The following is a 60,948-nucleotide window of genomic DNA, read 5'->3' as shown; positions in this document are numbered from 1 at the left end:
CTAAAAGTGAGTTTGTGGGGATCTAAGGAAATGCAAAGTCTGTGAGAAATAGACTGCCAGGTTTGGGGGACATGGGAATAGGAAAAAGGGTCCAGATGGTGACAAACCCAAATGCTGCAGGACCCTGCAGTAAATGAGGTGTGTACCTGCATTAGAATCCTGCTCCTGAACACACAGAGCAGGCTCATTTCATGATTTCCTGGCATTTTCCCTCTTTACACCTCTGCCATACTCCTGGGAAAGTCTGAGAGAGCTGCACACAACACAAGCTGATACTTTATGGGATTTTTAGCAAATGAAGCCAAGCAGGGATCTGATTTCTGCTTATTTAAACTCTTACCTGTGGCACAACTAGAGGCTGTTTCTGTAGGATATAATACTAGCATGTACCTCAGTATATACTCAGAAATAGTATACTATGCTCTGGTATTTTGTTAGTAATATATTTAGCTTTAAGAGACACTTTTCTTTCTTAGAGGGTGATTATTGTTCTATGTATATATGTCCTGTCTAATGTATCTTTAAGAAAAATGTACATTAACAATATATATCTATTCTTAAAATCTTCCTCTGCTAAACCACCAAAAAAAACCAAAACAACCCAAAATACAAAAAAACCAACGAGGTAAAAAACCATTGAACAGTTTGTTTCATTGTTTGCATAATACCTTTTTTTTCTTCTTTAAAACAAAATTAAAGGAATACAAATTTTTGTTCCCAGTGTGGCTCAAAGGGGCCACAATTTTCAGTGGAGATGTGTGTGAGCTACACAGTGCGTTCTGAATGGAAAGGAATGGAAATCTTATTCCCCACCTTGCATTGTGGACCTCATTCCTGTATGAAAACCTTTCTCCTGGGAAAAATTCATACGTGTACAGTTGAATGATCTTATTTCATCACTGGCATTATCTCAGGCAAATCATTTCACATTCTTAGAAGATCCACAGTGCATCTTTTCAGTAACATAAATTCAGCTGGTTCTTTTAGGAATTCTGCCTCTGTTTGGCAGGTGAATGACACAGCAAAAGCACCTTGGAAGAAACCTATTTTTTTTCTACTTTTGCCCCAGGAATTATTTTATTGCTGATTCAAACATTCCATGGCACCATGATTAGGCCCAGCTTTTTACATTAACTGGCCTCCATGTGGGGCCTAATTTTGTGTTTCTGCAGCTGCACTGAGGGAAATTAAACTTTAGAACTCACTTGCACACTGCACGAGTTGTTTGCTAACACAGAATGACAGCAAAGTGAATTTTTCAGCCCTTCCTTTCCCTGAGAGCCTGGGAAGATTGCTTTGGCCCTTCTTCGAGCACTTAAATTTAACTTCTTATGTAAAATCTGACTGTTGTTAGGAAAGGCTGCTGCATATTTCTAAGGCATCTCTATAATTACAAATATAAAATTCAGCAGAGCAATAAAAAATCTAGCTTCAGAGTTAAATAACGTGAATAACCGAGTGAGAAACATAGAGCCCTTAACACCTGCACTGCTGGCACAAACTCCTGGGTGTGTTTATCATTCAGTTTGTCACCTGTAGGGTAAGGGATAACAAATCCAGGGACAGCACAGGCTGCCTTGGCTTTGGAGTGGGGCTTCCACAAAGGCTGCAAACTGTGCCCAGCCCCTGCATAGCCAGGGCTTAAATCAGTGTGGGTCAGGCGAGGGTGGTGGGCACAGCTGGGTGCCAGCCCAGTCCCAGTTTTCCAGAGCTGTAAATCCATGTGGGTCAGGTGAGGGTGGTGGGCACAGCTGGGTGCCAGCCCAGTCCCAGTTTTCCAGAGCTGTAAATCCATGTGGGTCAGGTGAGGGTGGTGGGCACAGCTGGGTGCCAGCCCAGTCCCAGGGGCACCCCAGGGCTGGGTTTTGCAGTCCAGGTAAGGCAGGGCTGTGCCCAGCCCAGGGCTGGTGCTCTTCCCTTGAGTCACTCCTCTCTCCTGGCCAGTCCAGGCGTGGCTGAGCCGGACAAACATCCCTCATTCCTCCTTCCAGCTGTCCTGGGGCAGGCTGGGCTCAGCAGGAGATCACCAGGGGGTTGGACAGGGACCGTGGGCTCTGTGCCTGCTCCATAGGCTGCTTGTGCAACAGTTCACAGGCTGCCAGCTCCTGCTGAAGGGTGTCCAGCATTTCAAACAGCTGGGCTTTGCCTTGGGAAAGCAAATTGCAAACATGAGCATTTGAACAAAGTCAGCAAGTTGCAGTTTCACAATCATAACAGGCTCTTTTTTTCATAGGTGCCCTTTCAAGTGGTTATCATAAAATGTCTAAATTTTGTGACCAAATAATGAATTCCTGCCCATAAAAAACGTGAGCAAATATGGGTTCAAGTGCCTTCTCTGTTTTCCTCTTGCTTCATTCCCTGCCCACTGAGGTCTCATATACTTGTGTGAACAAAGACTATTTCATATCACCATTGCCAACCCAACCATCCACTTTGGCTTGTCAGAGAAGAATGTTTGATTACAAAGATTGGGAAAGCTGCTGAACCCTCCCCAAGTGCACAGGCAGGCAGTGGAAAGCAGAGGAGGTGAGCTGTGTATGGCAGTGGTGATGCAGAATGCACTGAGAGCACACCTGGAGTTTTGGGGAACTGAGCTGTGCTGCTGCTACAAAGGGAGGAACTTTGAGCAGCATCCCTTGGTATCATTGTTGCTGCCAGGAATGAAGGGGTGGGACTCATTTTAAGCTAAGAACGATTTATAGCTCAGATAAACATCAGTCTCAGAGGCTGGGAGATTTTAGAGGAGCGAGCATTTGGCCATAGCTCAACAGTAGTCACAAGTTCTTTGTTACAGGGCAATACAGAACTTTCTAACCCAACAGAGTTGCCACAGAATTTATTTTGCTTTTCTAACCCATCACCTTCACTTCTGCTGCACTGCAGATACTTTTGTCCCATGGCTTCTGTCTCACTTGCACACAAACGCTTCTGTTCTAAACTCTTGGCTCACTCCATCCAACCACACCCCTACACTGTAAACCCTGCACCATCTTCTCAGGGCAGTTTCTCACTTTCTTAAGGCATATTCTTACTTACAACCATAGAAACACAAGTTTATGATTTTTCTGCTGAATGTCTGTGTATTGTATTTTTACATCAGTCCGAGTTTCTTCCAAGGCTGCAGATCAAACCCTCCCGTGTCCGTGGGAGTTTCTGTTTTTCTGATTCCCACACCTTGGAGTCCCCGTTCCTGTGCAGGATAATTGGCAGCACCTTCTGGACACTGTGCTGTGGATCCAACAGGCTCCTTCTCTTCTCCCCGGGAGTACATCAAACCCATGGCTCAGCTGTGGTTTCTCTCTGTATTGGTGTCTCCTGGAGCCTACAAAAGTCTGTCTTTGCCCTCTTTTCTCTGCTCCCTCTGCAGCTGAAGAGCACAGCTTGGCTCTGGGCTGCCTGTGCCCTGGATTGCTGGGCATAAGGGAAAACAAGGTTTGCCTTTGAAACTGCAAACCCCACAGGGTTCCCATGCTGTTCTCCCTAAATCCCTGTAAATAATACTCTCCAAAACCGAGCCCCCAGGCCACATCTGATCTTTTCTAATCTTGTCTTTGCTGCCTGCCTATTAAAAGCACCTCCAAGCCATGTTCCTGGGACAGGACGTTCATTCCTTGGAGGGAAGTACAAATGCTCTGCTAATAGGAACAAAGTAATCAAAGCACAGCCCTGGGGCCGTGGTCCCTGCCCGGCTCCTGCCAAGGCAGCTCCGGACCCCTGGCAAGGGACAGGAGTTTACAAGTTTAATTTTCACACAAGGATCACGAAATGCTGTTATTAGAGGAGAGCAGGTTTGAGCTGGTTTCTGCACAGAACTGTTCTGATGGGTAAATCCTGTGTTGCAGGGAGGAACCCAACACACTGGGGTAGCAAACCTGAGAAACAGCTGCATTACATACTTGGTCATTTTCCCACTTTCTTATATCAATCAAACCCTAAAAACATTTGTAGGATACTTAATTAACCTCCAAAGGCTAAATTTTAATTAAAAATTGACTAAAAAAAGCATCTTGGGTGTGGTTTTGATGCATCACAGACTAGAAAGCATCACTTTCTATAGGTATTCTTCTTGCAAACCAGCTCCTTCTCCCCATCCTGCATCCCAGGACTTGAAATATCCTTTTCCTACCCAGTGTTTGTCCCAAAAGGACACTTTTCATGCTTCTTGGTCTTTAGATGTGATTTCTTTTCTTACCAGGCTGGGGGTCACGGTAGGATTCCAAAGTGCTCAGCAGGATTTTCCCCAAAGCTCGCTTCGATATGTTCTTTAAAAAACAAAACAACATTGTGGCACAAATATGTCCTTCACCAGTTTACAGATATGCAACAGAACCTGTGTGCGTTTCGAAACTAAACCAAAATGACACTGAATCCTGATTAACACAAGACTTGGTATTTGCTTTACTTTCAAGCATTTTATCTTAGACCCTGCTCAGACAGTTTGCAGGGGGTTGTAATTCCTTAATGTGGCTGTGGAAAGAAAAATAACAATGATTCAGTGGAAAATACAGAATTCTCCAGAGCATGTGCCGAAACAACTGTAGGTGGCAAGGAGGGTAAGCAGAGTAAAAGCTCTTTGAGTCCTCTGCCAGGTCTGTGGGGAAGGTGAACTGGACCTGGTGGGGTTATTTTAGGAAGGGTCTTCTCAGACCCAGCTCAAGGACAGAGCAAATGTCCTGTGACAGGGCTGGGTCTGAGATGTAATAAACATTAGCCAAAGTGAGAGCACTGTAAAAACTACTCAGGATTTGGATGGTCTCTCTCAGTGCTGGTTTTACATATGAAATCTGGTGGGACATTACATAATGTGCCTGGGAAAGCAAACTCTTCTAATTTGCTGTCAAGACACTGGTGTGCTTTCTGGGAGATGGTCTTGCAATCAGTCTAATTAGCACTTAGAGAGCCCTAAGTATCTGCAGGGAGAGGCTGTTCTTGCTAAAACTTCAAGAAGTGGAAGGGAGCAATTCTGGTAGGAAGATGCCAGGCCTGCTCCCTGCACTGGGGCCTCTTCTATCTGCTTGGCTGCCCCAGTGAGGACTGGGGCAGAGTGAGAAGCAGTGTGAGGATTTCACATGGCCTCAGCAGCACAGTGTGAGGTTTTATTAGTCCTGTCAGGATGTGTGTGTGCCTTTGGGCAGTCACTGCTTGGTGGTAGGCTCTGTTGGGAATGATATATTTCAAACATGAAGGTGAATGTACCTAACCCCACAGGTTCTGATGGGTCTCTTTTGTCTTAGGTATATCCCACCAGGGATTTAGGAGATTCTTGCTAAACTCTCCTGGCAGTTTTACCTCTTTAATACTGACTCAGAGTTATATTAGCATGCAGGTAAACAAAGATCCTGTTCTAGAAGGAAAAATACTATTCTGGAATCTTCCTGATTGGTCACTCCTCTGTTTTCCTCGTTTGCCCTCAATTTTGGTTTAGAAGGTAATGAGCTTGAAGATGCAGCTCCAAGGAAACCTCTAGGCTTTTAGAAAGCCAGGCAAAGGGGTCTGAAAGCTTTCTGCAAGCACCAGGCAGTTCCCAGGGCACACACCTGTAAAATTCCATCCTGCTGTAAAGGATTTTGTACTTCCTAGAAGGGATGAACATATTCTCAATTTGGAAGGGCCTACAAAACCCAGTTTTCAGTCCCAGGACTGCTTTCTCACCATACCAAGTCTCGGAGTTGTTGGAGAAGCTGCAGAACATCCAGGAGCTTCTCTTCCACCAGGGACAGCCGAACCCTCTCTGTCTCCAACATCTGCAGCTCCATCTTCAGCACTTCTGTCTCCTCCACCTTCTGCTGCAGCTCCCCGAGCCAGGGGCCTTTCATCTGCACAAAACACAGCAAACTGAAGGCACTGAAGCTTTTCCTTTCTTGCCCAAGGATTGCAAAGCTGAGTTTTCCCCCTTTTGTGGTAAATGGGGCTCACTCTAAAAGATTCCCTTGAAGGGACCATTTCTCTAATGTGCTACACAAAGTGAGATAATAGGAGCTGTTAGGAAATCAGAGCCTTGCTCTTGTGCAGAATGGGAGTTCATTCATCACTGGGTGCAGGCAGCTCATTCAGCAATTTAAATATTAAATTTATTACATATTTTATACTTAACTACTAGCATTGCTGTCAGCATTCTCCCCTTTTGCATTCCTGTTGTTCTCTACAGAGCAAAACTAATTTGTGTGCCCTCACCACAATCATCTCTTTGTCTTGCAGCTCCTACCTAGCAATCATCTGTACACTCAGTGAGACAGGAAGATGTGTCTGTCCCTGGTGCAGTGGGAACCAGGTGAGGAACACCAAGAGCAACAACCTCTCCACTGGTTTCTCCTTGCTTTTCTCCAGATGTTGGGACGAACTTCTCATTTGACCCTGCATGGCAGTTCATAAACTAATTGCCTTTTTAATTAAGCTGGCAGCTTGCATGCAAGCTCGTATAGAAAATAACTGGCATTTCTTTGTAACACTACACTTGGCAGCATAACACTTTATTTTTAGACTTCACTCATGTTCTCCCCATTTATCATCCCCAGGTTACCACCCTGTCTTCAGGAGGAGCTATTTTTAAGTGTTTGCCTGTTGGAAAGTAGAACTTTCTAGACATGACAAATCTCAGAACTCTCTCAAACTCTGGTTTTACAAGCCTCAGGCTGCAGCAATTATTAATCAGTATTTGAGAGTGCTGCCCTTCAGTGGCCTGCTGAGTCTCTTGATTGCTAGCCCTGTTGTTATTTGTCTGATTTTCCACACTGAGCAGGTACAAACAGAAGCATATACAGCCATGCATAAGGCACTTTTGTCAGCCTCAGAGAAGGTGTTGGTGGTTTATTTATTAAGCCAATATATTTATTTGCAAGGTGCTCAAGAGAGAGCATTTCTCAGTCTTCCTATTTGCTTTCTGTTGATTACAAGGAAAGTCACCTTTTTGACAGGAATTTTTTATTACTTGTCTGTTTTGTAGCAGCAAATTCCTCCCCTATAACTGCTGGCTAATATACGAGGGCTTAAAAATAAATCTCCTAACAGGCTCAAAATGATTCATCCTACTGCTATTTAATTCATGTCACAGTGAGTTGGCGCTATGTCTTCTTCACCTCCTTGCTTGCCTCTAAATCAAGAGCAACAGATTCCATTTTTCTTCTGGAATTTTGTATTAATCTGTTGATAATGGTGCTTTTCCAGACAAGCTGCACAGAACTAATATCCATCGGCAGAGATGAAAAAGAGGGCAGTATAATGCTGCAGAAGAAGATGAGCACCTCAGAATGGGGAAAAAAGGAGAAGAAAACTGGCACTACCTGCAGGTATTTTTTTCTGTGGACTGATGCTAAGCAGTAGAGAAGGAACTTCTGTTCCTCTAAAGAACATTGCAAGGATAAATTGCCATTGAATATTGCAAATTGTGTAAGGCAGAAACAGGATTTGATTCTGGTTTTAATTTTTTTCCCCTAACAAGTAGACTCTTTAATTTAACTTAGTCAAGGGAGAAAATGATATGAAACGGTGTTAAAACACAAAGGATGGCAACATGTTAAGAAGCTGAATACTTTACCCTTACTTTAAATATTTCACTGATTCACATAATCCTTCCAGAACTACTGAAAGCTTTCTGCTTTCAGCTTTGAAGATGGGGTATAAAATATTCTACAAGCACAGGAGAAAGCAGACCAGGGCAATGCACTATTTTTGTTTCATAGAAAGATTGCTGGCACTTCTGTGCCCATCTTTCTAAAGTCTGCAGAATTTAAATAGTGAGCTCACACAGGACTGCTGGGACACAGCACTGGGGCTTTAAATAATGTGGTTATAATCTCTGCTCAATGGGGGTTGGACATGCTGCTAACCTGAGACCTATTTTTATTCATATTTATTATATTATTGATATATTATATTAGATTTATACATTATATTTTGGACACAAATATGTCAGTTTGAGCCCAAGAAAAAGACAGAGTAAATGGGATAATTTACTCCAAAACAGGGAGTCTCAGCCAGCCTGAGGGATTTATTGAAAAGTTATTCTGCTCCCAGAGGTGTTGGATGCCTTTGGATATGGGGAGTGCTTCATCCACAGCTGGAGAACCTCAGTAAATCAAGGACAGTATTTGAAGGGCCTGGGCTACATCTCATCCTCCAAAGGCAGTTTTGAGTAGGAACCAGAGTATGCAGGTGCTGGAGGAAAGCAGGAGATGACTGAGCTGACAAACTACAGCACAACGAGAAACATTGGCAACAGAGAGCAGCATGGCCAGAATAAAATACAAACACACATAGATGCAGCTCCCCAGAGATGCACAAACAACTCTTTCACACTCTGCTTGGCACGTGTTACCTCTTCCATGCTTATTTCCAGTTTTTTCTCTTGGTGGCCCTTGAATTCTGGCTGCTCTGTGAGGGGGGAGATTCTCCCCAAGAGCTCCACAGGGTCCTTCCCGTCAGTGGTGGTGGTCTCCAGGTAGGACAGCAGCTTTCTCCACGTCTTTTCATCACATCTACACACATCATTAAGAGAAAAGAGTTAGTGAGAGCTCACAATAGAGATCTGTGTTTGCAAGAACCAGTTTTCCTGTGTAACTCTTGGCAGCAGGGGTCACAAACGAGTGTCTGACACTAATTAGGGCTCAGTGGGAATCTCCAGCAGGCTGCTCCCCACATGCCACACAGGATGGCCAAAAGGCTTCTGACTGCAGCCACAGGTTGTGAAATGATCTTTGCAAAGGGCTCAAATGGCATTAATTAATGGATTTAACTTACTCACTGCCACAGCAAGGGAGCTTGGCCAGGATCTTCTTCACGTGGCCCAGCTGGGGAGCCCGGTCCCCTGCCCACTTCTCCTCCTCCTCGTCCGAGGCAGCCTGGCCCTCCACGGAGCGGAAGAACTGCTCCTGTGCTGGGAGACAGGGAGCCCTCAGCAACACCCCAACAACCCCAGCTACACCCCCAGTCTGAGCCAGAACAGAGTGAGAGCCTAAACCCCCAGAGAAACCCCGGGCAAGGTCCCCCAGCATCCCTGGGAAGGGGCCGAGGCAGCTGCAGCCAAGATCCTTATTTTAAGAGTCTGGAACATCTCAGTGCTCTCTTGTGGGTAACCTGGACCTGTTTCACCTCAGCTCTCTTCTTTCCTTGAGTTACTCTAAGGAAAGTGTGATAAGTGTGAAGGATCAGTTGTGGGGGGCAATTACTGTTCAAGGACACCATTTTTTTACTTGTTTATCTCTCTGAGTTTGTTTTTCTGCCTAACTAATCCTATTGAACTTGACTGAACATTTCCCCCTGTTTTAGAATCTATGACCCCGTGATTTATTTGTATGAAAACATTTTGCTAAAAAGCTGCTTGTTCTTGAAATACGGGTAGTGTAATTCTATGTGGAAACTCTGAGCTGGCAAAGTGTGTGATTTGATAAAGATATTTGTAAGAGCAGGTTTTCTTTCTAAGTCTAACCAGATAAAGAACATGCTACAATGTTAATTGTATTTACATGTCACTATTTTTAACATTCCCAAGCAGCTGCTTGCCAGCTCCACTCAACACACACCTAAAATCCAATTTTCTGTCACAACAAACAGCTCTCCAGCCTGCAGTAAAGGTGCCTTGTAACTCAGAGTTATTGTCAGATAAGTGCTTTTGTGGTCTTTGAACTGGATGTGCCCAAAACAACAAAGCACTGCAGGGAAGCCAAAGTGTGCAATGTTATGGCAGCTGTTTGTGCTACATGTGCTAAACAGTTTGGGCTTGTCCAGAGTCACTGGAGCAGCCAGGATGTTTCCAAGGAGCGTGGCTGTACAGAGTATTAACTGCAAATTGTTTCCTGGGAAATTATTTTTGCTGAGGTTCTGTGTTTTTATTTACAAAGAAATGAAATCTTTGTACTTTTTAAGCCAGGGAAAAAGTTTTGGTGGGATGACTCATGTGGAAAAAAGCAGTTTTAAATCACAGCTCTAAGTGATAAGTTCAGTCTTTCATTAAACACGGAATTATGTGGGGAGTGAGGAGTGGAAATCTGGGCTATAAGGTTTTGTGTCGGTCTGGGATTACAAGACTCTCTAGGACTGGATTGTGCTACGGTGGTTTAACCTCTCTGCTGGTTTTGCTGCTGCTGGCACTGGAGATGAGAGAGGCAAGGCAGTGTTTGGGGCTGGCATTGGGGTTGGGGTTGGTACCGTGGTCGGCGGTGCCCGGCGGTGCCACGGCCGCTCCGCGGGTGCCAGCGGGCATGGCTGCTCCCTCCTGCTGCTGCTGCTGCTCGGGGCTGCTCTGCTGGGCAAGCTGGCAGCGCTCCAGTTCTGACCTGCAAAAGAGGCCAGAGTGTCCTAGTCAAGACGGAGAAAATACAAGGCAACACACACCATTTCCAGAAGGCTTCAAACCCTGGTTTTATTCTAGCATGCATGCTTTTTCTACATTCTTCCAAAGCACATAAGTTTACTCATTGGTCACCAGGGGCAAGCCAAGTTCTTATTGGAATAGGCAGTTGCAGGTTTCTCTTATTTATCCTTCTTGCTTTCTTGGTTTCTATGTCAATGACTTTGGTAGAAAATTCTTTCAGGGGTAAACATGGATCCTCTTATCAAACTTCTCTCTGGCTCACAGAAGCTGTTGCAATACCTCTTCCATGCCAGAGTGAGGTTGGCATGCAGGAAATTTGGAAAACCGAGATGTGCCCAGCATGGCTTTGGTGGGATGCAGCTGCTGGGACTTGCTGAAGAATGGGACCATCGACCCCAGGGACTACCTGAGGTGACTTCCCTGGCAACCAAAGGAAGGTGGATTTCAGCTGTCCTTTGATAAGAAGAGCTGAACAGTGCCTGTAACTTTTAGGTCAGGTCAAAGTCCTCTAGGAAACATCTACGGAGTAGTCACTGTGGCCACAGGTACGTGCACCCAGTCCCGTGGGCTCAGATAGGTCAGGGAGTTGGATCCATGTCTTGTGAGTGCTGGGATGAAGCAGAGTCAGAGCCTGAGCAGTCAAAAAGAACGATCTAGGAATGGTGGCACACCTGGAAACCAGGGACTTGCAGGTGAGAAGCATCTCAGAATGGGTGTCAGCATTCCTGATAGCTTCCTTTGGGATTGTCTTTGATGTCAATGAGAGGACATCACACTTCTGTGTCTTAAAGGAATGGCTTTCAAGGGACTGCATGCAGATCAAATAATGTAACTGAGGAACAGACGTCTTCAAAGGTGCCAAATTCCCTCCAAATTCTTCCGTAGGTTAGTTTTGGTCTGGCAAATATTGAGTATTTCCTTTATTTTAACACATTAAATAGCAAAAATGAGAGCTAAACCACTCAACAGGTGGGTCCTGCTGGCACAAGTTGTATAACGTGGGCTTTCTGTACAAATCTTGTGCTTCCTGCCAGTAGATCCAGCTGCAGCTGGGAGGGGACTTTGGCTGCAGGGACAGGGCAGCTGAGGCCACGCTGGCCACCAGAACTGCAGAACTTTTGTTTAACTCAGCTGCTGCTGAGGAGCCACACCATTGGTAGCTCCCTTATTGCCTGTGAAACTGTAAGGAGTAAACAAGATCATGACTTTAACGACAGAAGTCACTCTTTGAAAACATCTGTAGGGGAGAAACTGAGCTAAACCTTGCTGAGAAGCCAGCACTTGCTTTACCCCCTTGAGTAGAGCTGACTGCATTAAAAATGAATGACTTACTTCATTTGCAATTTATGGCTTTATTCAGCTCAGAAACAACTGGATTTCCTGTAAAGCCAAGGGAATCAGCAATCCCCAGAAAGGAGCCTGGACAGTCATCAGTTCTGGAAAAAATAATTCTGGAGTAGTGCACAAATAAAATGCACTATAAAGCCGGGATATTCAGAGTGGGGGCTCTGAGAAGCATCACAGAGCTTCAGAGTTCTGGACAGCAGCTGGGGGACATTCCCTTCACAGGGATACTGCATTTTGCTTTACTGCAATGTGCTGGTTTTCTGGTACTCTACAGGAATCCTTTACCATTTCTTGAGCACTGTGTCTGAGCAGATTATTCTCAATTTTGAGCTGCAGTATAATTTAGATTGTTTGTGTTTCAGATTCTAGAGTTAGTTCACATAACACAGATGCTGATATTTCAGTGAGTATTTATTGCTGTGACTAAGGTTTTCACCTATAAAAAACACGGGAGAATTTTCAAGTATCATGGAAATCTTTTCCAGCAGGTGTGGGTGAAAGGGACTCGAGGAAGAGCTGGAAGCAGCAATCTTCACTGCTTCTCAAACACAGGTTCAATTCTTTCCTCATTGCTATTCATACAGCATCAAATGGGTCTCAATAAATGAGAAGCAGAGTGAATAAACAGCACATTTGTTTGGGGCAAAGATCAGAGAGGGAAGCGGTGCTGGAGGTGCCTGGGAAGGTTTGTGTGGGGTGAGAGTGGCAAGGCTTCCATGGAGACAGGGAAACAGCCCCCATTCATCCCAGAGCCTTTGTCCCCAGCATAATGGGCAGCAGCACTGAAGAGGGGAGAGTTTGCAAAGTACTGGACCTTGAAGTAATGCCCATGACTAATTGGCTTTTAATTGGCTCTGCTGTATTGTTATGGAAATATGGAGCTGCAGGAAAACCCACCTGCTTCTGGTGCTGAGCAAATCCTGGGCTTCAACAATTTCTGACTGATCAGAAAATAACTGTGAGGAATTATTAACTTGTCATTCACAGACCTTTAACTCATCTCTTTTAGAGACTTCCTTGGAGCAAATCAAACAGCTGTGTGTGTACATTGCCCTGAGTGTAGTTATACTGAGAGCTACACTTTATTTTCAAAGTGTAGGACTTGTGGTTTTTAACTAAAATGAGGCGTGATTTTTATTTCTGTACTATTTTCCCTAAGCTGTCAGAGTTCAGGGAACTCAGACTGGTTTCAGATTTGGCTTATTCCCTGCGGGAATTAGAGACTTCAGGTGTGCACATTTTGGAATTATTTATGACTTTTCATTTACAGTTGAGATTTTGTTTTCATGCTGGAGCTGAATGTCTGTGTGGGTTTTCTGAATTCATCTGTCTCTGGCTGGTGCTGTGAACTCCTCTCCAACAGAAAACCTATGAATGAACTTTCTGTGATCAATCCAGATGCTTCATCTCATCTCAGCTTGTAAATAGCTTAATCTGTCAGGCATTAAAGATAAATGTTGAAAAGCATGAATTTTTAGTAGCTATAATAAAAATCACTAAATATCCTGGCTTTATATGGGCAATTATAAAGTATAGTTATAACTTCAACTATAATGGCTACAGTTCTGGGAGGTTTCCTGTTCTTGGCTGATGATTTTCATTTTCTTGCCAAAATCAACAGCCTCTAGAAAAAAAAAATCACTGAAGTGATGGCCATGTGTCTTCTTGCAAACCTTTCCATCTCCCTGCATGTTGGGATATGAGCAGGGAAATCGTGGAATGGTGCTGTCACACACAGCAGGACTGTGCCTTGCTGTCCTTCCTGTGGTGACTTTGAGCACTTTGGAGACAGCCCCAAACTTTGTGCACACATTATGAAACGACATTGTTCGAGGTCTGCTTTTAGCCCAGTCCACAAGGAATAGCAACAGAGGCATGTGGGAGCAAACACAGCCTCACCCCCACGCCCGTGCCAGAATTGCCTGGATACATTCTGTTTGTCCTTGCTGCTTTTCAAATGCACATTTTGAGAATTCTGTCTCTCCTGGTGTCCTGACTTGGATTTTACAAGAAAGATGCTTGAAAGCCTGTTATAAAAAAATGAGTAACTGAAATCCTGTGGTGTTCTGAGCACTGACAGCTCTAAGCAAGGCACTTGACATAAGTCATTGAAGCCAGAGAAAGCAGAGCAGTGCTCCAGTGCATCATTTCCTTCTGCCATTGCTTGTGCAACAGCCCTCGCCCTCGTGTGTTCCTTCACGTAGACGTGTGCTGTTTAATCCCCAGGAATCCTTCCCTTATCTCGTGGGTGCTGCAGTGTATGGCAGTAAAAATCAAACGTCCAGGAAGCCTTTTAGTGTCTTCAGAAGTGTTCTTGCTTACAGACGACTTAACAGCTGGGTGAAGATCCCACAGAATTCCACTCTGAAAGCTTAAAAATGTGCCAGAGCTCTTTTTGATGTCTGTAAAACTGCAGCTATCCCTGAGTGTGGTACAGACTGAGAGCTCCCACTTACTGGCACATAAATTCCTTCATGATTTATTTCAGCACCTCCCAGATGTAGAGCCTTGTGGATATGGAGTGACAGGAGGGAAAGATGGCTCACTTAACAGCAAACACTGTGCCTTCAGCCGGCTGTGAGTTACTTCTGAGCGGGTCTTCCTCAGCGTTTGGGACAATCCGACAGGAATGTGTGAGGGAGGGGCTGCAAGCATCAGTTCTGCATCCGAGCTGGGTATTTCTTAGGAGCTGTGCAAAGGGGTTTTGGTGCCTGCAGGCTCCCCAGGAGAGCTATGCTGGGGTTTTGTCCGAGCAGAGGGAAAAGGAGGCACTGGGAGAGCTGAGCTGAGGTGTCAGAGCCAGCAGCTGCCTGCTGGGGACGTGGGGAAGGCGCAGCTTCCACTCCTCAGATCCTGCATCAGGAAGCAACAACAATTATCTCACCCTGTTTGCTGCTTTGCAAAAACATCCTCAGAGCTTCAGAGTGCTCTTCTCCACCAGAGACTCTGGAATTCTGCATGTTCCTTCAAATCCAGCTCTGTGCCTGCTAGCTTGATACCTTTTGGAAGTTTTACGTTTCCCGAGAGCAGCCTGTCCTTTGCCTTCTTGAGGTATTGTTCTGGTAGGTGACAGAAAAGTAACTCCTGAACTGATTCACAGAACTCAGAATGTTCTCAGTTGAAAGGAACTCCCAAGGCTCAATCTTAAGCGAATGGCCCATGGTTGGATCAAATCCACAATCCTGGCATTACTCACACCATGCTATGACCAACCGAGCCAATCTCAGGGTCAATTATTTTCCTTTGCAAATATTATAAGTTATTTGCCAGTTCCTAAAGACCAGAAAATGCTGCCTAGCCATTCTGCATTCATTAGGCTCCTGTGCTTTGGCAGCAGTTATAGCAGGTTCTGTTTTGTCTTTTGTTGGTGATATGGTTGAATAAGAAACGTTACTGGGAGGTCAAAAAGCCACTGTCAGGAATGTAACATGACCATTTCAGCTGCTCCCTGGGTGTAACAACTGATTTCTGCCAGTGTTCAGCACTGGCTCGTTTCCCTTCTCCATGGCTGGACCTTGCTTGTCTCAGCAGCACCTCCCATTTCTTTGATGAAACCCAGTCCAAGCAGGCTTGCATTGCATTCATCACCAAATTCACTTAAACTAAGATCTAAGTTTAAATTTACATAGAATCTTTCCTAGCTGAACACTTAAGAGGTGCATAATTTTAGCCAATTACGGCATCTCACGGACATAAACCCAGTTTAATTAGAGTTTAGCTCTAATTATGTGGTCATCACAGGCTGCAGTGCAGAGCTACTAAATGAGGTGAAGGAGAGAGATGGTCATACTTATAGCAAAATTCCTCATGGGGAAGATGGGTAAACAGGATTCCTGTTTTCAAAGTCAATAATATTTTAGCAAAAGGCTTTGGCTCTCTGCTTCTCCCTCTTCAGGGAAAAAAATGAAAATTAAGCCAATGCTTAATTGCAGTTTTCCCCTCATTTTTGGAGCCTCTCCATGCAGGATCCCAGCTGTGTGTGAGGGGTTGCAGCTTTTTTGGTGGGGACACATCGGGCTCCCCATCACAAGCAGCCCCTGCCGTCCCCAGGAGCCCCTAAGGGGGCAAAGACCCTTCCTTTGGACACTCTCACAGGTATTTAGAAACAGATACTTCCTCTTGTTTTCAGAGAGCTTCCTCAATAGATTTCCACAGGAAAAGAGGGAAATCTGAATGAAAAACAGGAAGCAGTCCTCAGAAGCTTTCTGTGATCAGCACTAGGAGGAAGACTTAAAATAAATGTGGTTGTTTGAAGCAGTAGGTGATACCAGTGCTGTTATCTTATGTGAAAACAGTGATTAAATGTAACATCATAGGGCTGCAGCTGGATTAAAAACCTCAGGTGTTTATATATTTGGCTTTTCATTGTAGTTGACAGCAGGTGACCAGCACCGCAACTTCTGTAACCAGTGTTTTACACCATATTTTCTATTTTCACTTTACTGCCCAGGGCAACCCTTCTGGAAAACTTCCCATCTGTCTCAATCTTGGATGGGATCCCAAACTTTCTCATGCTGATTCCGTTCCTCTTGCCCCCAGTATAAGACTTCATCTTTTCCCTTGGCTTTCTGACCTTCTATAATTCAGTTTCAAATCCTGAGACTTATGCAGTAGAAGGGATGACAGGTCAGGATAAAATTTGACAAAATCTGACATGCAGAAATATTTGTTAATTAAAACCTTCTGGAGGTTTTATAATGATCCTTTCTGATCCATCTTCAAACTCCCACAAAGTTCTAGATGTTATGGAGTCATTATAGACTTCACTGTAGCCACTGAAAAGGGAGGGGGTATTTGTAACTCTCCAGCTTAAAAACAACCACAGTCACACTAGGAAAATGTTCCAGTTTTCTCACAAATTTGCCCTAAACAATAACATGGTTGCATTGGGAATCTTCTTGGGCTGTGGAGTGTTAGGTAGGTCACACAGGCCCATCAAAAATGGGGATATAGCAGGTGGAATGACAATTCTCAAGGGACAAACTCTTACATTTGTAAATCCTTCAAAGGAAATTTGGCTTACTTTTACTGTCACATTCTTCATTTCATAAAACCAAACATCAGAAAGAAGATGGATTTGGCCTTCGCAGTATGTTGTTTGCATTTGAGAACCTGGAGATAATATATTCTGTGCTCATTTCTGTTACAAAAAATGGCAAAAAATACAAGGAGAGGATGTTTCTGAATTTCACTGCTAGGCTTTAGTAATCAGACATATTGTGTTTCAAGAGATATATGAAATAAAAGCTCAAAATCCTCACAAAGCAAAAGCGTCTGAAACAAAATCTGTTTTATCCACTCCACTCAGCTGTCAATGCAGCTGGTTGGATTTTTAAAGGCAACACCCCAGCATGTCACAGAAACATTTCATATTGTACTTTTTGAAGTTTCCATCAGAGCGCGCGCAGAAGGCTTTGGAGATCTGAGAGGGTCCCTTTGAGGTCAGAGCACAAACAGCAGTGATGTGCTGCAGTTCTGGGCTCCTTTCAGTTCAGTGCCACAAAAAGCCTGCTGGGTTTGGTTTGCTGCTACAGCTTAAACTGTTGGAAGCACTGGTGTTTGTCAAGAGACTGTTTCATCTGAGAGAGACTTAAAAAATCCAGCAGCAGGGCTTTGGAGTGAATGTAGGTATTTCTCGGGTTTGGTTTCTGTAGATACCTTAAACAACTATATGGGGAAAAAATCAATATAGTCTGTGCAAAGTGCAATATTGCTGCAGTGTTAAGCCTGAGATTTATCAGCAGAGCGCCCTTCTCCCTCCAAACCATCATTTATGGTTCTTCAAAGTGCTCCTGATTATTGTGAGTGCAATCAGTGCCATCTTTCACTGCAGGAATGGTTGCTGCCCCATGCTGTGCTGTGCTGTGCTGGGGGGTTCAGGAACTGAGAGAGGCCCTGGGAGAGCATTTTCACAGCTGCAGTGACCAGCCTGGCAAGAACAGCTAAAGGTGACATTCACCCAGCCCTGCCTGCCTTTTGGGATGTTAATTCCTCAAGCAGGGCAGAGTACATTAAACATGGTACATCTGGAGGGTCGTTAAAGAAAGCTGCTGGCAGTAAATGGAGCCAGCCTAGGTTTGTGTCCTCCAAGGATTAATGACAGCATCCCCAGGAGCATGCACGAGTCTGCTTTGCATTAGCAAAGACTCATTGAACTGCACTGATCCTGCCCAGAGCTGGGAGAGTCAGGATAAACACTGCTTGTTTTCAGGGCTCTCATCCCTCTGGGAGCAGAAAGGACCTTGCTTTCAGATGTGAGGGCCACTATTAATGCTGGTTTGAGAAGTAACAGGCTCCAGATCTGATGAAGAGCCAAAGCCAGGGAAAAAACCCAACTGGTGCATAAATTTGCTTTTCTAGCAGAAGCATTTGTTTAAAATGCCTGATCATTCCCAGATCTCCAGTTAAAACCCAAAGACATCATTATGAGCAGAAATCAAGGCTATTCCACATGCAGATCTGTTTGAGATGGCTTTTCACCATGTCATGCCCCAGTGCCTCAGGCTGCCTCCAGGTGTGAGAGTGCTGGCACCTGCTTCAGGAATTGTCATACAAACACATTTATCAGAACCACGGGAATCCAGCCCTTGGATCCACAGCAGTGCAGGAGACACACAATGTAAATTCCCAATATCCCTTCAAACCCCTGTTCACTTCAGTTCCTAGAAAGGCCATGCAGGATCAAAGGTGACTCTGGAGTGTATCACTGATGTTTGGGAGAGAGTTGAACAAAACCTTGGCCCGCAGCAGAGCTTCCAGGCCTGCTTTATTCCAGAGGAGTTCCTTGTATCCAGCCCTTTTGTCAGGTCCAAACAATGGGATTCTGTGGAAAGCTTTCAGTGGCTGTGTTTTCCCACTAAGAGTGAGCAAGATTCTAGGAAATACTTTTTTGTGGCCTTGTGCAATTTGACACGGACAGTTGAATATTCATATTGACTCTTATTCAGTTGAATATTCTAAATTTCCTGATGCAATTGCTGTTAAACAAGAGCTGCTTCTCTCCTGTGTCTGCTCTGTGCTGCAGACTGGACTAAACCATGGCTGCAGATGGAGACAATTGCAGGATTGTTCCCTGAGTCTTCCCTTCCTTGGTAATCCAGTGAACCATCACATCTGAAGTTCTGGGGCCGGTTACTTCTGCAAGAACTGTATTTGTTTCCAAAACCAGGGCAGAGAATGCTGGTGCTGCTCTCCTTGACTCCTCATGTCACTACATTATTGCAGAAGAAAATGTAGAAAAATCTCAACATCCACGAGATGCCAGCTCCAAAGATATTTACTGTGCAATCATTGCAAGCCTTCCAAGGATTCAGCACCTGCAACTCTTCACACTAGTTAGGTTTTGCCTGTTTAGTTTTAAATAATAATTACGATGATTGTAACCATTGTAATTATTATTTAGTTGCCTCTGGCAGGTGCATCTTCCACGGACCCTTTGGATTTCCTCACTTCCCAAGGCTGATGGAGACCCGAGACCTCCTTGTTGTTGTACCTGAGGGTGGTGCCCAAGCAGGACTTGAGGGTGACGGACACCTCTCCAAACTACCCCAATGCTCCCCAAGAGATTCCCCAAACTCCATAAAAGCTGCTGAAATCAGAGTAACATCATTTCGAGGCAACACATTTGACTGTTCTTCTACAAGATGAATAAAACGCAAATCAAACGTTACAGTCTGCCAGTGCAGACCTCAGTCTGCCTTCAGACCCATCTCAGCTGGTGCAGGGGTAATTTCCTGAGCAATCACTCTGGAATCCACATTTAGGCTGCTTTAATCAAATTCTTTTTCATTCCCTGTGGGTATGCAAACACTTGGAAAGTGCTCTAAGGATTGATTTTAGCATCATATACAAAACCTACCAAAAAACCACATAAATTTTAGTAGACCAGCATGTGCAGTTATGTATTTGTACTTACTTGCCAGCATAGCATCAATAACAATGGAAAAAAGTTCCTTAAATTAAAAGCCCAAAACAGCCCATAAAGAAAAATTTCTCCTGTCCCCTGGTGAGGATTAGACCTGCAACTTTGAAATGTGATAGAATGTGGTTTATTTTTATAAAATGAATTTCCTGAAGAGGAAAACTATAATGCCATGTTTAAAAACCTGATGAATTCTTCTTGTAGAAAAGAACAGTTCAGTGGGAAGGGACTGACAGCCATCAACTAGTCCAAGTGTAACTCTTCTACATCAGTGTTAGCTTTTTAAACAGTCTGTATTTGATATTCATGGTGGAGTTCTCTAGAATTCATAGCACTCAGCTTTCCCCAAGTCATGCACTGATGTGAAGAGATTTTAAATTAGATTTTCCTGAATAATCTAACCAGATAATTTCATCATACTCCTTTATCATATAGACATTTCTCTAGCACTGAAATATTCAGGAGACAGCCTGTATTTTGTATCTTTGGTTCTGGCAAGGACAGTGTAACCTCTATAAAAATAGATTTATGAAATAACAAATGTGAACATCAGATTCAAAATATTCCTAAATCCCTGGCTGGGGTCGGATAGTACAAAGTAATAAGATCCATTACACAAAGTTCCTTTCTTATTTTGCAACTTAAACCAGCAGTTATTTTTCTGGTGACATGAGCTGTTACAACGATTGAAATAATCTGATAGTGTAATTTGAGTGGTTGTAGAATATGTATCAATAAAAGCCACTGCTGTGGGAGCAGTGCACTGCTGAAAATCCAGCTCCTTGTATTCCTCAGCAGTGCTGGTGGGGGAAGTTTGGGATGAGTTTGGGATGATTTGCTCCTGTTGAAGTGAATAATTAACTGTGAATTATTAACTGTGCCCTGCAGTTAATAACTCCTTTTGTGTCATCTGCTTAAGCTTTGTTTCACAGCACAGCTCTCCTGTCTGGTTCTTCTCCATTTGTGGAGTCAGATTATTCTTATATCCTCAGAGGAGTTTTAAAGGAAGAGAGGGCTCCCCATTAATACTTCATTCATTTTTTTAATGAGATAAAATGTTGTATTTCTATCTCAAGACTACCTGGACTAGAAATAAGAAAAATCCCTCTTTCCACGGTTACAAAACACCATTTTCTCTCCCTGTCAGTCCCAACGGAGTGTGAGGAACCAAATTAGAGCTGCTAGAGAGAAGTAAGGCACTTGGATATGAATGATATCACACAGATTATTGAACAGAATCTTTAATATTGCACATGCACATACCAAGCAGCTTGGAGTGAAGTGAGCAAATGTGCACAGAGAAATACCAGTGCATTTCTGTGCCAGCCAGCTGCAAACAGCATGGAGGCCAAGTGAATGGAAATATTAAAAATATAATAAATTATTACAACATATATTAATTTAAAATTAATAAAATATAAAAACATTATCTATCTCTGATAAACACACAGTATTCTGATAAATGCTCTGCTTGCCCCCAGATCTCAGCCTGTGTTGAGAACCTCTGGACCAACACTCCTACAAATGATGTTTTTCAATTATGTGGGGAAAGATTTGCTGTGCCAGCATGTCAGAAACACTAAGCCTAGCTTTTCAGATTAGATTTTGCTGTAGGCATGACAGGCTGAAAAGGCTCCTTGCAGTATTGGTGTGGCTGTCTCTCACACAAAGGCTGACATCTCCATTGAATGGCCCGTGCTGGTTCCCAGCCCAGCAGGAGCTCCTGGGCTCTGAAAGGAGATTAAATAAGTGATTGCACACTGGACAATAGGCATCCGCCAGGACACGGCCAGAAAGAGAAAGCCTGACCTAAAGGCAGGGACTTGTGCAGGGTTTTGTCACACCAGATTTGGGCTGGGCTCTTCAGCCATCTAATCCTGTATCCTACCCACTATGTCCCACAAGGAGAAGCTTGTGAGGGGTGTGCAAGAAATCCGTGAGAGCTTGCTAACGGGGAAGTTTGGGCTAAAGCTGGGAGTCAGAGATTTTCCCAAATTTGAGCTAATATTTATCACTGTAGCTCAGAAATTCTCCTTGCTAGAGGAACAGTGAATCCATTTTAAATCCTGCTAATCTCCAGCTATCAGTGGTATTTGTGCACCTGAATGAAAGGGGGGTGTTACAGAAGAATGAAACAGCATCTCTAAGCTTGGAGGTCATCTTAAAGGTGATTGTAAGAGCGGTACCTGATGTGGGTAATAGCTGCCTTCTTCTGTGGATTAAAATCACTTTTTAGAAGGGGAAATTGATGTGAAGGGACAACATCTAAAGCTGTGGTCAGGAGTGTGAGTCAGGGCTCAGCTCAGAGCATGGGACCTCTGAGATTACAGATGTGAGGTGAGCTTTGTTCTCAGAGCTGTGACCTTGGACTCCTGCAGATGAAGCCAAGGTGATGTCAGAAACCCAAACTCTTATTTTGACAATATATGTGTATTAAAGGCTCAAAGACAATACTTAGAGATACAATTCCCCTGCTCTTCATGGATCTGGTGCATCCTTAGTCCTCCCCTGGCCTTTCACTGCAGTATTTCAGTAATTCGCATGGTGACTCAGGTGGAGTCATCTTTCTATTTAATACCTGCTAAGTGGTTCTTTGTTTTTGTTTTTTTGTTTTTTTGTTTTTTTAATTATTTCTTAATTGCTTGTTTAATCTGTGTAACATTTCCTCAAGCTCAGCACTGTGCAGGAAGGTGCTCCAAGCTTGTGGGACCCACTGGGTAAGAATCATTTTGTTTTCTGTCTTCTTTGAACCTGCTTCTGCTTTCATGAGCTGAGTCACAGTTCCTGTGCTGAGAGACTGAACAATTCTCCCCTCTTCATCCTCTGGATGATAATTTTATACACCCATTTCACATCTCTCCAAAGCTATCTCTTCCACATCTGCAAGTAGCTAATATAATTTCCATGCCCTTTTTTCACACTTGTTGCCTTTTCTAGGCCTCTTCCAGTTTAATTGGTTTCAGTGGAAGGATCATGAATTTCCTTGTTCTGATACAGGTGTTCTGTGAATGTGCATAATTATTTTCTTTGTATTGTTCTCTGTTCCCTTTGTAATAAATTTTAGTATTTTATTTGCTTTCCTCCCTGCAGCTTAATAACTGAACAGATATATTCCTGGAGTTATAAAGCTCAAAGATATAATTCTTCAGCAGCTGTAATAAACTCTGAGTTCATTACTGTGTCTGTTTCACTGAAGCTGAAAGTGTTGTCTGGGGTTGGTTTTGTTTTTTAGCCCCCAAAATGAATCTGATTTCATTTATTTGGTACTTGCCACCATCCCATCACTCAGTCTCCTAGGATCATTCCGCAATTCTTCACAGTTGATCCTCATTTTTCAAACCTTGACTAACTGAGCAATTTAAAAATCTTTATTTCCAGTATTATGTCACCTGAAAAATCAAATGCTAATCACAATATTGTAGCTTTCCTTACTATGTGATATAAAGCAGATTTCTCCAACTAAAATACAGAAATCTCCAAACTAAACACGTTTCCAGACTACCAGATGTGGTTGAAATTAGGATAAAGCCAAAGTTAGGTATCCACCTCCCTCTCAGTGGATATTCTGATCTGAATCCAAGCTTTGTGATTGAAATGCACTTTTAGTGGAGACATTAATCAAATTACTGAGCTGGAACTTCACTGCTTTTAGTTGCGGAGATTGGTTCAGACTCATCTCTGAATGATAGTCTCTTCTGTAGGGTTTAATGAGAGAGAAGCAATCTGAAATATCCTGGGGTTTAACATCAGACAGGGTGCAGCTTTTGAAGCACAAATTAATCTTCTAAAATATAAAATCTAGAATGCATTTACAATGCATTTCATCCACTAAGTACATTACCAGTGTGTGCAGATGAATTTGTTTAATCAAGGAAGGAGGGGAAGCCCTTTAAATTTAAGGATACACAATCTAAGCCAAATAAGCTTTTTTACACCTGTTTTATAGCACTCACCTCTGACCTGGCACTTTATATGTTATATTCTGGGCCAGATCATGGGTTTACAGTTTCACTTATGAAGTAATGGAAAAAATAAAGTATTTTTGTAAAGCTTGGCATGGCAGCACATGTTCCCAGAGTCCTGGGAGCACTTTTATCACTGAAAAGTTGCCTCATTTGAAGCTTGGTTAAAATGCAAACCAAAATCCAAAAGCATTGGTTTGCTTAACTTCAGCAAAAAAAATAAGCCCCTGAAAGTGAACTCGGGTCTCTGCATGTTGAGCTGATGGATGGTTCATAAACCTGCCTTTAAAAACAATGCAGTGCCTGGTTTTCTACCTGTACTTCAGCAGCTCTCCTAGCCCACATTCATCTTGCCCATTGTGAGCTGTTACAACACAGAACTCAATTCAAATTAGCCATTTAAATTTTATTTAGAGCCTTTCTGCAGGCTGCCTGAGGAGGTTCAGGTGCCCATGACAAGGACAACCCGGAGCACAGGTGACATGCACACCTGGCTGGTGGTGCTCTCCACGCAGGAGCCTCCCCTCCCGGCAGGATGAGGGCTGGAAAAGGGGGATTTCTCTGCCCACCTTGCCGTGCAGGCAGCAGCCTGTGCCCCATGAAATGGAGGAGCCCAGAGATGAACTGTGCTGCCTGCCCTGCCCATCCCCACTTGTGGGAATCAGAAAAACAGAAACTCCCACAGACACGGGAGGGTTTGATCTGCAGCCCTGGAAGAAGCTCGGACTGATGTAAAAATACAATACACAGACATTCAGCAGAAAAATCATAAACTTGTGTTTCTATGGTTGTAAGTAAGAATATGCCTTAAGAAAGTGAGAGACTGCCCTGAGAAGATGGTGCAGGGTTTACAGTGTAGGGGTGTGGTTGGATGGAGTGAGCCAAGAGTTTAGAAGTTAGAACAGAAGCGTTTGTGTGCAAGTGAGACAGAAGCCATGGGACAAAAGTATCTGCAGTGCAGCAGAGGTAAGTGAAGGTGATGGGTTAGAAAAGCAAAATAAATTCTGTGGCAACTCTCTGTTGGGTTAGAAAGTTCTGTATTGCCCTGTAACAAAGAACTTGTGACTACTGTTGAGCTCGCTCCTCTAAAATCTCCCAGCCTCTGAGACTGATGTTTATCTGAGCTATAAATCGTTCTTAGCTTGAAAATAGTCCGACCCCTTCACACCTAATGGTGGCAATGACACCCATTGCCCGCGTGTGCTCCTGCAGCTCCATCCCTCACCCCACGCTTTGATTTCAACTCCAGTTCCCGGGTCAGAAAAAGGCTGGGAGGGAGGATGAAAGAAGGAGATGCTCTGACAGCTCCTTTCTCATGGTAATGAGCAGAGCTGCTCCTTCTCGCCCCTCTGCTCCCCTTTTCTTTCTTTAGAGAAGGAAGAATCCAGCTCTGCCTTCCAGGCAGTGAGCAGACAAACTGGAGGGCTCAGGGTGGTTTGTGGGCTCTGCCCATGGAGTCATTGCTCTGTTTAGGGGTTATTTGCTGCTTGTTTCCTTGATATAGTGACAGGTAAATGTAGATTAATAGAATTAAAGGCTTGGCTCGAGGACATGAGGTAGCAAAGCATCAATTACTTCCTGGCGATTTCTGCTCTGTGAGTCATGTTCCCTGAGGAAACAGAGCTCCATTAATTTAGCTGCTCCATGGGAACCTGCCACAGGAAAGCTCCCTCTGCTTGGAAGGGGAAGCAGCAAATGCTGCCTTTCCAGCATTAAAAATTTTCTGTTCTAAAAACAACATCATTTGATACAGAGGTACTTTGAATTATAAACAAGGACTATAAGCAAGCACTGGAAATTAAGCAGAGCCATGTACATTCATTAATGGAAACACAGACCTTTCAGACTAAGGACCAGCTTCTCTCACAACTTTTGCTTATAACAGTTTGAATATTTTCCCTTATTTTTTTGGTTTGGTTGGACTAGAAATCTAAGGAAAAAATATTTTGCAACTAAGGAAACTACCTCTTCAACATGAAACCAAAGTGAAGTAGTTAACCAAGGTCACCCTAACTAGGAGAAAATACTTGTTTGATGCAAGATATTGCTGCTTGCAGAAACAAGGCCTTAGCTGGTAAGGCTGGAGAACTGCAATTTAAGCATAAATGACTTTGAATACTTCAAAACAAGTGTCAAGTCTTAGGGATTGACAGTTCCTCAATTTTATAAACAGTACAGGTCTAACTCTAAAGGTCTTAGATCCTTAATTATGGGGTTTTGATGTGAAATTAAAGCTTAGATCGTTTATATCCTGCATAGTATTTACCTCAAAAGCTTTATACTTATTTAATTTTCAAGTTTCCTATTTTTAAATGCATTTGAAGCATCCTTTGGAAACTGTAAATCATGATAAACAAAAACTCCCAAACCAAAAAGAGCAAAGCAGGCAGGGAACAAGGGGAGAGGGAGGAAAGCAGCAACGTGTAAAATAAAAAGGACAGCACAGGAATAAACCTGGTGTGTAATTCTGCTGTAGAGACATTAATCACAGCTTTTCTGAGAGATCCCAACCCCTGGCTACACTGAAAGGTCTTTTGTTCAAAGTCAGTGCATTTACCCAGGAATATCCTGCCAGTGGTGAGAATATGTCACAGCTGGGAAGCTTCTGAAAAACCTGTCACATCTCAGCCAGGGCTCCAGAAGCACAGACACAGTTTTGCTGACAAAATAAACAGACAACATCCTTATTCTTGGTTTTCTTATTCTTTTTTCCCTGCTAAAGGAGTAGTCCCTGGGGAATATGGACAGCACTGGAAATTAAGCAGAGCCATGTACATTCATTAATGGAAACACAGACCTTTCAGACTAAGGACCAGCTTCTCTCATAACTTTTGCTTATAACAGTTTGAATATATCCCTTTTTTTTTTTTTTTTGTTTGGTTGAATTAGAAATCTGAGGAAAAAATATTTTGCAGCTAAGAAAACTATCTCTTCAATGAGTGAAGTATTTAATTTTATTTATTTTTTGTATTTTAAAGTGGTACTTTGAAATTTGATTTATTAATGTCATTCAGATAGTGACAGGGGGGCTCATGGGTGACAAAAGAGTGGTGCCCCACAAACTACAGGTGTACCCTTGTTGGAAATGCCATCCTTGCCTGTTTGCTGGCACAGAAATGGGTAGCAAAACCTCCTCTTCTGCAATTTTCACAAGCATTGGCTTTGCTCTGACTGCTCCTATTTCTGCCTTGTGTAATTTTATGCCTAGCAGTGCCCCTTAGATCGACCAGCTCCAGAAGAGTGAAAATGCTGTACTTAGAGCTTGGCTTATACTTGTCAAAGCTGTGCTTTAAACTTGGCTGACCTCAGTCTGTGCAGCCCCAGATGCTTTGATGCTGTGTGAGCTCACACCAAGGACGTGTGATGGGGTCAAGCACAGGGAGTAAAAGCAGAGCAGATGTGCAGGGAGTACCAGATTTTTCAGTGGTGTGATTAATGGGACACCATGAACTCTCCCTGAAACGTTCTGCTGTGAGCAGAGGCTCTGCACAAAACAAAGCACAGGGCCTGATTTTGATTCTGGAGATTTATTGAAAGGTTTGAGGTCTTTCCACTGAAATCTGACTCCCACCACTGTGCTCCTGAAAGGGGCGATGGGTGCTGTGATGGCAATTAGCACTCCAGGCTCAGGCAGCCTTCAGGGAATATTCTTCTCCTCAAACAAGGAGGGACTGCAACCCACAGTCAGTCACAGCTTCTACACCTTATTTTTCAAGTGGTTTAGGAACGATGCTGTGAAGTTGCTCCATAGAAGTAACTTCCTAATGCTCAAAGATTACATTTGGCATTTATTGGCCAACCATTTCTTTTTTTATAAAGTACATTCCTCTGTGGAATAGTGCACAGAACACAGGCAAATCCTAGATTACAGATACCTGCAAAAATGGTCGAGCTTCAGCCCATGCTTTATGTTTTCAGTCTCTGACACTGAGCTTCAACTTTGTGATCCCTTAAGGCCACACATACCTATTCATTTTTATCAGAATTTGCCAAATTTTCAGATGGGTACTATGAAAAGCTATAAAAATGTACAAAAATTCTTTTTTCAGAGACCAAGAATGGTCTCTGAGCTAAAGCCAGTCTACTGATGCATTTTACAACTTTCAGGTTGCTTGACTTGAGCACACAGATTAGGTTTCACATCTGGAATTGTGAAAATATCATAGAATTAGAGAGTGCTTTGGGTTGGAAGAGACAGTAAAGTTGTCTTTCGATCTTTAGGTGGTCTTAAAGATCCCCTGCCATAGGAGAGGTGGAATTAGGTATACCTAATATCTCTTTATATATCTCTTTTCTGTAATAAAGGACTGAAACAGATCCACTGACCAGCTCCTTCTCCCCACCACAACCTCAGTCTTTGAATTTCCAGTCTCAGGACACGAATCTGTAAGACCAGATCCATTTAACCCAAGTTTTATTTATAGTGCAGGATATCCTTTTCTAGTTTTCTGGCTTTTTTTTTTTTTTTCTGTTTTTTTCACTTTCCTTAGGACGTGACTGCAGTTTTCCTTGGGTTTTGTCATGGGCTGCAGTTCTGAATAGCTGAGGTTCAGATTCCCAGCCAAGTCCAGGGAAACGTGCTGAGTACCACAAAGAGGATAACCCCAGCCAGGCATGAGAGAGGCAAATATCTGTCTGGATTTTAATCATGCTGCTAAGCAGGCAGATGACACACTGACAAAGTTGAAAGGATACCCAGGAGGATGAAGGGAAGGGGACAGCACAGCAAACATGGGCAGTGATTCAGCAGGAGTCCCAAACAGAACAAATATTTGCAGGGCTGCTGAGTAACTCCTTGTGTCACTGGAGTGCAGGAGTTGCCTGCACTGTATTTCCTCACGTCAGTGACATTTATTAGCTCAGCCCCAGCCTCCTGGGAGTCCAGGCAGGTTTAAATGCTGCTTGACAGGCTACCCCTAGGTGCCTCTGCTCTGGCAGTGTGCTGAGGAACACGAAGGCATTTACAGGGTGGCTGAGGGCTGGTAAGGATCCAGGACCACGTCTGGTGTTGGTTCTTGCTGTAACCCCAAACCGGTGACTCTGGACTGGGAGCTCTGCTTTCTGAGAGTCACAGCCTCTCATGGGGACTCCAGTGTTTGGGTTTGAAAGGGGAAGGGAAGTTTTTTCTTTCAAATGATGATTGTGTGTGAAATGAGTCTTTTTTTTTTTTTTTGGAGGGAGATAAGACAAGACTGGGTAATCTGTTGATCACCCAGAAATCTGGTGCTGTAAGGGAGTCGAGTGCTGGGCGGGGCTGTACAAAGTCAGGGCAGGCAGATGAAGGAGGGATATGCACAGCTGTCACCAAGCTGCTGCCTGAACTTCCAGGCACTAATTCAGGGAAGAAATGCCGCAGAAACAATGACTGCTCATCCCCTCGGCAAAAATGAATCCCTGTGGTGTAGGAGGGGTTAGCACAATCCAAATCATGCACAGAGGGGCGGGGGAGGCAGCTGTGAAAGGCAGCTGGGTACAGGGTGACAGAACCAGCCCTGCCCTGGGCTGTGGTTTTGTCCCTGTGCTGCAGCGGGGCTGGCAGGGCACTTCCACCCCTCCATCCCCAGGAAGGGATCAGCTGGGGGACAGCTCCAGCAGGGCCAGACAACGGAGCCAGGAGGGGACAGGCGGGGTGTCCCTGTGTGCGGCACTGCCACTGAGCCACCACCGAGTCACTCCCACAAAGCAAACATAGCCAGGCAGATAAAAGGAGGATTTAGGGAAAAGCCTCCCCAGAATAAACACTGTAAACAAGAACCCAGCATGGAAAAAGGCAGGGAAGTGGCTACACTTCCAGTGTTGCACACTGGGGGTAAATGTTGCAGTTCCTTTGGGATAAATGAATTATGTGACTGGATTTGAAGTCAAGGTTTTGCTACTATAGAAAGCTTTGAAAGACTCTTACATTTGAAATAAAAGTGGCCCTTCCACAGAAAGAGATGCTATACATTTTCTACACTGCCAAATTAATCTATTTAAACGGCTCTGCACAGTTTTCTTCACCATAAATAACAATACCTTCCATTATTCCCTCCTGTGAAATCAAAATGCTGCTTTAAAGTGTTCCCAATGAGAGTAATCTGGTTTGCTTACTTAGCTTATGATTCTTCTATGACTAGAGACCCACAAGTAGTCTAAGCTTCATGTGATGGGACTATATTCACCTGCTACAGCTAACTTCTTCCAAAACTTGAAGCTCTGTGCTTTTTGGCAGACTTCTCTGTAATACAAAACTTCTTACACTCTTTAGTAGAAAAGGGTATCAGCAATTGCCAAAGTTAGAAAATAAAATGAGATTACATCAGCTCATCCAAAAGAATCTGAGCGTTTTCACAGATGAGGCTCTGCAAATTTAACATTTCATTTCACTCACTGATCTCAGTTCCCTGAGTGCCATCAGCCCCTGCTCCTGTCAAGGATTTCTTTCTCACCTGCATGTCTGTTCAGCACATGCACACCCACAGCCTCTTCTCAAATTTTGTGCCACCTGGAACAAATTGCCAAGATGCCCCTCATCTCACAACAGCAAAGAGTTGGTATTGAGGACAACAGTCAAGCAAAAATTGTCCAGATTTTCTTTATTGTCTAATTTTTAAAGTAGAAGAACAGTTCTAGGCTGCCTAAATATAAACCACTATCATTCTGACTGGAAATAACCTACTATAGACACCTTCTATTGTGTATGAATGTTTTCTTCCTAGAGCTTTTTTCCCCTACACTTAATGGAGCTGATCCTGTATGGAATATTTCCATATTTTCCTCCTGTTCTTGGATTATTGATTTGGACTTGTTCGGTCCATCCTGCTATGTTTTACAGAGTGAATGATAACCTGAGAAATTATTGAAAAGATCAGGACACTGCCTCCTGAAAGAGAAGAAAAACTGAACTGCTTCCACGATAAAATAACCTAAAGCACAACTTTTTAGACAAATTGACACTGATGAAATAAATAAATGGAGAAAATTATGCTAGAGGCTTCAGTCATCATATTTACAGGAAAATATGAGAGGCTGAAACTAACTTCTCTGCATTCCATGCCAAAAGGATTCCTACTCATTAACACATGGAAATGCTGATGGATAATTAAGTAATTTGGGAGACAGACCATGCATATGGGAAGCATTTTTGGTATTTTATGACCTCCTTCACTGACCTATGTAATTACTGTGCTGCTGACTAATGCAGCAACATAAACCTTCTATCAACATCTCTATTATGAAGTTTATTTCAATTCTAAATGACGTCTCTTTTTATTTCTTACACTGGGATCAAAAACATCATTGTTAAATTGATCTATTCCTTCCAGGGTTTTTAAAGAGAAAAAGAATATGGACACTTCATTAAGTGTAATCAATTTCTAAGCTACCTACAATGTAGTATAGAAAACAGAGCCAACTCATATTTGGCAAGAACAATTCATGTCAAACCAATCCAATTTCCTTTTCTGACAGGGCAAATGGCTCAAAGGGTGAAAGAAGCAGTAGACGTGACATTTTTTACTGTAGTAATGTTTTAATGTAAGCTATTTTTATAAACAATACTTAGAAATCATAGGATTCTATTAGAATACAGGGATGGTGTCACCTTGTGCTGCAGCAGAACTTAGTGGGGGGAAAAAAAGGGAGATTAGGGAATAGTGGTTAATGATTTGTCCTCTGGGAATAGCTCCCTGGGCATTGCATAAAAATGGGACTTGCCTGACTTCCTAAACTCTCCTGTCATCAGGCACTGGCAATTGCACACTTTTTATACAATACCAGTGGTCAGTATACAATTTCTTGTGATGCCTTTTTCCTCTGAAATGAATTGAACTCAAGCTTTTCAGGAAGGAATTTATTGAAATTTACCCTTAAAGTTGAGCTGACTCACTAAATTGACAGGGATTAAAAAATAAAAGCTGAAAGATAGTCCAGACAGAAACATGATACATTGATCAGAGTAGGAAGAGCAGGATGGGCACCTGAAGAAAAGAACTATGAACTATTTGGTCAACTAGTCTGGTTTAGGAACCCAATGATGTGACAGGGCCAGTTCAAACCCTGGCACAGGAACCTGTGCACTCAGAAGAAGTTTATGTTTAAGTCATACAGATTTGCAGGAATGAAATCAGGAATATGAAAAATGAAATATGAAATCAGGAATAGGTGATTGTAATTACACACTCCAATTTAGGACAATGTTTAATCACTTTCAGGTACTTAAACACTTTCTTGATTAAATGCAAACTGTTGTTTCCTGCTTTAAGGATTATAAATTAAGGTCATGATTGGGATTTCAGACCTAAATGATAGCAAGCAGGTCTCAGATGAAGGTCTAGGAGAGAGACTTAGATGCTAAAAGAGCTTTGAAAATCTAAGCCTAAAAGAAGAAAGCATTTCCTTTATAAATATGAAACTATAAACAGGAGCAGTGTTTGAAGCTCATAGACTGGACTCATTCTTGAATATGATTCTCTCTGGAAGAAACTGGACTTTAGCTGGAGGAAACCTGTGGCTCACCAACCCATTTAAGGCGAATTCTCAGGAGAGATTATCTGCAATTGTCAATGCTTTCTGCAGAACACCCAAATCCCCCCATTCCTCTCCAGCACTACCTTGCAGCATTAGCTCTTGCCAGATCCAGACCCTGCTCACAAACTCTGTGTGGCACCTGGCAAGGGAGAAAACTGCTCACTGGTGTGGTGACTGAAACCCAGCCAGACTTTAACAGTACAGGTAAGAGCAACTGAAACACAGCCTGACTTAAACCAACAGGACAAGTGACACTCCTGCCAAGTAACAAGACAGAACCCTGTGGGTTCCCAGTTGTCCCTCCCTCTCCACACCTCAGCCAACCCATCTCTTCCCCTCACCAAGCACTCGCAGCAGCTCACCCAAGCCACACCCATGGATGTGAGCTCCTGCACGTCAGGAGAAGGTGATTGTCTCTGAGCAGGAGGTGTTTGGGCTGCCTGAGCACCAGTGTGGGCAAGCAGAGGGAGTGGGACAAGCTGGGACAGCCAAAGCTGTGTGGGGCAGAGCTGCTGCTGAACCCTTTCCCCACCCTAACACACAGCTCTGCACTGCTTATTCACCATTTTCTGCCACTTTGGGCACCTTTGTGCCACTCTGGGAACACGTGGAGTGATGGGATTCCGTGTGTTATGGAATATGAGCACAGGCATGCAAGTCACAATTATCATTATGCGTCTCTAAGTTTAACTGCTTACACCAAGAGCCGTTTCACTGGATGGGGAGGTGCAGATGCTTTGTGCCCAACAGAGAATCTCAAAGGATGGAAGCTGGCCTGGGCCTCTGCTAAATGTGCTACAGGGCTAAAAAAGGGGTGTAGTTCCCAAATGGTCAGTCCAGCACCATTCCTGAGCTTGACACTCACTGTGTCAAGGAACTCACAAGGAACATATAATTTACATTTCTAAACTCACACTCTTTGTTTTGATGTAACCCATAAAGTTCCTGCTCTGCAAGGCCAGTGGACATTGTTTATTGCCTTTAACCTGTTTCAAGGTGATCTTTTTTATCCTTCATTGCACTGTGGAAAAGCAATTCAATAGGACAAGAACTCAAATCGTTGGTGCTCATGCCAAGGAGAACATGCCAGCCTTGACAAGTTGTGTGATCCCTTGCAGCACCAGGAGTTGTGTCATTCATCCCGAGACCCCTGGCAGTCATCTTGAACGTTACATGCCCTCGCAGTGGCTTTTAAATCCTAAAGATGTTTAAAGAAATGCTTCTATTTTCTTTGATCTTCTGCAACCATGCAAGTATTAACATACACAATGCTGACAAAAAGACACTGGATAAAATGGTTATTTTTAGAATTTCCTCACTTCATAAAACAATACAATAGCTATGATGCCACAAATAACTCACTATGAATTCTTCTTATAAGCAAACAGAGGAAGTGTGAGGTTAGGAAGAGGCAAGGACTTCAGAAGATGCAATGTATTAAAGTACTAGGTTTAGTACTGTAAGTAAAAATATATCTATACATACTGGTTTTGCTTTGGGTCAGTGAAAATATAAACTAGATTTTATTCCATAGGTCAGTCTGAAACTTGGGCAGAAATGACTAACACTTAATAACCATCAGTGAGTCCAAGTTCTGTCTGAGATAAAAAGCAACACAAGCAGTGGACTCTTAAATTCATGACCAACTTTCTGACTTCTGGAAGGATTTGTTTATGCTATTACAAAAGTAGGGTTTAGTTGGCTAGTGTTTTTTCTTTGAGATTCCCACTCTGTTATTTTGTGGGTTTAGGAACGTTTCAGCTTCTCTATTACCTATTCTGTCAGTGAAGAAGCAACAAAGTCACAGCAAGTTTCAAACCACTGGCCAGAAGTTGTCGTTGTGTGCTTTTCCCCAATTCCTAGGACAAGTTGAAGAGCTTTTATATGAAATGGAGGGTCAGCCATCTGATTACAGCTGGCATGGGATGGGACCTAAGGACCAGGAAATGCAGTGAAAAAAGTATGTTGGAAATGGTTTCTGAAGGACTGTCAGCAATTTGCTTTGGGGCTTTCTTGAAGCATTACCATGCTGAGTTCTGGTGCTGTGTGTCTGGGGAGTAACTTCAGCTCTCTGGAGATCAGCATCCTGACTTTGGCCTGGAAGACTCCCAGATCCCCTGAAGAATCCCTACCAAGAAAATGGATGAGCAGCTTCTAATTTCCCTCTGGCTAGATTTTACAAGGTGTTTTGGAGACATCTAATAAGACCCAACCAGAGATTCTCAAACTCACTTGTGTCCCAACACTGTGATTTTATAGGCACTTTTTGTCAGACTCCAGCCTACCTGTAGTGCTGCAGTTGTGATTCCAGCTGCTGGATGTATATTTGCAGACGTGGCAACTTGTTAGCTCTCACTTCCAGCTCCTTCACTTTGCCAAGACTGTTCAGGACAGCATGTCTGGCCTCTTCCACCTTCCTCCTCATCTCTGCCTGCTCTCTCTTCAGGTTACGGTTGCAATCTTCCAGGCTGACCAGAGCTTCCTGAGAGCTCTTCAGCTCCTTCTCCAGCTCCTGATTGAACCTGATGGCTTCTTCAATCTGCCCATCCCTGGAGCTCCGCATGATCTCCATTTCCTCCAGGACACTTTGGAGGCACTTGGTCTGGGAGTGCTTCTGTATTAATGGTCTCTTACTCCCTATGAAGCAGGATCCTTCTTCTGTATGGCTGGCATGGCTCTTCCGCAGCCCCACCTGTAATGATCAGGAGCACAAAACAGGGAGAAATTGATGGGTTTAATTAAGACTGAAAGTGGCTGGATTGTGCTTTGCTGGTTTTTTTTTTTAATCACATAGAGTTGATCAGCAACTAAATCTACTTGACCTTTGCCAAATACAGAGACAAGGAAACAATCTCTGGAAAGTAGTTTTTAATACCTAGCTATGCCTTTAATTTTCAAACTACTCACTATCATGTTATTGCACAAGTTTCTGTAGAGCATTAATGTCATCACTATGGTCTGTACTCAGAAGTCAAGTAGTCTGCTGAAAAAGATATCTACAATGAAGTTGTATTCAGAAGAGAGCAGAGAGCAGCTAGAGGTGTTCTGGAGCTCTCCTCTTTGCCATTTTCATTCTTCCTGGGACCTCAGACTGCTGACTTCATGTTTGCTGCTGATTTTCTTTCCCTTTTTTAGATGAAAATGGTAAAAGTGTCTTTGACCTGCCTTGCTGGACATTGTGAAGAGAACAGTCATGTACTGCAAGTGGAAGTGTCACAGGTGGAGCAGGGTTCTGTGAGTGCTGTGTTAGTATCAAATCAGACCTGGTTTGATACTAACCAGATACAAACCAGAGCTGCCAGAAATCGGTCCACGCTGCTGTTCCCTGCCCTGCCTGTTCCACGCTATTTCATGACAGAGTAATTGAACTGCTGTAAAGTGTGTATATGTGCCACTCGAGCCAGTACAGTAGAACCAGCAGAAGCCAGCCCTGGAATTAATGGGGCTCTGCAGAGGAGCCCCAGACTATTCATCAGCCTGCCGGCAGAACTGGCTCCAGCTCTGAACTCTTGTGACCACACTCTGAAGGAAACATCCTTCTAATAATTCTCATAGGCACTTCTGACTGAGACACTGCATGTGCTTGTGCAGGTAAGAATCAAAAAGTTCTTTCTTTCAGGAAAAACCCTACAGTGGTGCACATCCAGCATATGGCAAAAGCACATCCTGCCGGCACGTGCAGTAGAAGAAGCAGCAGCACTGTACACGTGGGTTTGTTAAGCTGAACTCCCCTACACTTTAAACAGAGGGCTCACCACAACTATATTTAATGGTACACCGGTGCCATACATTTCTCCTTAAAGCCTCCCTGTAACTCAACTTTGCTAAAAAAGTTAATGCCGAGGATGAAAGAGCAACTTCGTTCTGTGTGGCAGTGGAGGGGTTATAAACACTGACTTTCCGAGAGCAGCATCTCTCCCGAAGCACTCGGGGCCAGCCGAGCCGCCGCCGGGAGGCCGGTGCAGAAGCCGGCCCGGACTCACCTGCAGCGCCAGGCACCGCGCATCGCTGCTCTGCAGGGCGGCGCGCATGTCCTCCACCAGCTCCCGCAGGCTGCCGTTCTCCTCCTCCAGCTTGGCGATACGGTCCTCGGCCTGCTCCAGCGCCACGATCTCCTCGTAGCACTCTCGGGAGCAGGGCCCCGGCGGCCGCCGCTCGGCGCTGCCCGCGGCTCCGCGGCCGGCGGGGTCGGCACGGCGGCGGCGGCGGCGGCGGGGGCTGCGCAGGCGGATCTGGGTCTCGATGTGCTCGCTCTCCCGGCCCAGCGGCAGCCGCGGCCCCGCGCGGGTGCTGAAGTGGCCGCAGAGACGCGCGTGGAACTGGCGGAAGGTGAGCTCGGCCGAGAGCCCGTCCCACAGCCCCGCGCACTCCTCGGGCTCCGCCGCCTCCTCCAGCCCCAGCACCTGGCACAGCGTGCGGAAGTCCTCGCGGGGGATGCGGCCCGCCCCGGCGCAGTCCAGGTGGTGGAAGATCTCCTGCAGGTACTGGTCCAGGCCGGTGGCCAGCACGACGATCTCGTTCTCCACGCCGCGGTCCAGCCCGTAGTGGTAGGCGAGGGCGCTGACCAGCCACTGCGTGCGCCGGGCCGGCCGCCCGTAGGGGTCCCAGCCCTCAGGCGGCTCCATCGCGCTCGCCCGGCCCGCGGCGCTGCCAGAGCATCCTGAGCGCCCGCCCGGCCCAGCGCTCGGCCCCGGCCCGCGGCGGGGCGGGACGGGCGGGGCGGGGCCGCCGCCGCTCCAGCGCCGCTCGCCGAGCAGAGCCACGGCCGCCTTTGTCCGGCGCGAAAAGGGATTCCGGCAAAGCAGCCAGGTTCCACCCTGCTCCGTTTGTCTACCAAGCCTGCGCCCCAAGTGTGTTTCTCATTTCTTAACTAATTTCTCCCTTCTGCTTTCTCTTTAACACAACCAAGACAATAGCATCGCACAATCCACTGTGACAAGTAAGGCTCGTGAAGGAGTGAGTGCTTCCACTAAATAAAAGACCCGATGTCGTTGAAAGCCGACCTTCTGTTCGCTCAGACCTCCTCACCTCTGTCGACGAGGTGACTTTATGCTGTTGCTGTGTGGCTTTTGAGAGCTCTGGGATAGAGATGAGTAAGCGTTAAACTCGTTCAAAGGAGCTGCCCAAAGCAGTGGCTTTAGTCTCTCTTTGGCTGGGGAGCGGGACCGGCCTTGTTGAACGCAGGCAGCAGCATGAGCAGGGCTCCTCCACCAGCAGGGACGTGCCACGAGCCAGGAGGGGACCGTGGCACCAGAGGGGACCGTGGCACCAGAGGGGACCGTGGCGCCAGCCATGCCCAGCCACCATGAACCGGGTGGCAAAGTCAGGTGCTGCTGTCAGGCTGCATTAACAGCCCAGGCGAGGCATCATCAGGAGCCAGGTTTGGGGACCATCCAAGGAGTCCTGTCAAGAGCAAATCATTTGAATATTCTCTCTAGGACAAAAAAAGAGCAAAGCAAACCAGCTGACATGTGAGGAAAGTGAATTCAAGTTCATTTAAAGCGCTGCTCAATTCAGGATTGGGTTTCTTTTAGGTGAACTGATGCTAATAAATGTTTTCATTCATATGCTGGGGTTTCTCTGCGATCAGACTTCTTTGATGATACATTTCTGACCCCATTTGGTTTTGCTCTTTAAGGCAAGTTGAGAGGCCGAGTAGCTTTCTTGAGCAATGGAGAATTGTTTGTAGCTCAGTTTTTTCTCCGGAGGAGCCTTCCATTTTAGCACAGGAGGAAGGGGAGGCAAAGGTTTAAAAGCTTTCCCTCCTGGAGTGACACACCTTCAGAGGAGTCTGTGAGGAGAAGTCCCCTCAGCCACTGCCAGGGCTGTTTGCCTCCTCTGCAGGCTCAGTATTCTGGGAGTTCCACAAGCCTCAGCTGCCAATGTGCTTTGCTCTGGATATTTCTTCTTGTGCAGTACACAGGGAGAATATTTTGTGCTAGATTCCCCTCTGGGCTTTGAGGTAAATCTCAGGAATTCTGGTGATTTTAATGTCCAGATGAACTTTTGATGGATAGTAAGGAAAAGGGAAGAAGTACCATGGAAAATTAATTGCTCAAAATGTGAGTGGCCCAACCACACTAAAAACAAAGTCTAAACTGAAGATTTTTTTTATTTTCTTTTTCCCCTGACAGGTGGGGTAAAACATGCAGTGCTACTAAAGCCTTTCACAGACGCAGACAGCAACCAGCTAGCCGGACCAGGGCGGCGGGCTCGGGAGGGGAGGAGGTGGGGGGATCTCGGGAGGCTTCCGCTTCACGGCCGGGCTGGGGGGCCGTGGGGGAGGCACGGAGTGCTGCTGCTCTGCTTTCTTGGGCAACTGCTGCTGCGGAGGCCACAGCGGAGAGCTGCCAAAGCCGCCGGTCTCTGAGCTCCCTGGGGGCGAGGGAGAGTCACGCCTTCTCGGCCGGGGTGCTGGAGCTGCGTCAGAGCGACTGTGGAGAGAGGAGCGGGTGAGGCTCCCAGCTGCCAGCGGCACACTGGGACCCTCCTGCACAGCAGGGCCCAGAGCTGGCAAGGCTCCCCAGCACGGCTGGAGCTGCTGGCACAGCTTGGCCCAGCTGGACAGCTGCCCCTCAAGGCCCCGGCGAGCAGGGGACGGCTCTGGGCAGGCTCCCTGGCCAGGAGCGGGCCCCAGAGCGCGTCTGCCTTTCGAGGGCAATCTCGTCCCCGCTCTTTCTCCTCCCCACCTTGCCTTGCCCCTGCCCTGTGCCCCTGGGGCTGCTCTTGGCCAGGCAGCCTCAGTGGGAGCCAGCACTGGCTGCAGCCCCAGCGGGCCCCCCAGGACAAGGCCCAGCAATGAAGAGGCCAATGAAAGCACTGGGCAGCAGCAGAACCCTCAGCAGAGCTCTTTGGACAACCACGGACCGGCCACAACTCCACTGCAGCCTCACTGGGAACATTCCCTGACTATCAGCAGCATTTAAAGATGCTGGAGGGTAGAGATCAGCAACAACTTACTGTTTCTTATCCTTCCAACACCGGAAACCAACATAGCACAGGACCACAGAGAGTGGCACAGTGAACAGTGTCACTACTGTGCCTATCATGCAGGACCTGCGCACATCCTGGGGGCACAAAACTCTTGGGGTGCTCGGTGGATTCTGGGCGTTTGCACGTGACTTGCCAAGCAATTCTGTGGGAGCAATAGGGAGCGTGAGCCCGCGCTGTGCTGCACTGCTGAGCTGGCAGCACGGTGGATACGGCCAGGACGTTCTCTGCTTCCCCCAGAGCTGGGGCCTGCAGGCACCTTGCCGCCCCTCGGCACAGGCTGTGCCACCCAGCAAAGCCCAGCCGGCCGGGAGGAGAGCCCGGGGCCAGCGCAGCTGCTTGGGCAGTCGCTGCTTCGAGGGACACGGGCCAAACCCATCCCTGAGCAGCCCCTGCCAGCCCTGGCCCTCCCTGCCCCGTGACAGCTCCCCCAGCCCCAGGGGACAGAGTCAGGCCCTGTCAGGAGCCAGTGCAGCCCCTGCCCAGTCAGGAGCCAGGGCTGGCTCTGGCCCTGGGCTCGCAGCAGGGCTCCCGCTCGGGGCTGCTCCTGTGCCTTGCGTGTCTGGGCACTAAGGGCCAGCTGCGGGAGCAGCTGCAGCGGGAGGGGCATTGGTGCCCGAGTCCGGATTCCCCGGGGCTTGGAACGAGCTCCAGAGGCCTCGAAGCCGAGGCGCCTCCAGCTTTGGCTGCTGCCGGGCCGTGCAAGGGCAGGGCCTGGGGGAAGAGCTGCTGACTAACAGCCCCGCTGAAGGCTGAGCTTGCAATTACCTCCTGTTCCTGTGCCCGTGCCTGTGTCCGTGCCTGGCATCGCCTTCCTTCCTCCAGCAGTGGTGGGCACTGAGCCACTGCTTCCTCTGGGATGTGTCACGTTCGGCATAGACTTTATCTCTTTCGCTTGAGAAAGGAAAAAGGACAGCAGGATCAGATGGAACCATTCACCATTCCAGGATGTGACATCTTCAGGAGACAATACTTGTCAAAGTCATGGATAAGGATCAGTAGAAAATGGCCAGGTTATTTGGGCTGTGCCAATGACCTCCCTCATCCAAGCAGCCCCTACACCTGGTCTGCCCAGAGATCGGGAAATTGCAGGGGAGCTCAGGGTGTGCCTGGCCCATGCTGCAGGTTGGGCTCCCTGTCAGCTGGTGCCAAATGCCTTCCTGCAGAGGCTGGGGAGAAGCTGCAGCCAGGCCAGGCTGGCAAACAGCCCTGCAGGCCGTGAAAGCAGCAGCAGGGCAGCCAGGCCGCCATGGATCCCTTCCCGCTGTGCCGGGCACGGCGTGTCCAGATGTGCAGGGAAAGGCCCCGGCTGCTGAGTCCCAGGGGAAGGCTGGGGGAAATGCACCCACCACGGCGTCTCTCCAGGTCTGTCAGCATCTGGTCTAGATGTTTGGCTGCCTCCAGGGATTTACTGTCTCCTCTGTTCTTCCATGTAGGAGGACCTTAACAGAACATTGTTCCACGTCTCCTTCAGGCCAGATTGGCAGTGAGTGCCCCTGGGTGATTGGTGCCCTCCAAGGCACTCCCTCAGCTCTGCCTTCCACTCAGGAGCAGGGGCAGGGGGACCACGTGCCTGCGGTGGCCCCACACTGGGATGGAAGGAGCCCCTTGCGGGGCAGTCAGGGGAGAAAGGACTCCCTGGAGCTGCCAGCAGCTCTAAACCCAGCCCCAGCCTGGGCCAGGGCTTGGCAGCAGGAGCAGGAGCAGCTCAGGCTCCCTGGGGCCAGCAAAGGAGCTGCCAAAGGCACAGCCCCGGGGCACAGCCCTGGGCCCGGCCCCTTCCCTCTCTGCTCTTCTCCGTGGCTGCACAGAGCACCCGGAAGGACACACTGGCATGGCACATGGGTGGAAGATGGAGAGCTAAATGCTCCTTCCTCCCACTGACAGCGATCCTGTGGGATCACTGTTGGGCACAAGAGTAGAAATTCGGAGGACAGGATTTCCAGAATCCATCCAACTTCAAAGCATCTTTATGGAAATCACACATGAATATTACTCTGGACAATAATTGCTCGGTTAGGAAAGGGTTGCTGATAACTTACCTTCACCAAGCTCCAAGACGCTTGAACCGTGGTTTGCCAGCATTTCTACAAGATGCAAGTCACGGTCCCAATCTAGAAAGGAGTACGGATGGGAAATGTTCCATGGTGTGCTGGGATCCCCTTCTATGGGGAAGTGAGCACTGCAAGGGGCTCAGGTAATGCTGTGTGCCCGCACTGCCAAGCAGCAGAGAGGGCAGCTCAAGCCTCAGCAGGGCTCAGCAGGCCCAGAGGCACAGCAATTACCTCCTGTGACTGTGCCTGGCATCGCCTCCCTTCCTGCAGAGGAGGCTGCCAATGAGCCACTGCTTCCTCCGGGAATCTCAGCCTTCAGCACAGCCTCTCCTTCCATCTCTGGGGAAAGGAAAAGGGACAGCTGGATCAGGTGGGGCTGTTCCCCACTGGGAAGGTGGCATCTTCAGGAGGCAATGCTTGTCTCTGTCATGCATGTGATTCAGGCTAAAGACCAGGTTATTGGGGCTGCTCCAGGGCCCACCCTCCTCCAAAGAGCTGCCCCTCCAGATGTGTTCAGAGAGCGGGAAATTGCAGGGGATCTCAGGTTGGGCTCCCTGGCAGCTGGTGCCAAATGCCTTCCTGCAGAGGCTGGGGAGAAGCTGCAGCAAGGCCAGGCTGGCAAACAGCCCTGCAGGTCGTGAAAGCAGCAGCAGGGCAGCCAGGCCGCCATGGATCCCTTCCCGCTGTGCCGGGCACGGCGTGTCCAGATGTGCAGGGAAAGGCCCCGGCTGCTGAGTCCCAGGGGAAGGCTGAAGGAAATGCACCCACCACGGCGTCTCTCCAGATCATTCAGCATCTGGTCCATGTGTTTGGATGCCTCCAGGGACTTAATGTCTCCTGTAGGTTTGTTCCTCTCTCTCGGAGGACCTTAGGAGAAGTGTTTGCAATTCAGATGAATGGATCTCACAAAACCAGAGCTCAGCCTGTGGGATCAGCAGGGACACACGACTCACCCCTGCGATGGGAGCCAGGCTTCTGTGCAGCAACCAGGAAAGGAGCCTGGAAAGTCTTCCCTGCAGACACACCTGTAACTCAACAGGCACAGAAGCTTCTGTCACCGGCGTCCTGCCAGGTTGTCAATGATTATTCTTTTAGGAACATTGACAACATACCTGCAGGAGGCTTAAGAAGCTGGAAATCTTCCTGCAGCCAAGCTGCTGGAGAAGCCTTCCTAGCATGCTCATCTAGAAGGGAGCACAGAACAGAACCATTTCCTGGTGTGCTGGGATCCCCCTCTGCCTTTGGGAACTGGGACTGCAAGGTGGTCAGGCAAGGCCGTGGCAGCCAGATGTGAAAGGACACGGCCAAAGCTGCACAGGGGCCTGGGGAGCTCTGGGCTGGCTCCTGGCCACTCTCCACACTTTTGGTAGGCCCTGTGCAACATCCCTGGGAGGGCGGCTGGAGCAGCCCAGGGTCCCTGAGGGCTCTGTCCCTCCCACTGAGGAAACCCTCCCTAAAGCCCCGGGGCAAAGCAACCCCCAGCGCTTCCCGGGGAGCAGGGAGCGCTGTCCCGGGAAAGGAGAACCAGGCTGCTGGCTCACCTGCTCCCCGCGCTTGCAGCAGAGCAGCCTGGGCAGCCCTGGCAGGCAGGGCCACGGCCAGGAGGAGCAGGAGGAAGAGGCGCAGAGCAAGGGCCATGGTGCCTTGCCCTCTGCCAGTCCCGCAGCTCTTGCTGCCACCGCTGTCCTCACACAGCTGTCGCAGTGTCAGCACCACTGCTGCCAGCGCCGCTGCTGCCACAGCAGTTGTGCTCAAGGACTGACTGCTCGGTCGTTGTGGTGCTGTGCAACCACGGGGCTCTGGCACCTCTGTGACCTCAGAGCCTGCTGTGACCTCAGCCTGCTGTGACCCCAGAGCCTGCTGTGACCTCATGGCCAGACTGGAGTTGTGTGGGCAGTGGGATCTGCCTTCTTTGGCAGGGAGCTCACCCTGCCCAACGGCTCTGTCCGAGGGTTGTGACACATCCCACCCCAGCTGATCTCACAGGATGGGGCATGAAGGGATGGAGAGCAGCCCGGCCAAGAAGGCTGGTGCTAGATGAGAGGCTGGAAATGAGTCAGCCATGTGCATCCAAAGGAGAGTGCCCAGGAGGTTGACGGAGGTGATTCCACCTCTTTGCTCTGGTGAGACTCCACCTGGAGTACTGTGGAAGGTGTTTTATACTGCTGGCCGGGGGTCTGTGTACAAATCACGAACGGGACAGGACTGCTGAAGAACGCGTCTCGAGCTGTTTATTTTCTAGCATCAGCCTCATTACATGGTGACAACAATGGGAGGATGCCAGCAGCTGACATCCCCGGCAGCAGACAAAGAACTTAATGTGACAACTTACTTTAAAACAACTTACAACTTTAGTACAACTTACTGTTACAACTTACTTTTTGACCAATCACACAAGGCAAAAGCATATTGACAATAGATTTATCCAACCTCTATAAGCACACGTACCTTTTGTTAGTACAGTGCTCGCTTCTTTCAAATACAATACCTACTTGTATTGTAAGCCTTAAAACCCAATGCACAGAGCTCCATTATTAAGCTTAGAACTTCCTAATATCTTGCTAGAGATACTTTTCTATAGCTTAGGGAGTTATTCTAGCCAAGCGGTAATACACAGACCATTGTACTGTTTGTCCTTACTTTTCCACTTCTTATATAATTTTTCTGCTAACAAATCTTACCGCTACTGCTTAGCTCTAATCGCAGTTCTGCTGTCTCTGAGGCCTGCCTTTTGCAGCTTTCCCAAAACCCTCTAATTTTAAAGATTCCCGCGTTTTACAGCGTCTTCTGTGAGCCAGAGAGAAGTTTGATAAGAGGATCCATGTTTACCCCTGAAAGAATTTTCTACCAAAGTCGTTGACATAGAAACCAAGAAAGCAAGAAGGATAAATAAGAGAAACCTGCAACTGCCTATTCCAATAAGCACTTGGCTTGCCCCTGGTGACCAACGAGTAAACTTATGTGCTTTGGAAGAATGTAGAAAAAGCATGCATGCTAGAATAAAACCAGGGTTTGAAGCCTTCTGGAAATGGCGTGTGTTGCCTTGTATTTTCTCCGTCTCTACCGTGACAGAGTACTGCATCCAGCTCTGGGTCCCCAGCACAGGAAGGACACGGTTCTGTTGGATCTAGTCCAGAGGAGGGGCAAAATGCTCTGAGGGCTGGAGCCCTTCTGCTTTGGAGACAGGCTGGGAGAGCTGGGGGTGTTCAGCCTGGAAGAGAGAAGACTCCAGGGAGACCTGATTGCTGCCTTTCAGTACCTTAAGGGGGCTTGTAAAAGAGATGGGACAGAATTCTTAGTAGGGCCTTTTGTGACCAGACCGTGGGGGAATGGTTTTAATCTAAAAGACGGTCGATTCAGACTAGACAAAAGAAACCCATTTTTTACACTGTAGCTTTTGAAACCCTGGCACAGGTTGCCCAGAGAGGTGGACACGCATCCCTGCAGTCATTCAAGCTCGTGCTCTGAGCAACCTGACCTAGTCAAAGGTGTCCCTGCTCACTGCAGGGCATTGGACTAGATGGCCTTTAAACGTCCCTTCCAACCCAAGCCACTCTGTGCTCCTGTGCTCCATCAAAGCAGTGCGGGATTAGTGCTGGGGTGACGATGCTGGCACCTGTATTTTGGTAGTTGTGCCATTTAGCAAATGGCCAAGAGAGGATTGGTGGGCTGGGCAGTGAAGTCTGCAAATAACACGCAGTGTGCTCAAGGAGAAACAGGAGAGGGACACAGCTTCCAGTGCAGGTAAATGCCAGCATTTTGCTGCCCATTCCATGTTAAGAAATAAAGGAATGTCCTGAAGATCCCTTTGTGTGGGTGCACTATTGGCTGTATCAGTACTTGTGTTCTGTAAAACAGGTAAATTGTTACAGCTTCTTGCCCTGTTTATCACTGGATAAAACCCAAATGCTGTTTATCACTTGATAAAACCCATAAGCAATAAGGCTGTTCCCTCTGTCTCAATACAAAAAAAAAAAAAAAAGACTGAAAAGAATCAGAGGTCCTCAAGACCATTACTATATCCAGGAGCTTCCAGGTATTGGGGAAAAAATGAAGGAAACTGTAGTGTGCAATTCACAGAGGTAACCTGGAATTTATTGGTGAACTTGTTGCAAAATTTCTGAGAGCAGACTGGAAAAGCATAGGGACTGATCAGACCATGTGTGGGCATTTCCAGCAGTGTGGGGGATGTTTCTGGGAGCAACTGCAGGGAAGAAAAGCAGCACACGATTACTGGGCGTCCTAGGGCGACGTTATGATGCTCGTATCCCCGATGGTGTGTTCTGTTGATGCTGGATATTATATGGTGTGCCTTCCAGACGGGCTCTGACAGTGAAGGCGGGGAGAAGAAGAAGCACGGAGTTTGTTATCAGAGACTGCACTCACTCCTCCACAGTCTGCTGGAACACAGAACTCCACGGTGTTCTCTGGCCACGGACGGGGCAGAACACCGCGCTCCTTTGCTTTTTAGTTGCTTTAGCTAGCTGAGGCAATCCAAGTTTTCCCTCGACTGGTTTTCTTTCCCTTTCCTTGGATCCGTTCAAACCTGCTCCGGACCGGGACCTGGGGAAGCACCGAGAGCTTGCACTCTGTGGCCCACGGGGGGCTACTCTGGGCAGCAGCCTTTCCCAGTGCCAGAGGGACTGATAACAGAGCCACCATCCACCAGAGAGATTTTCTGAATCTGTCATCTCTTCAGAGCGACAAATGAGTTTTGTCATCTGGTATTGCTCCTTTTTTGGGCTGGGGAGTGCTTTGCCTGTAAAATATACAGGCTTTTTCCACTTCTCTCTGAGGACTTTTTTCCCAAACTGATTGGGGGGAGGGGCGGTATGGGCTTGATTTCTGGGGCGGGCCCTTTTGGGGGTTTTCTCCCAATTTTGCCCTAAACCAGGACACTGAGACAATCTCTTTGCGGGCTGTAGACTTTATGACAGTCTGTCCCCTGGGGCTTGGGGAGCAGTCACGGGGCAGGGAGGGCCAGGGCTGGCAGGGGCTGCTCAGGGATGGGTTTGGCCCGTGTCCCTCGAAGCAGCGACTGCCCAAGCAGCTGCGCTGGCCCCGGGCTCTCCTCCCGGCCGGCTGGGCTTTGCTGGGTGGCACAGCCTGTGCCGAGGGGCGGCAAGGTGCCTGCAGGCCCCAGCTCTGGGGGAAGCAGAGAACGTCCTGGCCGTATCCACCGTGCTGCCAGCTCAGCAGTGCAGCACAGCGCAGGCTCACGCTCCCCATTGCTCCCACAGAATTGCTTGGCAAGTCAGGTGCACACGCCCAGAATCCACCGAGCACCCCAAGAGTTTTGTGCCCCCAGGATGTGCGCAGGTCCTGCATGATAGGCACAGTAGTGACACTGTTCACTGTGCCACTCTCTGTGATCCTGTGCTATGTTGGTTTCCGGTGTTGGAAGGAAAAGAAACAGTAAGTTGTTGCTGATCTCTACCCTCCAACATCTTTAAATGCTGCTGATAGTCAGGGAACGTTCCCAGTGAGGCTGCAGTGGAGTTGTGGCCGGTCCGTGGTTGTCCAAAGAGCTCTGCTGAGGGTTCTGCTGCTGCCCAGTGCTTTCATTGGCCTCTTCATTGCTGGGCCTTGTCCTGGGGGGCCCGCTGGGGCTGCAGCCAGTGCTGGCTCCCACTGAGGCTGCCTGGCCAAGAGCAGCCCCAGGGGCACAGGGCAGGGGCAAGGCAAGGTGGGGAGGAGAAAGAGCGGGTTCGAGATTGCCCCAAAATGCAGACGCGCTCTGGGGCCCGCTCCTGGCCAGGGAGCCTGCCCAGAGCCGTCCCCTGCTCGCCGGGGCCTTGAGGGGCAGCTGTCCAGCTGGGCCAAGCTGTGCCAGCAGCTCCAGCCGTGCTGGGGAGCCTTGCCAGCTCTGGGCCCTGCTGTGCAGGAGGGTCCCAGTGTGCCACTGGCAGCCGGGAGCCTCACCCGCTCCTCTCTCCACAGGAGCGCCTCTGCAGCTTCACAAGACCGGCCAAAGACTTCAGTCAGGGAGAACTGGACCTGTCATGCATCTCTGTGCCCGTGTCCATTGTCCCTTCCCCAGCTGCATTGCCCACTTATTGCCAGGGACATGCTGCCACCCCCCGGAACAGGACCCTCTGTCCCCGAGGATGCTGCCTCTGTTGTCTTTCCAGGACTGAAGGTGCAGCCCTCCTGCCTGGAAAGGGCTTGAGCAACATCTTTGTGCTTCAGCTCTGGTCCCTGGGTGCTACCACCAGCACTGGCAGAGCTGCTTGTCTGGTCACAGCCAGTGATGGGCAGGCAGCAGCCGGGCATCAGGCTCCCGAGACCAGCAGCTACTATGTTTATTTTTCATTTTTCAAGATTTAGGAATATTTTTCATAGAAAATTCTCCAAATATTTCGTCCCTTTTCCCACACAGTTCCATATTTTTCAAAGTAGTTTTAGAATTCAGAAAAACTTAGAACATTTTTACATTTCTAGAATCAAAAATAAAATTGCATTTAATTGGTAATCTATACTCTACTAAGAACTAATACACCCCAAGACTCACAGCCTGCTTCAGAGGCTCTTTTCCCACTGGAGACTTGTGCCTGATCACAACAACTAACACAAAACCTTTTCCCTGACGTGTTCTGGGATTTCTGACAAGCTCACCTCTCAGTCTTCAGAGGCAAACTTTGAGCACAGTGGGAATCTCTTCAAGTCACCATCTTTGTTTGCTTCTGCAACAACTGCCTCACTTCTAGAGCAGGGGCTTCTCTCAGCTTCCTGCTGGCCCCTGGCTCTCCTCCCGGCCGGCTGGGCTTTGCTGGGTGGCACAGCCTGTGCCGAGGGGCGGCAAGGTGCCTGCAGGCCCCAGCTCTGGGGGAAGCAGAGAACGTCCTGGCCGTATCCACCGTGCTGCCAGCTCAGCAGCGCAGCACAGCGCGGGCTCACGCTCCCCATTGCTCCCACAGATGCTGCTGGCCCCACAACACTGGGGGATGCCCAGAAGGGAACTGGTTTCTGTCAGGGAACAGGCTGCTGGCTAGGGTTAATGGCAGGCCTGGCTTTTCTATGGCATGCAGGTGATGAGGGGACCCCTGTAAGGCTGGCAGACGACCGGGCTCCGTCATGGGGCACACGAGGTGGCGGGGGGTGTTGTGGGTGCAGGGTTTTGCAGTAAGACATGCGGGGCTTTGGGTCCTTTGTTAGCAGGGCACGTGGCAGGGGTTCCTCATGAGGTTCTTAGGGGATTTGGGATCTCTGCTGTGTCATACAGGTGACGGGAGACCTCTGTAAGGCTGGCAGGGGCTTGAGTTCCTCGTGATTAACCTGGCGGGTTAATGCTTGCCGTCAAGGCCTGGAGAGGAGCTGAGTCCTTCTGAAGGTGGGCAGGAGGCTGGGTTCTTTTGTGAGGCCCACAAGGCTGGCTTGGGGTTTCTGCATTGGTGTGCACGGATTCCTTGTGAGGCACACAGGGCTCTTTTGGGGTCTCTCCTGAGGGGTGCACGGATCCCTCAAGAGGCACACTGGGATATTTTGGGGTCTCTTCTGAGGGGCGCAGGAATCCCTCATGAGGCCCACTGGGATATTTTGGGGTCTCTTCTAAGGAGTGCACGGATTCATCATGAGGCACACAGGGCTCTTTTGGGGTCTCTTCTGAGGGGCGCAGGAATCCCTCTTGAAGCCCAAAGGAGTATTGGTAGTCTCTGCTACGCTGTGCAGGGATCCCTCAGGAGGTGTGCACCGGGGTTAAACTAGAGGGGGTTTTTCAGTTTTCTCAGCACAGCAAAGGGACACTCCCAGTCGAGGTGCTGCAAAGTCAGCAGGAAGCTTCCTGCAAAGCCTTGGGCCCGGCCTGCGGGTCCGGCGGGCGACCAGAGCCCATCCTTGGGGGCCGGGCGGGGTTTCCGGTATCCACCGCACCCTTGTCGGGCCAGCTCCGGCCCCGGCGGTGAATGGCTGCGGCCCCGGGCTCCGATGGGGCTGCCGAGCAACGCCGTGGGCACGACAAGGGCCTCGCTACGCCCTGGCCCTGTGCTGCAGCCAAACACCTTTACAGCCACGGCGGTTGTCTGGGGCACAGGAGGCTACAAGTCAGGCCGTGCCTTCTCGCGCTGACGAAGGAGCTCCTTGCAATGCCCAGTTCCCTAAAGCACGCGGGGAACCCAGCACAGCATGAAAACGGTTCTGGACTGCGCTTCCATCTACTCTGGGATCGAGATATGGATTGACTGAAAGTGCTGGCCAGTCACAGTGTGAAGACCATGGTGCATGCTGGAGCAACTTCTCCATGTCCCTTTCCTGACAGAACAATCACGGATTATTAATTCTGGCCAAGAGGAGCCCCAGGGGCACAGGGCGGAGACAAGGCAAGGTGGGGAGGAGAAAGAGCGGGTTCGAGATTGCCCTCAAAATGCAGGCGCGCTCTGGGGCCCGCTCCTGGCCAGGGAGCCTGCCCAGAGCCGTCCCCTGCTCGCCGGGGCCTTGAGGGGCAGCTGTCCAGCTGGGCCAAGCTGTGCCAGCAGCTCCAGCCGTGCTGGGGAGCCTTGCCAGCTCTGGGCCCTGCTGTGCGGAGGGTCCCAGTGTGCCACTGGCAGCCGGGGGCTTCAGCCACTCCTCTCTCCAAAGGTGCTCCCTGTGCATCTTCAGAAGAGGAGCCTAAAAACTCAGGCAGCGAGAACTTCACCTGTGTTCCCAGCTCTTCACTCCTGTCCCTATCTGCCCTGCTGCGGCTGCACTAATGTCTTGAGCCCATCCCAAAACTCATCCCTCCACAACGAGACCCTCTGCCCCAGAGCCCCCTGGTCCTGTTGCCCAAAGACGACTGAAGGTGGGCAGCCCCTCTCTGCCAGGGCAGGGCTTGGAACAAATTTTATGTTCAAATAAAGAAATAGAGTTGTCATAGATATGTCCATGTTGTACCACCAGCAAAGCCCAGCCAGCACCAGCCCTGGCTGAGCTCCATGCCCAGGAGCAGCTGTGGATGCCCACGGTGAGGGCAGGCAGGAGCCAGGCCGGGGCTGCTGTGAGCAGCGGCGGGGCCCCGAGGGGCTGGGGGAGCCCACGCTGAGCGTCCCTAGGCTAAGGGCACATTTCCTTCAGTGGGATCATCTGGGCCTGGACTTCCTGAGGCACACAGGGATGTTCTGGGGTCTCTGCTGAGGTGTGCAGGGATCCCTCATGAGGATTACAGGGATGTTCTGGGGTCTCTGCTGAGGTGTGCAGGGATCCCTCATGAGGCACACAGGGATGTTCTGGGGTCTCTGCTGAGGTGTGCAGGGATCCCTCATGAAGCACACAGGGATGTTCTGGGGTCTCTGCTGAGGTGTGCAGGGATCCCTCGTGAGGCACACAGGGATGTTCTGGGGTCTCTGCTGAGGTGTGCAGGGATCCCTCATGAGGCACACAGGGATGTTCTGGGGTCTCTGCTGAGGTGTGCAGGGATCCCTCATGAGCTGTGTATCAGGGTAAATGTGAGGGGTTTTTTACTCTTCTCAGCACAGCAAAGGGACACTTGGCCAAGGTTTTGCAAGGCTGGGAGAAAGCCTCTTGCAAACCCTTGGGCCCGGAAGGCTGCGGGCACAGCGGGCGGGCAGAGCCCGTCCCCTGGGGCCAGGCCGGGCTGCTCAGGCCGGGCCGGGCCAGGCGAGGGCCCCGGCAGGGAAGGGCCGCGGCCCTGGGCTCTGATGAGGCTGCTGAGCTCCGCCCTGGCCCTGAGCTGCAGCCGAGGACATTTACAGCCAGGGCCGTGCCCTGGGGCACAGGAGGCACCGGGGCTGCAACTGAGGCCGCGCCCTCTCGCACTGAAGGGGGCTGGCTCTGTTCCTTGGGAGGATGCAGAGCCTTGTGCCTTGGCCTGATGGTGCAAAAATCCCCCCACCATCCCTCTGTTTGCAAAAAGAAAGGCTTAGTGCTCATTAATAGGAAAAGCTGTATGGGTGGCCTGCAGCTCATGTTCTTTTGTTGGCTGGACCCCAGTCCGTGCTCAGGTCTCAATGACCGCCCCAGCCCCGAGCTGCTCTTAAGACTGATTTGATCAAAGGCACTGAAGCCTTGTTGAGTACAATTTCTCCAGGAAAACAAGCACAGGAACTTGGCCAAGGTTGGTGACAAAAGCAGAGTGCAGAGTTGAACCTTTGAGGCCACCTCACTGCCGCCTCCGCCCACCCTTTCATTTTTTATTGATTTCATATTCTGAGTGCCAGTTCCTGCATGAAATGGGCCCTCAGCAAGGAGCTGCTGGGCCTCCTTGTGGTAAACAGGCAAAATGAAATTAAAAGGAAGCTGATGACTTTTATAAAGAATGTGCCTGTTTATTAAAACTTAGAACAACAGAGGCCGAGTTCTCAGGGTAAGCCTAGGGCCTGCGCGACAAGCCAGAGGGAGCTCTGACAGTTCTGTGTGACAAGGTGTTCCTGCGGACACGAGGTACCCTCGAAAGAGCCTGGGTGCTCCGACCCAGGGATTTTTTAAAGTCTCTTGGGGGTGCTTGATTGGTGTGCTTTGGATCCTCTTGCTGACCGGTCCTTTCCTTGGTCGCTGATCGCTCTATAAGATAGTGCAGTCCTGAGCAAACATTTTGGAACACAGCAAACTTATTGGGTGGCTCGTTTCCCAGTCGTAGTTCCAGTTGCTGTCATCACCCTATAATGTCACTTTTCTAGAAGATCCTTACCCTTGCACCTTATTACCACCCCCCTTTCTCTGTTTAGTAGCCATATACATACACTTAAACAACTGCGCATTCAACTTAATTACTTATTACATTAATTATATAACAACTCATTATATTCATTAACAATCCAAAAAAACTTATCGTAATAATAAACCACTAAGAACTCCATCTATGAAAGCAAATTTATTTATAACATCCTGGGTGTGGGCCAAGGGATGTTGTTTCTGTCTTGCATCACAAAACTGGCAGGTTTTTTGCAAAGACAGCCCTTTACAAAGGACTGGTTGCGTGCATTAACATCCGAGGGGCTGCTTTCAAAGACAGACAAAAAACCCATGAACAACCAGAAAACCAACCAAAAATCATATTAAAAAAAAGTACTTTATTTTTAGCTCTTGCTTTTAGTGTTTTCCAAGCCGGCCCCCTTTTCCACTGCAGTATTTTTCTTTGGACAGAAAAAAACCCCTCGCCAGATGATGTGACTTAACATGGAAAACACAACTCACACACAATGGATATATTAAAGCTAAACATGCAGACTCCCATTATCACAATCATCATCATTTATTTTCTGTTCATTTTTATGTCAGATTGTTTTCAGAAGGGTTAGAACACTGTCTCAGATCCCCTGGCTACTTTGATGCCAGAGGCACTTCTTATCTCTCCTTTCTTATTCTCTGTCCTTCCTGTAGTTTCTCTGCCCATTTGTTGCTCTTGGATCTCTGCCTCCTTCACCTGACTTTTATCTTTTTCTGGATTTTTGGGGATGTTTGTGTTGGTTTTTGTTGGGGAAGATGAAATAGGAAAACCTTATAAATATGATTGCCTGGCAAAAGATTTGGAAAATACAGGCATTGAGATGAGAACTAGATTTGAAATAACAAACCTTGACTACTGAATAACTAGAAAACAGTAGTATAGCCAGGCTGAAAGCAATCCCCCCTTCTGATTAAACAATGCCCTTTACCTGCAGATAGGTCCAAGGGTCAAATGGAATGCTCTGTCTCACCCCCAATGTATGGTTCATCCCACACCTGTGACCCTCCCCTGAAGTATCAGGTATCTGTGACCCCATTGGCCCAAGTCCTGTTCCAGCCCACCTTGAAGCCCCCTGATAAGGTGTGCCCGAGGGACCGGATGCTCTCTTGGACCTTCCCCTGGGACCCTCACCTGGAACCCTCGCTCCCTCTCTCTCCCTCTCCCTCTCTCCCTGGGCCTGCCACGAGTTGCGCCTGGCAACTCCAAGCAGGGCCTTTCCCCCCTTTTAATAAACCACATCTTCTAAGACCTGACTTCAGAGATCTCTCATCCATCCAAACCGTCCTGGAGACCCGAGATCTCGCTACAGGTTTTGTTGTTTTCTTGGTGGTTGTTGTGTTTGCCTGTTTTATTTGGTCACAGTTTTGCTTTTGCTTTTTGCTTTTTAGGTTTTTTTTCCATCCATTTAACAGCTGAAATCAGCTTGTGATTTGTATTGTGAAGTTTTGATACACAGGTGTTGCACATAAAGGTTGTTTTTGTTTTTAAAGTCATCTCAGACACAGAGCTGCAAGCCCCTGTGATTTGAGACCGGAGTGCTCTCAGACAGCAAATTGTGCATGAATAGGAAACTTGTAGTTCCCATCTCCATTACACATGGCAAAATGTAAAGCGGTTGGAATGGTACCAATTCTAGCCTTTCTTTTGCCTTCTTTTGCTGCCATGCCTTAAAACCGTGTCAGATTCATCAAGGAGCTCAGTTCTGCCAGGATGGGGTGTGCAGGGATGATCCCTCAGCTCGTGTGTGCACCTGCTGTGCACCAGGCCAGACAGGTGACTGCCATCCACAGCCAGCCTCTGTCTGCAAAGGGAGCAGGGAGCTGCAGCTCTGAGGAACTCAGGGCTTAGGGAGCAAACAGACCAAGTCCCAAATTTATATCAGTTCCTTCACTTGAGTATTTTCTGCTGATAGATTTTTATCTTCCTGCCCAGGGCTGCAAAAAAAGCACGCTGGCAATTTGCTTTAGCTATGAAGTGAAGAGACTCTTCTCAACAGGTTCCACCTCTTCTTCTTCTTTGAATTAAAAGCAGAGGAAAACTCTTCTGTTGGTCGCATCAAACCAACATAAGTTTCATGAGTCTGTGAAAGACATAAGTGTGTAAAAGTTATTTCATTTTATAGTACTTACTGTTTTCTAATTCAGCTATTGGGCAATTATGCCATCATTCACTATACACAATAACTGGAAGAAGCACTGGAAATGAATTTTTTTAAAAAACTAAGCTTAAAAAAGTCAAGGAATTCCATAAAGAAAACCAAATACTAGAATACAGTAATTTAAACTGTTCAAAGCCCCTTGATAATGGAGCCCTGAACCCCAGTAATGTGCAGTGCAGCCTCGGCGGTCCCTTTGAGACCAGAATTGCCAAGGGTCAGGGTTGGGATGAGCCTTCACCCAAAACTGGCTCCTAGACTGAGTGGGAACCAATCCAGAACAGGGCTCACACAAAGAGCAAAGCCTCAAGGCCAAAGCCAAACCTTCATCAGGTTGGATTTGTTTAAACACAGAACTGGAGCAAACTTGCTTGTCCGGTAACATCACTGTTACCATGACACTTTACATGAGCTACTAAATAAGCACTGTCCTGTCCTGAACTGTGTTGCCCAAATACTGTTGAGAACTTGCCTTGCGTCCGCCCTGTGCCCCTGGGGCTGCTCTTGGCCAGGCAGCCTCAGTGGGAGCCAGCACTGGCTGCAGCCCCAGCGGGCCCCCCAGGACAAGGCCCAGCAATGAAGAGGCCAATGAAAGCACTGGGCAGCAGCAGAACCCTCAGCAGAGCTCTTTGGACAACCACGGACCGGCCACAACTCCTCTGCAGGAGTCAGGCTACCAATGCTATGAGCAGAGTTACAAGAAAACCGTGGAGAAAAATCAACAGCTGACCCTCTGCTCTCGTACAGCTTCCGAATGCCAAGATAGCAGCCAGTTATAGATGTAATTCGTGCAGTTAGGAGTGCATGTAATAAACTGTAGTTATAAATGCTACACACTGTGGCCATAAAATGTTTTAGAGTTACTGTAAAAAACCAAGGCAAAGGGAATTCGCAGATTAAGTTGCCCAGCAAGTTGCAGGCACCTAATTAGCATTTTAAAAGCCCTAGCCAGCAGAAAGCAATAACCAAAAAGCTGGCCATTAAGGCACACCCAAGCAAATCATGAGCAGGTGGCGTAGAGGACAGGACCTAGACTCAACATCAGGAGGAAAGACAAGGAAGAGGACATCTGGATTCATCACTAGCTGATGATCTGCTGTTCAGAAGATATCAGCAACCAAAATGCCTTCTCTGTGAGAGAAGACTGCATGAATATGCAGCTTGCCACAATGACTTATAGCCGAAGGCAGAATAAAAAGTATAAAAACCCTCTGCGGAAATACAATGGTGCGCAAACTTGAGGAGGCACCGATTCTGTCGGTTTGCACCCAGAGCTGCTCTGTAGACTGTGGGCGAATTCGGACTCTAAATAGTTATATGGGATAGCAAACAAATTTAGTTATTAATTATTAATCCAGATTGGCTTGTCCCTATTTATAACAGGCTCGTGAAGGAGTGAGTGCTTCCACTAAATAAAAGACCCGATGTGCTTGAAAGCCGACCTTCTGTTCGCTCAGACCTCCTCACCTCTGTCGACGAGGTGACTTTATGCTGTTGCTGTGTGGCTTTTGAGAGCTCTGGGATAGAGATGAGTAAGCGTTAAACTCGTTCAAAGGAGCTGCCCAAAGCAGTGACTTTAGTCTCTCTTTGGCTGGGGAGCGGGACCGGCCTTGTTGAACGCAGGCAGCAGCACGAGCAGGGCTCCTCCACCAGCAGGGACGTGCCACGAGCCAGGAGGGGACCGTGGCACCAGAGGGGACCGTGGCACCAGAGGGGACCGTGGCGCCAGCCATGCCCAGCCACCATGAACAGGGTGGCAAAGTCAGGTGCTGCTGTCAGGCTGCATTAACAGCCCAGGCGAGGCATCATCAGGAGCCAGGTTTGGGGACCATCCAAGGAGTCCTGTCAAGAGCAAATCATTTGAATATTCTCGCTAGGACAAAAAAAGAGCAAAGCAATCCAGCTGACATGTGAGGAAAGTGAATTCAAGTTCATTTAAAGCGCTGCTCAATTCAGGATTGGGTTTCTTTTAGGTGAACTGATGCTAATAAATATTTTCCTTCATATGCTGGGGTTTCTCTGCAATCAGACTTCTTTGATGATACATTTCTGACCCCATTTGGTTTTGCTCTTTAAGGCAAGTTGAGAAGCTGAGTAGCTTTCTTGAGCAATGGAGAATTGTTTGTAGCTCAGTTTTTTCTCCGGAGGAGCCTTCCATTTTAGCACAGGAGGAAGGGGAGGCAAAGGTTTAAAAGCTTTCCCTCCTGGAGTGACACGCCTTCAGAGGAGTCTGTGAGGAGAAGTCCCCTCAGCCACTGCCAGGGCTGTTTGCCTCCTCTGCAGGCTCAGTATTCTGGGAGTTCCACAAGCCTCAGCTGGCAATGTACTTTGCTCTGGATAGTTCTTCTTGTGCAGTACACAGGGAGAATATTTTGTGCTAGATTCCCCTCTGGGCTTTGAGGTAAATCTCAGGAATTCTGGTGATTTTAATGTCCAGATGAACTTTTGATGGATAGTAAGGAAAAGGGAAGAAGTACCATGGAAAATTAATTGCTCAAAATGTGAGTGGCCCAACCACACTAAAAACAAAGTCTAAACTGAAGAATTTTTTTATTTTCTTTTTCCCCTGACAGGTGGGGTAAAACATGCAGTGCTACTAAAGACTTTCACAGACGCAGCCAGCAACCAGCAAGCCGGACCAGGGCGGCGGGCTCGGGAGGGGAGGAGGTGGGGGGATCTCGGGAGGCTTCCGCTTCACAGCCGGGCTGGGGGGCCGTGGGGGAGGCACGGAGTGCTGCTGCTCTGCTTTCTTGGGCAACTGCTGCTGCGGAGGCCACAGCTGAGAGCTTCCAAAGCCGCCGGTCTCTGAGCTCCCCGGGGGCGAGGGAGAGTCACGCCTTCTCGGCCGGGGTGCTGGAGCTGCGTCAGCGCGACTGTGGAGAGAGGAGCGGGTGAGGCTCCCGGCTGCCAGTGGCACACTGGGACCCTCCTGCACAGCAGGGCCCAGAGCTGGCAAGGCTCCCCAGCACGGCTGGAGCTGCTGGCACAGCTTGGCCCAGCTGGACAGCTGCCCCTCAAGGCCCCGGCGAGCAGGGGACGGCTCTGGGCAGGCTCCCTGGCCAGGAGCGGGCCCCAGAGCGCGTCTGCCTTTCGAGGGCAATCTCGTCCCCGCTCTTTCTCCTCCCCACCTTGCCTTGCCTCTGCCCTGTGCCCCTGGGGCTGCTCTTGGCCAGGCAGCCTCAGTGGGAGCCAGCACTGGCTGCAGCCCCAGCGGGCCCCCCAGGACAAGGCCCAGCAATGAAGAGGCCAATGAAAGCACTGGGCAGCAGCAGAACCCTCAGCAGAGCTCTTTGGACAACCACGGACCGGCCACAACTCCACTGCAGCCTCGCTGGAAACATTCCCTGACTATAACAGACTTTCAAAGAAGCTGTTTGAGGGGAAGAGCAACACAACACTCACCGTTTTCTCTTCCAGGAATAGCAGATTCCAAAGCAGCATAAAATGAAGACAAGCTCCAAAAGTAGCATGCCTGCCATGATCCCTAGCCAGCAGCCGCTTCCCTGACAGAAACCCGTTACAATGCCCTTCTGAGAAACGGGAACAGGTGTTGTGGGGCCGGCTGCATCTGTGGGAGCAATGGGGAGCGTGAGCCCGCGCTGTGCTGCACTGCTGAGCTGGCAGCACGGTGGATACGGCCAGGACGTTCTCTGCTTCCCCCAGAGCTGGGGCCTGCAGGCACCTTGCCGCCCCTCGGCACAAGCTCTGCCACCCAGCAAAGCCCAGCCGGCCGGGAGGAGAGCCCGGGGCCAGCACAGCTGCTTGGGCAGTCGCTGCTTGGAGGGACAGGGGCCAAACCCATCCCTGAGCAGCCCCTGCCAGCCCTGGCCCTCCCTGCCCCGTGACAGCTCCCCCAGCCCCAGGGGACAGAGTCAGGCCCTGTCAGGAGCCAGTGCAGCCCCTGCCCAGTCAGGAGCCAGGGCTGGCTCTGGCCCTGGGCTGGCAGCAGGGCTCCCGCTCGGCGCTGCTCCTGTGCCTTGGGCCTCTGGGCACTCAGGGCCAGCTGCGGGAGCAGCTGCAGCGGGAGGGGCATTGGTGCCCGAGTCCGGATTCCCCGGGGCTTGGAACGAGCTCCAGAGGCCTCGAAGCCGAGGCGCCTCCAGCTTTGGCTGCTGCCGGGCCGTGCAAGGGCAGGGCCTGGGGGAAGAGCTGCTGCCACACAGCCCCGCCGAGGGCTGAGCTTGCAATTACCTCCTGTGCCTGTGCCCGTGCCTGTGTCCGTGCCTGGCATCGCCTTCCTTCCTCCAGCAGAGGTGGGCACTGAGCCACTGCTTCCTCTGGGATGTGTCACGTTCGGCATAGACTTTATCTCTTTTGCTTGAGAAAGGAAAAAGGACAGCAGGGTCAGATGGAACCATTCACCATTCCAGGATGTGACATTTTCAGGAGACAATACTTTTCAAATCATGGATAAGGATCAGTAGAAAATGGCCAGGTTATTGGGGCTGTACCAACGACCTCCCTCATCCAAGCAGCCCCTACACCTGGTCTGCCCAGAGATCGGAAAATTGCAGGGGATCTCAGGGTGTGCCTGGCCCATGCTGCAGGTGGGCTCCCTGTCAGCTGGTGCCAAATGCCTTCCTGCAGAGGCTGGGGAGAAGCTGCAGCCAGGCCAGGCTGGCAAACAGCCCTGCAGGCTGTGAAAGCAGCAGCAGGGCAGCCAGGCCGCCATGGATCCCTTCCCGCTGTGCCGGGCACGGCGTGTCCAGATGTGCAGGGAAAGGCCCCGGCTGCTGAGTCTCAGGGGAAGGCTGAAGGAAATGCACCCACCACGGCGTCTCTCCAGGTCAGTCAGCATCTGGTCTAGATGTTTGGCTGCCTCCAGGGATTTACTGTCTCCTCTGTCTTTGTTCTTCCATGTAGGAGGACCTTAACAGAAAGTTGTTCCACGTCTCCTTCAGGCCAGAGTGGCAGTGAGTGCCCCTGGGTGATTGGTGCCCTCCAAGGCACTCCCTCAGCTCTGCCTTCCACTCAGGAGCAGGGGCAGGGGGACCACGTGCCTGCGGTGGCCCCACACTGGGATGGAAGGAGCCCCTTGCGGGGCAGTCGGGGGAGAAAGGACTCCCTGGAGCTGCCAGCAGCTCTAAACCCAGCCCCAGCCTGGGCCAGGGCTTGGCAGCAGCAGCAGGAGCAACTCAGGCTCCCTGGGGCCAGCAAAGGAGCTGCCAAAGGCACAGCCCCGGGGCACAGCCCTGGGCCCGGCCCCTTCCCTCTCTGCTCTTCTCCGTGGCTGCACAGAGCACCCGGAAGGACACACTGGCATGGCACATGGGTGGAAGATGGAGAGCTAAATGCTCCTTCCTCCCACTGACAGCGATCCTGTGGGATCACTGTTGGGCACAAGAGTAGAAATTCGGAGGACAGGATTTCCAGAATCCATCCAACTTCAAAGCATCTTTATGGAAATCACACATGAATTTTACTCTGGACAATAATTACTCGGTTAGGAAAGGGTTGCTGATAACCTACCTTCACCAAGCTCCAAGACGCCTGAACCGTGGTTTGCAAGCATTTCTACAAGATGCAAGTCACGGTCCCAATCTAGAAAGGAGCACGGATGGGAAATGTTCCTTGGTGTGCTGGGATCCCCTTCTATGGGGAAGTGAGCACTGCAAGGGGCTCAGGTCATGCTGTGTGCCCGCACTGCCAAGCAGCAGAGAGGGCAGCTCAAGCCTCAGCAGGGCTCAGCAGGCCCAGAGGCACAGCAATTACCTCCTGTGACTGTGCCTGGCATCGCCTCCCTTCCTGCAGCAGAGGCTGCCAATGAGCCACTGCTTCCTCCGGGAATCTCAGCCTTCAGCACAGCCTCTCCTTCCATCTCTGGGGAAAGGAAAAGGGACAGCTGGATCAGGTGGGGCTGTTCCCCAGTGGGAAGGTGGCATCTTCAGGAGGCAATGCTTGTCTATGTCACGCATGAGATTCAGGCTAAAGACCAGGTTATTGGGGCTGCTCCAGGGCCCACCCTCCTCCAAAGAGCTGCCCCTCCAGATCTGTTTCAGAGACCGGGAAATTGCAGGGGATCTCAGGTTGAGCTCCCTGGCAGCTGGTGCCAAATGCCTTCCTGCAGAGGCTGGGGAGAAGCTGCAGCCAGGCCAGGCTGGCAAACAGCCCTGCAGGCCGTGAAAGCAGCAGCAGGGCAGCCAGGTCGCCATGGATCCCTTCCCGCTGTGCCGGGCATAGCGTGTCCAGATGTGCCGGGAAAGCCCTCGGCTGCTGAGTCCCAGGGGAAGGCTGAGGGAAATGCACCCACCACGGCGTCTCTCCAGATCATTCAGCATCTGGTCCATGTGTTTGGATGCCTCCAGGGACTTAATGTCTCCTGTAGGTTTGTTCCTCTCTCTTGGGGGATCTTAAGAGAAGTGTTTGCATTTCAGATGAATGGATCTCACAAAACCAGGGCTCAGCCTGTGGGATCAGCAGGGACACACGACTCACCGCTGCGATGGGAGCCAGGCTTCTGTGCAGCAACCAGGAAAGGAGCCTGGAAAGTCTTCCCTGCAGACACACCTGTAACTCAACAGGCACAGAAGCTTCTGTCACCGGCTTCCTGCCAGGTTGTCAATGATTATTCTTTTAGGAACATTGACAACGTACCTGCAGGAGGCTTAAGAGGCTGGAAATCTTCCTGCAGCCAAGCTGCTGGAGAAGCCTTCCTAGCATGCTCATCTAGAAGGGAGCACAGAACAGAACCATTTCCTGGTGTGCTGGGATCTCCCTCTGCATTAGGGAACTGGGACTGCAAGGTGGTCAGGCAAGGCCGTGGCAGCCAGATGTGAAAGGACACGGCCAAAGCTGCACAGGGGCCTGGGGAGCTCTGGGCTGGCTCCTGGCCACTCTCCACACTTTTGGTAGGCCCTGTGCAACATCCCTGGGAGGGCGGCTGGAGCAGCCCAGGGTCCCTGAGGGCTCTGTCCCTCCCACTGAGGAAACCCTCCCTAAACCCCAGGGGCAAAGCATCCCCCAGCGCTTCCCAGGGAGCAGGGAGCGCTGTCCCGGGAAAGGGGAACCAGGCTGCTGGCTCACCTGCTCCCCGCGCTTGCAG

The 60,948-nt window shown here is 48.5% G+C and overlaps 1 protein-coding gene across 1 annotated transcript; it reads right to left on the bottom strand.

Moving 5' to 3' along the window:
* Positions 1-1,046: 1,046 nt before the first annotated feature.
* EFCC1 (EF-hand and coiled-coil domain containing 1) lies at positions 1,047-36,762 on the bottom strand. Its single transcript, XM_068201476.1, has 8 exons — positions 36,031-36,762; positions 34,333-34,739; positions 10,144-10,271; positions 8,737-8,872; positions 8,315-8,474; positions 5,658-5,816; positions 4,193-4,262; positions 1,047-2,146 (listed from the first exon to the last, which is right to left on the bottom strand). The coding sequence occupies exons 1-8, from the start codon at positions 36,670-36,672 to the stop codon at positions 2,013-2,015; spliced, it is 1,836 nt and encodes a 611-aa protein (XP_068057577.1). The 5' UTR covers positions 36,673-36,762; the 3' UTR covers positions 1,047-2,012.
* Between the last annotated feature and the right edge of the window lie 24,186 nt (positions 36,763-60,948).

Source organism: Anomalospiza imberbis, chromosome 11, assembly GCF_031753505.1.
Source record: "Anomalospiza imberbis isolate Cuckoo-Finch-1a 21T00152 chromosome 11, ASM3175350v1, whole genome shotgun sequence".
Classification (NCBI taxonomy): Eukaryota; Metazoa; Chordata; class Aves; order Passeriformes; family Viduidae; genus Anomalospiza; species Anomalospiza imberbis.
Note: the sequence above shows the minus strand (reverse complement) of the source record. Positions and strands in the feature narration are given on the sequence as shown.

Excerpts from the sequence above, each read along its gene's own strand:
- EFCC1 (XM_068201476.1), bottom strand. The coding sequence starts at position 36,672 with ATGGAGCCGCCTGAGGGCTGGGACCCCTACGGGCGGCCGGCCCGGCGC. Across the intron at positions 8,475-8,736 it reads CTCCCTTGCTGTGGCAGTGA|ATGTGATGAAAAGACGTGGA; the intron begins GTAAGTTAAATC and ends TGATGTGTGTAG. Across the intron at positions 5,817-8,314 it reads TGGAAATAAGCATGGAAGAG|ATGAAAGGCCCCTGGCTCGG; the intron begins GTAACACGTGCC and ends TGTTTTGTGCAG.